This window comes from Aegilops tauschii, chromosome 5 (assembly GCF_002575655.3).
Source record: "Aegilops tauschii subsp. strangulata cultivar AL8/78 chromosome 5, Aet v6.0, whole genome shotgun sequence".
In the NCBI taxonomy this organism is placed as follows: domain Eukaryota; kingdom Viridiplantae; phylum Streptophyta; class Magnoliopsida; order Poales; family Poaceae; genus Aegilops; species Aegilops tauschii.
This window is the reverse complement of record NC_053039.3, coordinates 569,625,354-569,697,442: the sequence shown is the minus strand read 5'-3', so window position 1 is coordinate 569,697,442 and position 72,089 is coordinate 569,625,354. Positions and strand designations below refer to the sequence as shown.

The following is a 72,089-nucleotide window of genomic DNA, read 5'->3' as shown; positions in this document are numbered from 1 at the left end:
ATGCTAGTGATTATGTTGTAGGTGTTGTTCTAGGGCAAAGAGTTGATAAGAAATTAAATGTTATTCAATATGCTAGTAAAACTCTAGACAATGCTCAGAGAAATTATGCTACTACTGAAAAAGAATTCTTAGCAGTCGTATTTGCTTGAGATAAGTTCAGACCTTATATTGTTGATTCTAAAGTAACTATTCACACGGATCATGCTGGTATTAAATATCTTATGGAAAGGAAAGATGCTAAACCTAGACTTATTAGGTGGGTTCTCTTGTTACAAGAATTTGATTTGCATATTATTGATAGAAAGGGAGCTGAGAACCCCGTTGCAGACAACTTGTCTAGGTTAGAAAATGTTCTTGATGACCCACTACCTATTGATGATAGCTTTCCTGATGAGCAATTAAATGTCATAAACGCTTCTCGAACTACTCCTTGGTATGCTGATTATGCTAATTATATTGTTTCTAAATTCATACCACCTAGTTTCACATATCAGCAAAAGAAAAAGTTTTTCTATCACTTGAGACATTACTTTTGGGGTGACCCACATCTTTATACAGAAGGAGTAGATGATGTTATTAGACGTTGTGTACCTGAGCATGAACAGGAACAGATCCTACGCAAGTGTCATTCTGAGGCTTATGCAGGACACCACGCTGGAGATAGAACTGCACATAAGGTATTGCAATCCGGTTTTTATTGGCCTACTCTCTTCAAGGATGCCCGTAAGTTTGTCTTGTCTTTTGATGAATGTCAAAGAATTGGTAATATTAGTAGACGTCAAGAAATGCCTATGAATTATTCACTTGTTATTGAACCATTTGATGTTTGGGGCTTTGATTATATGGGACATTTTCCTGCCTCTAATGGATACACACATATTCTAGTTGCTGTTGATTACGTTACTAAGTGGGTAGAAGCTATTCCAACTAGTAGTGCTGATCATAACACCTCTATTAAGATGCTTAAAGAAGTTATTTTTCCGAGGTTTGGAGTCCCTAGATATTTAATGACTGATGGTGGTTCACATTTTATTCCTGGTGCTTTCCGTAAAATGCTTGCTAAGTATGATGTTAATCATAGAATTGCATCTCCTTATCACCCTCAGTCTAGTGGTCAAGTAGAATTGAGTAATAGAAGCTCAAATTAATTTTGCAAAAGATTGTTAATAGATCTAGAAAGAATTGGTCCAAGAAACTTGATGATGCATTATGGGCTTCTAGAACTGCATATAAAAATCCTATGGGTATGTCTCCGTATAAAATGGTTTATGGAAAAGCATGTCACTTACCTCTCGAACTAGAACATAAGGCTTATTGGGCTATTAAAGAGCTCAATTATGATTTCAAACTTGCCGGTGAGAAGAGGTTATTTGATATTAGCTCACTTGATGAATGGAGAACCCAAGCTTATGAGAATGCCAAATTGATTAAAGAAAAAGTTAAAAGATGGCATGACAAAAGAATACAAAAGTGTGAGTTTATTGTAGGTGATTATGTATTACTATACAACTCTCGTTTAAGATTTTTTGCAGGAAAACTTCTCTCTAAATGGGAAGGCCCTTACGTTATCGAGGAGGTCTATCGTTCCGGTGCCATAAAAATCAACAATTTCGAAGGCACAAACCCGAAGGTGGTGAACGGTCAAAGAATCAAACATTATGTCTCAGGTAATCCCATAAATGTTGAAACCAATTGTTATTGAAACCGTAACCCCGGAGGAATACATAAGGGACACTTTCCGGAACGTTTCAGACTCCGAAAAGGAATAGGTATGTGGTACGGTTAGTAAATCGACTCCAAAACAGTTCTTATGGCAATATTTCTCCGTTTTGGAATATTTAAAAAATAGAAAAATAAGGAGCAGTCCGTGAAGGACACGAGGCCTCCATGAGGGTGGAGGGCGCGCCCAACCCCCTGGGCGCGCCCCCTGCCTCGTGGGCACCTCGTGCACTCTCCGGACTCCGTTTTCTTGCATGCACTACAGGAAATAGCTACTTTGCCATCTGCCACGGCGGACGGCAAAGGCTCGAAAGGCGGACGGCAAAGACCTTTGCCGTCAGCTGCGGACGGCAAAAGGCTCCGGCAAAGAAGGCTACGGTAAACAGCTGCTTTGCCGTCTGCTTCCTGGCGGCGGACGGCAAAGAGCCTTTGCCGTCAGTGGCGGACGGCAAAGAGGGTGGACGGCAATAATTGCGCTGTCAGTCCGTTAAGTGGCTAACGGCAGACCTTTGTCGTCCGCCGCGGACGGCAAAATTTCTCTGGTCTTTGCCGTCCGCCTTATGATGTCATCTACACGTCACTAGATGGCAGGTTCTTTGCCGTCTGCCACTGATGGCAAAGTGCTGGTTCTTTGCCGTCTGCCACAGATGGCAAAGTCTTTGCCGTCTGCCACTGTAGGCAAACTGACCAAATGGGTCATCTCCCAGGAAGCACAGTTGGCTGCCACGTGGCTTCTTTGCCGTCTACGGCAGACGGCAAAGAGCTCTTTGCCGTCGATGGCAGACGGCAAAGAGCCTGCATATTGTCTGTTTTTTCTGTTTTTTGTTAAATCCCACAATTTGCACAGAAAATATATATGACATATAGATATATTTCACAGGCATTCATCACATAAACAAGTTCATACATCATTTCATACATAAACAAGTTCCATCCATCATTTCATACATAAACAAGTTCCATCCATCATTTCATACATAAAGAAGTTCCATCCATACATAAAGAAGCACTCCATAGCTAAGGTGACTAGAATGAGAAGACAAGAATGAGAAGACAAGAAGAAGAGTAGTAGAACAAGCACTCCATCCAGCACATAATGAAATCTGCAAAATGGCAAAATAAGAAAGTTAGAAATGGATCGTTTTTGAGGTAACTAAGGTGAAATGAATCGTTTTTGAGGTAACTAAGGTGAAATGGATCGTTTTTTAGCTCACTTAGGTCAAATGGATCGTTTTTGAGCTAACTTTGTTGAAATGGATCGTTTTTGAGCTAACTTTGTTGAAATGGATCGGTTTTGAGCTAACTTTGTTGAAATGGATCATTTTTGAGCTAATTTAGTTGAAATGGATCTTTTTCAGCTAACTTAGGTGAAATGGATCATTTAAGAGCTAATTTAGGTGAAATGGATCGTTTTTTAGCTCACTTAGGTCAAATGGATCGTTTATGAGCTAAATTAGTTGAAATGGATCGTTTATGAGATAACCTAGGTAAGATGGGTCATTTTGGAGTTAACGTAGGTGAAATGGAGCATTTTAAAGCTAACGTAGGTAAAATGGATCATTTAGGAGCTAATCTACGTAAAAGGGGTCATTTTTGAGCTAACTTGGATGAACTGCATCATTTATAAGCTAACCTAGGTAAAATGGGTCATTTTGGAGGAAAATAAGCTAACTCTAGGTCATTATGGTAAGCATATAGGAGGAAATAAAGCTAAGTCTACGTCTTTATGCATTTGTTAAGCAAAACACTAGAGAAACTTACCGTGATCAGGGAGGTGTAGGAGCGGGGTGGCTAGTGCCGCTACCTGGAGAAGGATCGTGCGATGCGTTTCTGGAGTTAAGCTGCACCAAAGATCATTTCCAATGTCTTGTTAGCATTACGACACTCAAATGTTAAGACTACCAAGTAATGTCCATTCAAACTAAACTCACCATGCTCCCAGGAGCAATCACTGGCATCGGCGGAGCGGGCTGACCGGACTTCTCGCACACAGACTGCACATTTGGTTTTCATAACAGAGTCATACTAGTTAGTAATGAGACTCAAATGTTAAGACTAGCAAGTAATCTGCAAAAGAAACTTACCACAAGGAGCTCGTACATGGCCCTTGCCTGCATGTCATTCCGTGCCCTCTCCTCCTCCATCATCTTTCTCATCCTCTCCTCCATCTCCCGCTGCCTCTCCACCGCCTCCGCCAGAAGTTTCTCCGTTCTATCTCTCTCAGTCTGTATAGCAGCCTGCAACACCACTCACATGACCATTTGTAATCATTGATGGAAGCGCACACAATGTAATGGAGAAAGATAACTGAGTACGTATCACTAACCTTGATGGCGAGTTACACTGGCCGTTCACGAGGCCTTATCTCAGGAGCGGAGCTCGACTGGCGCGCCTTGATCTCCGGGAGAGTGCTAGGACAACGGATAAGTCCATCTCCAATGGCTATGGAGCCATGGGACCTCCCGCCACCAGATATCATCACCAGCTCTGGATCAATGGGACCCTGGCTCGGGTTAAAGTCCTCCCCTTTCCTCGCCTTCCCCTCATCTCTATATCTCACGAGCTTGTTGTGGGAGGAGATGTTGGTGAAGTTGTTTGCATCATCGAGGTCAGACTGAGAGAAAGCCTTAACTTTCTTGAAAGAGCCAGTGTGGGCCATGGCATACAGGTCGTACACCTCTGGCACCTTATCCGCCTTATTGTAGCGTGCCTGAAAGAGAGAAACAATGAAAATTAGTAATTAAAGGGCTCAAGCTAGCATGATGAATGAATTGCATGAATCATGAAGCAAACCACATACCCAGTTGCGCCCGAACTGATATAAGTTGGAGCTGCCTTGCTGGTGTGGCACACCTTCCATTTGGGCACGTTTGTCCTTGGCCTGGTTGTGGAGGGCTAGCCATTCTTGTGAGCACCACTCATCGACCAACACCTCCCAACAATCCATCCGATCCGCACACCATCTCGGAGGCGCCTAAGTTAGCAAATAGAAACTTGAGCGCTACGGCTAAGAATTACTAAATGAACTTAAGTAGAAGGCCTTAAGAATTACCTTCATGTACTGCTCCTTACTCAGGAACTTATCCCGGCACGCCGGCTTGGTCTTCTTGATACCATGCAAGGCGTAGTAGTCTCGAACAGCCTGCACCCGAGCCTCGTGCCGTAAGTTCTGGAGTAGGCGCTTGCAGACGTTCTGGATAACATTTGCGTTGTCCTCCTCGTATCCCTCCTCACACCTGTAGAATGTCTGCAATCAAATGAGACAATATTGATTAGTACAATTAATAACTAGCTAGTTGAAGATTTTGAAATGTGTAAAGGAGAAATTACCCAGAACGTCCTGATCACCATGTCTGCCCTCGTGTCGCACAAGACACCGTCGATAATGACATCCGGCGGGGCCGGGGCAGCCACGTAGTGCTCCCAGCTCAACCCAAGCTCTGGAAGCCGACCCTCACTAGGCAACGTGACAAACCCCGGGAAGTTTTGCCGGCAAAGAACTCCAAGGACGGAGTTAGGCCGGCGGACACTATGATGGTGGTCCCAACCCCTGCAGCATGACAAGGCCAACGCATTAGTTATTTGAAGAAACGTGAATGCAGAAGGTACAAAAATATTAAATGCACTTACGTACCTCTCCCCATCAGGGAAGATCAACCACCTCTGCTCGCGGGTCGCCGGCACGGACGGGAGCCGTGTAGCACCACGTTGGTACACGGTGCCACCCTCCTCCTCAAGATCAGTCGGCCCCCCGCCATCACCAGCATGGCCACTCGGCTCCTCGGGCTGATCCGGCCAGGTACCCCATCCGGACGTGTGCTCCTCCGGGGTCTCGTGGGCCGAACTCTCGTGGGCCGAAGGCCAGTCGACCCAAGGCTCGTGGGCCCAAGACCCGTGGACCGGAGGCTCGTGGACCGGAGTCCGTGTAGCCTCCTCCTCGGACGAGTCCACCCTAGCAGTCACGTGCTCGGGTGAAACAGCTGGGGGTGGCGGCGAGGAAGGTGCCGTAGCAGTCACCCTACCTCCTCTCCCGCGACCACGTGCCCCACCTCCTCTCTTCCTACCTCGTCCCCTGCTGGGCACCGCGGTCGACGAAGAAGGGCCCGGCGGTGTGGACATACTGTCCAGCAACGCTCGGCGGAGAGGTACGTCTGGAATCGAAGACCTCAGACCACGCGCCGACGAAGAAGGGGCCTTGGCGCGCTCCCGACCAGCGCCCACCATCTTTCAACACCTGCCATGACAAACAGTAAACGAAATTAGTACAACATAAAAAAAAGACCGACATGAATAATAATATGTGTATCACTTAAGTGTATCATCATCAAGTACAACATTAAAAAATTTAATACCTGACACTACTAATAATCTCGATCAGTATCATCAATAAATGCATAATCATCATCATCACTATAATCAATGACGGGCTCACAGGGTTCAGTGGCATCAACATGTGCAAGGCCACCTTGACGTAATCGGTGAAGCAACGACAGGTCATCCGCAGCAGTAACCTCTTCTTGTTCCGGCTCTTCTTGTTCCTCCTCTGGGGTGATGTCGGATTCACTGTCGCTGTCTACTTCAATGTTTTGGGGTGAAGTATAGCGGTTCTTGAAACGCTTTTTGGAAAGACGTGTCTCTTGGAAGAATTCTCCTTCATATGTGTCTGGGTTAATGTGAGGTTCATAATCCTCTTCCTTTGGGGGAGATAGTCTAGCACGTGGCGGCACTTCATAAACGACATCCCAACCTTTCAGATTTGGATTAGTTTGGCAGGCCCACGGTAGATAGAATACTTGGGTCGCCTGTTGAGCCATAATATAGACATCAGGAACATCTAAATGGGTGCTTTGGTTGATTTCAACTAGCCCTATATGTTCATGAGTCCTTCTAGTCTCCTTCGGCTGAAACCAATAACATTTGAAGACTACGACATTCGGTGGGTTTTCACCATAGAATAGAACTTCATAAATTGCTTCAACTCTCCCATAATACTCGGTACCTCCTTCGCCGATAGCAGATACACAACAATTTGTAGACTTTCGGTCGGCCATAGATAGCTCTTTGCCATAGGTACGAAAGCGATACCCGTTGATGTCGTATTTGTCAAATGAACGGACCTTATAGTCAAAACCATTAGCGACTTGTCTCAATTCGGCGTCCATAGACTCTGAATTAGCCTACAAGTTTAATATGAAAGGATTGTTGCATTACGCACAAATTAGCGAATGAAACCGGGATAGCCGCCTACAAATTAGCCTACAAGTCTAATAGAAATTACCGTTTGTTTGAACAAAGAGAAGAAACCGGGATAGCCGCCTCCTTGCTTTGCGAGAAGCTCATACTCTTCGACAGAATCCTTTTGGATCACCGCTGCATACGAGAATAAGGCGACGTATCGACTGTATGAAATATCCAGGAATAAGAGCAATTCAAAGGAAATAGAAGTTGCGAAACTATGTACCGAGAACTTACTCGATGTACGGCCACACTTCTATCAGGTTGTTGAAGATATACAACGAAATGGTCCGCCATTGTTCGTTATCCAAAGATACTGGATTTGAAACACTGGCTGGTGCGAGATTCCCTTTGAATAGGCTGAGGTTGGATCCACCCTTTTTAGGGTCGTCAGCATTGTACCGAGGCTTCGAATTATGCAAATGACGATTTTTGGCTTCGTAGTGTGCTGTCACGAAGTTTGCCGCCTCCTCAGTGATGAATGCCTCAGCCATCGATGCTTCAATTCTACGTTTATTTTTACATTTTTGTCGAAGTGTCTTCTGCATCCTCTCAGTTGGGTAGCACCAACGATTTTGCACGGGCCCCCCAATCTTGCCTCGGTCGGGAGATGCAAAATCAAATGTTGCATTGGATTAAAGAAGCCCGGTGGAAAGATCTTCTCTAACTTGCAGATCAACTCCGGCGCCAACTCTTCCATTTCTTCTAGCACGCCAGGCGATAGTTCTTTCGCACAAAGAACACGGAAGAAATAGCTGAGTTCTGCCAGTACTAGCCATTCATCCTCAGGGATGAAGCCACGCAACATCACTGGCATTACCCGCTCAATCCATATGTGTCAATCATGACTCTTGAGACCAAATATCTTCAATTTATCAAGACTGGCTCCCCTCTGTAGATTCGCTGCATACCCATCGGGGAACATCAACTGCATTTTCACCCACAAGATAATTTCCCTCATAGCTGGCCTTCCAAGATTGAACCATGCCTTTGGCTTCGTCCAGTTCTGCTTTCCTTTCGGTTCTTTCATGTTTTGTAACGGCCTATCACATAGCGCCTCCAGATCGACTCTAGCCTTAGTATTATCCTTTGACTTCCCATCTATGCCGAACAATGTACCAAAAAGTGCCTCGGCGATATTCTTCTCAGTGTGCATCACGTCAATGTTGTGTGGGCAAAGGAGGTCTTTGAAGTAAGGCAGATCCCATAAGCATGTTTTGTGAGTCCAGGCGTGCTTAGAATTATACCCCTTGAAGTACCCTAGACGCTCTGGATCTGGCTCGAGAGCGTTTAACTGATCCAGGGTCTGTTGGCCTGTCAATGCATGTGGTGCAGAGTTTTTGACAACTCTACCTCTGATGAAGTTCTTCTTGTCTTTCCTGAACTTATGACGAGGATTCAGGACCTGTCTATGCATGTCGAAGCAAGAAAACTTGCGACCGGCCTGAAGCCAACGAAACTCAAGAGCTCCCTTGCATGTGGGGCACGGGAACCTTCCATGCACACACCAGCCAACGAATAGCGCATACGCCGGCAAGTCATGCGTCGAGTACATGTACCAGACACGCATTATGAAGTTCCGTTTGCTATAGGCATCGTATGTATTGAACCCATTATCCCAGGCTTCTCGCAATTCGTCCTTAAGCGGTTGCATGTACACATTCATATTTTTCCCCGGATAGTTGGGCCCTGGAATTATCAACGTCAGGAAAATGTTCTTTCTTTGCATAATCTGTCCGGGGGGAGATTGAGTGGAAAGACAAATACGGGCCAACAACTGTATTGGGCTGCCGTCATACCAAACACACTGAACCCATCCGTGCTGATGCCGACTCGAGGATGCCTCGGATCTGCCGCTTTGTCAGCATGTAATTCATCAAACTTTTTCCACGCAACACCATCCGATGTGTGTACAATCATCAGATTCCCATCTGCATCTAGTTCGGTTCTTTTGCCCGTTTTGTGCCATGTCATCTGTCTGGCCGTCTCTTCGACCATGAAAAGACGTTGAAGTCTTGGTACGATTGGCATATACCGAAGAACACTAACGGGGATTTTGGTCTGTGTCTTCTCACCCATACCGTTGTCTACCACAACATACCTGGAAGACTTGCAAATGGGACAATAGTTCAAGTCCGCATAGTCAAGCCTAAACAAGACACATCCTTTCTCACAGGCATGTATCTTATCATAGGGAATCTTCAGTGCACGGAGGATTTTGTCCGACTGGTACAGGTTTGCAGGCATTACATGGCCTTTGGGTAGAAAGCGTCCAAATACTGTCATCATTGCATCGTAGCATTCTCTGCCCAAGTTGAACTGAGCCTTCAGAGCCATTACTTGTGAGATGGCATCCAACTGACAAAGCTCAGTGTGCTCATGGAGCGGACGTGTTGAAGACTCCAACATTTCATTGAAGGCCTTTGCAGATTCCTCCATCTCCTCGTCCGAATCCCGAGCATCATCAAAGTCTTGCACCATGTTTTCCATCCCGGTACCATGCTCGTCGGTGCGACGACGATCCACCTCAGCTCGGTCACGTTGGGCAGACTCACCATGAAATGTCCACACCGTATAATCGGGCGTAAAACCACTCTTCTGCAGGTGTTTGCCCATTTCAGCCTCTGTCCTCTTCTCCCAATTGCCGCACCGTAAACAGGGGCACCAGGTTTTCCTCTGGCCATTTGCAAATGCGGCTCGCACAAACCCCTTGGTTTTTGTGAACCATTCAGTCCTCCATTTGTTCTGACCAGTGTGACCGGTGTACATCCACGCATGATCACTCATCTTGACTTTCAGAGCTACTAGACACACAACAAATATATATATATATATATATAATTCAGCATGTATGTATTCATCAGTTGATCTACTTTGTCAATTTTATTACGTCCATGCAACCTACACTCTAATAGGTAATGATAGGTCCTAATCCCACCCGAGTATGTTTAGATTGGGTTCATTTTCCCATGCTATGCCCCGGATCCTACGCAAAATTTCGGCAGCACCTCCCCGCTGTTCTCCTGATACACGTCTCTGCAATAAACAGAGAGGATGTGTACCCGGAGAACAACAGGGGAGGCACTGACGAAATTTATGCGTCGGATCCGGAGCAAAGCATATGGGAAAACGAACCCAATCTAAACATACTCGGGCTGTCCATGGATAGCGTTGGACAATTCGAAAGAATCAAGGTTATAAATATGCAAATGCATGCATATTTATAACTATGACGCTTTCGAACGGGAGACACATATTGGTTACGCATACTGATGATTCAAGACACATATATATCTAGCTATCAAGTTTCATCGGAATAGATCAAATAATTAATGGGGGAGGAGGACATGTCATTTGTGCTCACCCACGAACGAAGGGGCAGAGCTCGTCAAACGCACGGTGAGGTCGTCGAACACCAAACCTCGCAGCGATGAAACAACTGCACATTTAAAACTACCCGATCAACACAATTATATATGATGTTTTTCATAACAAAATCGAAAGATATATGACCTAACTAATAATTCACAAATATATGACCCCGTCGGCTTTTGGAAGGCCAAAGAACACCTTTTCGGGAGGTGTCGGGGGTCGGGGTGTCGTGTCGGTCTCGGGGTGCCGTGTCGGGGTCGGGGTCGGGGTGTCGGGTCGGGGTGCCGGGTCGGGGTCGGGGTGCCGTGTCGGTGTCGGGGTCGGGGTGTCGGGTCAGGCTCGGGGTCGGGGTGTCGGGGTCGGGGTCGGGGTCGGGGTCGGGGTCGGGGTCGGGGTCTCGGGGTCGGGGTGTCGGGGTGTCGGGGGTGTCGTGTCGGGGGTCGGGGTGTCGTGTCGGTCTCGGGGTGCCGTGTCGGGGTCGGGGTCTCGGGGTCGGGGTGTCGGGTCGGGGTGCCGGGTCGGGGTCGGGGTGCCGTGTCGGTGTCGGGGTCGGGGTGTCGGGTCAGGCTCAGGGTCGGGGTGTGGTGTCGGGGTGTGGTGTCGGGGTGTGGTGTCGGCGTGTGGTGTCGGGGTTGGGGGTCAGGGGGTCAGGGGGTCTTCTCATTCTTCTACTACTTCTACTTCTTCTCATTCTTCTACTTCTTCTCATCCCCCGTCTTCTTCTTCTTCTTTCTCCTCCTCCTCCTCCTCCTCCTCCTCCTCCTCTTCTTCTTCTTCTTCTTCTTCTTCTTCTTCTTCTTTCTCCTCCTCCTCCTCCTCCTCCTCCTCCTCCTCCTCTTCTTCTTCTTCTTCTTCTTCTTCTCCTCCTCCTCCTCCTCCTCCTCCTCCTCCTCTTCTTCTTCTTCTTCTTCTTCTTCTTCTTCTTCTTCTTCTTCTTCTTCTTCTTCTTCTTCTTCTTCTTCTTCTTCTGCTTCTTCTTCCCCCTTCTACTTAACTTAAACCTAAACTAATTAAAACTAAACTATTTAAACTAATTAAACCTAAACTAATTAAACTAAATAACCTACACTAATTAATTCTAAACTGAAAAAACTTAAACTAAAAAACCTTATCTAAACAGAAAAAAAAACATAAAAACATAAAAAAAATGGGATCGAGGGGCTCACTGTGGGGGGCGGCGACTGGTCGGGGAGGGGCCGACGACGGGGGGCCGGGGTGGGGCGGTGGAGGAGGCGGGGCGGCGGGGGCCTGGCCGGCGGGGGGCCGGGGCGGGGCGGTGGAGGAGGCGGGGCGGCGGGGGCCCGGGCGGCGGGGGGCCGGGGCGGGGAGGCGACGGGGCGGTGGGGCGGCGGGGAGCCGGGGCGGCGGGGGCGACAGGGCGGCGGGCGGCGGCGGCGGGGTCGGAGGACAAGGGCGCGCGAGGACGAAGTGAGTAACGGGCGGGGGGGGTACCTGCCGTTAGGCAAGTGCCCTCTTTGCCATCAGCCAGCCTTTGCCGTCCGCCTTTTTGCCTCTTTGCCGTCTGCTAGCGGACGGCAAAGAGGTGGGCCGTTAAGATTTTTTCAAAAGAGCGGGCGGTGGGGGCCACCACACTCTTTGCCGTCTGCCAGCGGACGGCAAAGATTCTTTGCCGTCTGCTGGCGGACGGCAAAGAGGTGGCTGATGGCAAAGAGCTTCTTTGTCGTCAGCCTTTTCTTTGCCGTCCGCTTACGTGTAGCTGATGGCAAAGAGCTTCTTTGCCGTCAGCTAGCAGACGGCAAAGAGCTGGCAGATGGCAAATTAGCTGATTCCAGAATAAAGTTTTTAGTGTGATCTAGTTTTGAGTTTTGCTTTATGATCCCTCTTTGTAATCGAGTCCGTGAGCTATATAATAAAGATTAGTGTTGAGACAAGGGCTTGATTATTTTTCCATGATCTTAAGCGAATAAAAAGAAGAGAGAAAAAGAATAAAAAGAAATAAAGAGATCATATTGACCTAATTGAGAGTAATGACTTCACATAGAAAGAGTATGATGATTAAAAATTGTTGGGAGTTGGCAAACATAGCTTTGGTCATTGTTGCAATTAATAGGAAGTAATAAAGAAAGAGAGGTTTCACATATAAATATACTATCTTGGACATCTTTTATGATTGGGAGCACTCATTAAAATATGACATACTAAAGAGTTGATGTTGGACAAGGAAGACAACGTAATGGGTTATGTTTTCTTATATCTGAGATAAAGTATATTGTCAAGGATCATCCAACATTTTGAGCTTGCCTTTCCCCCTCATGCTAGCCAAATTCTTTGCACCAAGTAGAGATACTACTTGTGCTTCCAAATACCCTTAAACCAGTTTTGCCATCAGAGTCCACCATATCTACCTATGGATTCAGTAAGATCCTTCAAGTAAGTTGTCATCGGTGCAAGCAATAAAAATTGCTCTCTAAATATGTATGATTGATTGGTGTGGAGGAAATAAGCTTTATACGATCTTGTGATGTGGAAGAATAAAAGCGACGGACTGCATAATAAAGGTTCATATCACAAGTGGCAATATAAAGTGACGTTCTTTCGTATTAAGATTTTGTGCGTCCAACCCTGAAAGCGCATGGCAACCTCTGCTTCCCTCTGCGAAGGGCCTATCTTTTATTATTACCTTCTACCTTATGCAAGAGTAATGGTGATCTTCACCTTTCCTTTTTACATTTTATCCTCTGGCAAGCACAGGATGTTAGAAAGCTCCTGATATATATATCTAATTGGATGTGGGTTAGCATGAATTATTATTGTTGACATTACCCTTGAGGTAAAAGGTTGGGAGGCGAAACTATAAGCTCCTATCTTTCTCTGTGTCCGATTAAAACTCCGTAACCACAAGTATTGCGTGAGTGTTACCAATTATGAAAGACTAAATGATAGTTGAGTATGTGGACTTGCTAGAAAGCTCTGACATAGACTCTTTCTGATGTTATGATAAATTGCAATTGCTTCAATGACTGAGATTATAGTTTGTTGGTTCTCAATAAAGTTTATGATTCATACTTTGCATTGTGAATACATTATTACTTGAGCATAAGAAATCATATGACATTATCCATATATGTTGCTATTACGAGAATAATCATGATGCCCTCATGTCCGTATTTTATTTTATCGATAGCTCTACCTCTAAACATGTGGACATATTTATCGTTATCGGCTTCCGCTTGAGGACAAGCGAGGTCTAAGCTTGGTGGAGTTGATACGTCCATTTTGCATCATGCTTTTATATCGATATTTATTGCATTATGGGCTGTTATTACACATTATGTCACAATACTTATGCCTATTCTCTCTTATTTTACAAGGTTTACATAAGGAGGGAGAATGCCGGCAGCTGGAATTCTGGGCTGGAAAAGGAGCAAATATTAGAGACCTATTCTGCACAACTCCAAAAGTCCTGAAACTCCACGAAAGTCATTTTTGGAAATAATAAAAAATACTGGAGAAAGAATCTAAGTCAGGGGGGCCTCCACCTGTCCAGGAGGGTGGGGGCGCGCCCTACCCCCCTGGGCGCGCCCCCTGCCTCGTGGGTCCCCTGTTGGCCCTCCGGTGGCCATCTTCTGCTATATGAAGTCTTTCGTCCGAAGACAAATCAGAAGAAAGCTTTTGGGACGAGATTCCGCCGCCATGAGGCGGAACCTTGGCGGAACCAATTTAGGGCTCCGGCGGAGCTGTTCTGCCGGGGACACTTCCCTCTCGGAGGGGGAAATCATCGCCATCGTCATCACCAACGCTCCTCTCATCAGGAGAGGGCAATCTCCATCAACATCTTCACCAGCACCATCTCCTCTCAAACCCTAGTTCATCTCTTGTATCCAATTCTTGTCTCTAAGTCTGGGATTGGTACCTGTAGGTTGCTAGTAGTGTTGATTACTCCTTGTAGTTGATGCTAGTTGGTTTATTTGGTGGAAGATCATATGTTCAGATCCTTTATGCATATTAATACTCCTCTGATTATGAACATGAATATGCTTTGTGAGTAGTTACGTTTGTTCCTGAGGACATGGGAGAAGTCTCGCTATTAGTAGTCATGTGAATTTCGTATTCATTCGATATTTTGATGAGATGTATGTTGTCTATCCTCTAGTGGTGTCCTATGAACGTCAACTACATGACACTTCACCATTATTTGGGCCTAGAGGAAGGCATTGGGAAGTAATAAGTAGATGATGGGTTGCTAGAGTGACAGAAGCTTAAACCCTATTTTATGCGTTGCTTCGTAAGGGGCTGATTTGGATCCACTTGTTTCATGCTATGGTTAGGTTTACCTTAATACTTATTTTGTAGTTGTGGATGCTTGCAATAGGGGTTAATCATAAGTGGGATGCTTGTCCAAGTAAGGACAGCACCCAAGCACCGGTCCACCCACATATCAAATTATCAAAGTACCGAACGCGAATAATATGAACGTGATGAAAACTAGCTTGACGATAATTCCCATGTGTCCTCAGGAGCGCTTTTCTCTATATAAGAGTTTGTCCAGGCTTGTCCTTTACTACAAAAAGGATTGGGCCACCTTGCTGCACTTTATTTACTTTTGTTACTTGTTGCTCGTTACAAATTATCTTATCACAAAACTATCTGTTACCTATTATGTCAGTGCTTGCAGAGAATACCTTGCTGAAAACCACTTATCATTTCCTTCTGCTCATCGTTGGGTCCGACACTCTTACTTATCGAAAGGACTACGATAGATCCCCTATACTTGTGGGTCATGACGCAGCAACAAAGATCGAGTATAAAACGGTGTAGAGATATTTCACCTAACAGATTGGCTACTAGACCATGGCAATCTACGTCACAATAAATATATGGCAGGATATTTTAGCAACTAATCGGCATTGGCATGCCTTCTCAGCTAAGCAGATTGAGTGCAGAACAGGGCAAGGAAGCTTCTTAAGCAGAGCATATTGACTGTAAACTACTTCGGGAAACAGTGAGATTAACAGCGTCTATCAGCTAACATTCAGCGCTACACCGACATGCACGGGGCCTCAGTCTAGAATGCGCGTACCGTGGGAGAAGCTGACCGCCGTGCATCTCCACATGAACGTCACCGGCGGTGGCGGCGCTGACCGCCGTGCGCCTCCACAAGAATGTCGCCAGCGGTGGCGGCTCAGCTAGAGGACGGCAGTCTGCGAGAGCGTACTGTGGGAGCGAGAGGATCGCCGTGCATCCCCTTGACGAACCGCGGCGCCGACGTATCGGCATGGCAGGGAGGGCGGCTTTGGCGGAGCGAATGGAGTGGAGGGGGATGGAGGGAGGGGGTTTGGGGAATATTATTGGCTAGTTGGCCGAAGGGCGGTTGAATCTAGGATTTGGGTGGAATTTTTGGGTGGGGGGGAGGATTTTCGCGCGGTGGGCGGGAGGAGTTTGGCGCATGGTCGGTTTCTCCAAGTGCAGTCCCACGTGTCAGTGAAGAGGCAAGCCGAAGCGCGTTCCGTTTGCGTGAGCCGTGTGCAGGACCGAACGTGTGTGGGGTGCAATGCGACTGCGACAGGGTGCTGTGAGTGTACCGCTTTTTTTACTTTTAAACTAGGTGCTTCGCCCCCTCAAAAAAAACTTGTTGCTTCGCACAATCCATCGATACTACTACTAGTAATCCGGTAATCCCGACTAAAACGGCGCGGCCGGGTCTTTTCCCCCGCGATATGCTGGGAGGTTGGCTTAGTTGGGTTTTTTAGGACGAGTAATGCTACACCTACGTAGTCCCAGTTACGTAATTAACATAATGTGAAACGTGTGAGCTGTTGATTGTAGATTGGGGGGAGGAAGGGGCCCACCACCATCAAAATCAGGGGAGGAGAGAGAGGCAATTTACGTTAACCCTTTCGTAGGTTCCCGTAGATGTAGAAAGATGTGAAATGCGTGAATGTGCATTTGCAGATAAGGCCTTCCCTCGTTCATCCTTTTCTACCACAAGATCTTGATCTTCCGTGCAACGCACGGGCATCTTGCTAGTACTCCTACAATATACTAAATTATTGTGAAAGTTCATATACACCGGCCGAGATTAATGCAAACACGGCAGATTTCCATTACATTTCGAACTTTTATAGGACAGAAAAATAAAAGAAATCCGACCCTAAACCTATTCTACGGCGGCGGCCGACGTCCTCCATCTGCGATCTCCATGTACGGGGGCGGGGTTCAAGACCCGTGAAGTGAAGGTGCGGTCTCCGGCGAGGAAAAGTAGAACACGGGAGACGGACCGGCCAGTTGGCACACCATGCCCTGCCGCCTCCCATGCCCTACTCATCCTCGGAGGAGTCCCCGACCTCGGCGGTGCCGAACGTTGGACGGCGGCAAGTAGGACGCGTGGCTAACGGTGCTCCCGTCGTCGGCCGCCAGCGTGGCCACCGCTTGTGCGGCAACTTGAGCGAGGGCGGCGACCTCGAGCTTCATCTGCGAAGACAAGCTCTCCCGCAAAGTGTTCGCGCTTGCGGTCATGGCGGATGTGGTGCCAGGTAGGAGGACGATGTGTTATGGTGTGGAGGTTAGCTGGGCGTTGCCGCTTTAAGTAGCGCATTCCGGTGAGGCCAAGCGTCCTGGTGTGTCATTAAGTCGCCGGAGTTGGTTCCTCGGGCACCGAGCCTCTTAACGACGGCATATGGACGGACGGCATGAATGCGGGCAGCTGGCGCCGGCTGGGAACGCACCGTGCGACGGTGCGAGGGACGAGGGTTTTTGGTGTGCCAGGGTAGTCAGCTGCGGTCGTGGCAACGTTGGAGATGCCCGTTTCTCACATGCGATCGACGCATGTCATTGAAAAAGCAAGACGACCCGACATGGTCTCAGGTCCTGAGGATGCAGTTGGCCGCGCTACACCACTCCCCAGACGCGTCCCGGCGGCCCGTGCATCCTCGACGAGCCGGGTGTTGGGGTGTGTTTGGATTGTGGCCAAAGTGCACCTTACCAAAATTTTGGTCATGGCCCAAAGATTGGTCTTTGTTTGGATGGTTGCCCTTTTTTTGGCATGCCAATGAACTCTAGCCATCTCTAGTTTATTTTTCTTGCCGATGTTGGCCAAATTATGGGCAACCAAAACCTCAACCAAAATTTTGGCTACCCAATGCTTTGATGGGGCAACCTTGGGCACAAACCAAACATACTGTTGGTCGTGCCACGGCACTAACGCCACCCTCGGCACACTGAAACTGACCATGTCTAGCAACAATGAGCGTGTCGCTCACCGCGGTCGCTGTGTCCAGAGGCGGTGCCGGAGCTGCGCCACGTTGTTGGCCCCCACAACCCATATGAACGGTTGCCGGTGGCGAGGAGGTCGTGGGCCAGCTCCTCCATTGGACTAGTTTGCGCTACATCATCCCGACAGGTGTGCCCGACATGTCGGTTTCCCTGTTTTCCTGACCATATTCGAGCGTCAGTGCTCCGCGTTGCGCATTAGCCCTTTCACTATGTAGCCCAAGCGAGACAACTTATTGTTTATTTGAGCCGTTCAATTATAATCATGTGGCGTTGGCTTATTTCTCATTCCTCTCCAACCCTCTTCTCCATCGATCATGTCGCCCTCCGGTCGAGTCCATCCTCCCGCATGCCTCATTTGAACATTCCGCCGAGTATCATTCGCATGTGGGCCTATACCATGCTTGTATTTCCAATGTTTTGTAATTTGTTCGACATGCATACAAACAAACGGTTCGTTTAAAGTTTCACTTTGCCTCCACTATGTGTCGCTTCGCGTCTTAGTTTTGACATCCCATTCGGTTCATTCCCCGACACATGTTGACGAGATCGATTGATGTTCAGAGAATAATTGTGTGTCGTGCAAGGAGATAAAGGTTTGGTCTGTTTCTATGATAGAAATGACCCGGGGGGGTCTGTGGGGATCAGAGGGAGTATATTGTACGTTGATAAGCGAAACGAACGTATTGTACCCACCCTAGTCCTCTTTCAATCGATCTCCGGACCCCGAGATGAAATCGAGAGAGAACGAGTGGGGGCATGTGTGATACCTAAGGCGGATTCAAAATTTTCAACGGGTGATCATAGCATCCGCAAATCATATATAAAGGGTATTCAATGTTTGTTTCGTTTTTGAATGTAAAATATACTCCCTCCTATCCTTTCTAGTTTACATATAAGTTTTATGTGTAGTCAAAGTATCTCTACTTTGATAAAAAAAAGTATCAACATTCAACAACGCCCAATCAATATTATTAGATTCGTACGTACTCCTAGATTTGTACTTGAGATGGTTTCCAATTTGTTTTCAACCACGTGAATGTGCTTGTTCTCGTGCATGCTCTTCCTACTAGGATTTCGCCACGTATAGCCAGTCCAATAGTAACTTTTTTAAGCTCCATGTCCAATAGTACTAGTGGAGTACTGACAACATCTGTACTAAAGTATGCAGTGCTCATAGTTGTACTCCCTCCTTCCATTTATATAGGGCCTATGTTGAGGAGAGAGATGTGAAAAAGTAAGGGGAGTGAGCTCTCATGCAAGAGCCTAGCTATATACGCATTCCTAGTTAAATACAATAAATATGAAGAAAGAGATGGAGAGGAGATGGAAGAAAGTACTAATACAATAGCCAACCTTATAAAAAAATTGCGGGAAATAGCCAACCTTATAGCCCACACTACTGTATGAGTGCATATAGATGATGGCTATAGATGACATGGCAGTTCCTTATAGCCATCGACTGGCTATATTATTAACCATGCTCTAATGCATTTTTCAAAACCGCATTTGACTATTGACAACATTAATAGTACATGAGATGTATAATGTGAAAATTATATCATTGGAAGCTCCTTTCACATACGAATTTGACCGTATGCTTTGTATAAGTTGCATGTCATATATTATTACTCTAACATTTGGTCAAAGTTAGCCTCGAAAAACGCATTAGGCCCTGTATAGTAAATGGAAGGAGGGAGTAGTAGTGGAAGTGGATCCTCTGACGTAGGTATCCCTGCCTTACCCTCCCTTTCGGTCACTTAATGGCGGACCCCATGCTTTCTAGGCCCCACATGTCAGTTACTCAATGGGTTCGGCCACGTCAGAGGATTCTCATCCGTACTATACTCCCTCTGTTTTTATTTACTCCGCATAAAATGACGCGGGCGGGGCAGGGGGAGGGACGTCTGTTTGCTCTCAACTGCGGTCCCACAAGCGAGTGAAAATGCAAGATGAAGTGTGTTCCATTCGGTGAGCGATGTGGAGGGTCCAGCATGCCGGGCTGCAACGCGAACGCGACAAGAGCGATGTACAGTCAAAACTGATTGACTGGTCGTCACCGGAACCACTATTCACACCAGAACCTTCGCTGCTCGGCCTACGCCAGCCATTGCCCTAAAACGACACCTAATCTCCAGCCCCTTCCCCCACCTTTCAATCCCCTAGCCCGCATCAAGCGTCCCCTAGTTCGCCGGAAAGCCATGGTGCGCCGCAAGATCACGTACTACAAGATGCTGACGCCGGAGCGCCACGCAGAAATCGCGGCGGCGGTGGGCGCCACAAACCTCCGTTCCCAAGCTCACTTTGCGGCGGGCCAATCCTCGAGTTCTCTGGAGCCAAGCTACCAGGAGGAGGAAGCCGATCCAATGTTCATGGCGGAGGTCGCAGCGCAGAAGGCCCCCGATGGGTATGAGACGATGGACGTCGACTTCGTGCCGGCGTCCGAGTCCCCCATGGTGCAGGCGGACCAGCGGTTCAACCTGGCGAAACTAAAGGAGGACTGGGAGGCAGAGGCTCAACTCGACGCGGAGCGCGCGCATGCCGCTGCCATCGAGGCTCTCCTGCAAGAGGAACCGGATGTCGTGGATGTGAACCAGGCGGCGGAGGCTCAACTTGAGGCGGAGCGCGCGGATGCCGCTGCCATCGAGGCCCTCCTACAGGCGGAACTGGACGTCCTGGACTTGAACCGGGCGGCAGAGGCTTAACTCGACGCGGAGCGTGCGGATGCCACTCTCATCGAGGCCCTCCTGCAGGCGGAACCGGACGTCCTGGACTTGAACCGGGCGGCGGAGGCTCGACTCGACGCAGAGCGCGCGGATGCCGCTGCCATCGAGGCCCTCCTACAGGCGGAACCGGACGTCCTCGACTTGAACCGGGCGGTGCTCTCGTCCGTGCAGAGCGCCCGCACGCTCCACGTGAACGAGTAGCTGGAGGCCGAGGACAACCATGGTGCGGAGACACACGTCGGCAGCTACGGCTGGTTCGCGCCAGCAGCCAAAGACAACAAGGCCGTCACGTTCCGCGAGCAGTGATAGTTTTTCTTTATGTTGTTGTTTTTATGGATCTTTTGCTGTGTAAAAACATATATGTTATGCAAGTCGCCTGACTTGGGTCAGTCTACCATTTCAGGTGGTTGGATGAATACCCTACGTCTCCTAACCCTTCTTCCTCACCTCTTCTTCTTCCCCAATAGACCACCGCACGGGCCGTACGGATACTCCCCAACATGCGGTTGGATAAACATACTCTATGAACGAAAATTATGTGTCAGCGGTAGGATGGAAGAGTTTGGTTTGTTCACATGCGACAACACGTGTCAGTGAGGGTGCGTTCCCTTGGTTGGTATTGCGGCATGCAGGAGCGACTGTGTGAGGGTGCGGTGCGACCGTGTGAGGGTGCGGTGCGACCGCGATAGCCGTGCGCAAGTGTACTTCCTTTTCATTTTAAAAACTTTAGGCAAGCTTGGCAAAAATGTGTGGCGAAGTATGGCAATGCAAGGCCTAGACCCAAACAGGATAAGTACGTAGTACTACGTACTAGGAGTACTAGTGTTAAAAAAGAAAGGCGGGGTTTTCCTTCGCCGGATTAATCGATACAAATCCTCGTTTCACATGTCAATTAATGCGTATTTTTTCTCCAAAGCCCAAAGAGCTAACCATCTCACTCCTCATCGCTTGATTAATGCAGCGCCATGCAAACCAACCTTCTCACTTCCGCATGCATGCAGGGGATATTAATGTCCTTGGTTGCTAGTACGAGGCAAACCCCATCAATTTTGCCTTGATTAATGTTAGTGGCCTTTTGCAAATTGTAATTTTGATATACTGGCCTTGTGTACAAAAAAATGGAGGTAGTAACTATATTTGACTTCCTTCCCCATTGCGGTGACGTCGACGATATCTCGAACGTTGTGGTTTGGCTAAGTGTGTTCGACGGAGAACACCATTGAGGGAGACCACGGTAAGTCGTTCGCAAGTGCCGCCTGCAAGCCGAGACAACCGCCTTATTTGCATCCAGGAAGTCCGTTGAACCAAAGGACGCATAAATGTACTAGTACTACTCGTACACAATAGCGTCGTCCGTCCAGCTTAGTGCGGTGAGATGGTTTCTCGAAGAAGACGATGGAGAGGCGGAGTCAGCGAAGAGTGAAATGATGGTTGCTTCGTCTGTGCTTTGTGATTTGACGCCTCACTACTTTGTGATTTGTGATAGAAGGGACAGGGGAGTAGACTCTATGCTCTATACTGTACATGCATCCAAGCACGGGAGAAAGAGGAGAGACGTTGCATTTTTCTATTCCTTCAATCAATCAATTAGGGAGCTTCGGTTCCATCCTTTTGGCTTTGGCAACACCGTCCACAATTGTTCCCATGATGCCAAAAGCTATTTTCACATTTGGCTACACATTGTGGATGCCCTTAACCGTACCACTTGGTTTTTCTCCTGTGTGCTATCTATACAAATCTCAATTATATTGATCTAAAAATTTATAAAATCAAGATTAGTAAAAAGGAGGTGATTTTGCCGCGCGGATGGCGGGGGAGGTTTCTTATTTTTAGAGGACGTTGTCCTGGCGGTTTGCTAGCATGCGGTCCCACGTGTCAGTGCTTTACCAAGCCGATCTGCTTCCCACATGAGGCAGAATAACGGTAGAAGCAACACATGGTTAACTTGAAGAAGATGAGGGAGAAGCGGATTCAGCAACGAATCAAATGATGGTTGCTTCGTCCCTCCAACTTCTTTTTTTAGCATTATTACTTCGTCCCTCCAACTTAACTACGGGAAAGGTGCAGCTTTGTGATTTGACGCCTCATTGCTCATTACTATGCCGGCGCCATGACTGGGTGCTTCACCCCGGCTGCTCTGCACTGTATTCCGGTATGGCACGTGGACCGGGTAGCTTGATGTCCCACATGTCGGCGAAAGGGACTAGAAGATTTATGAAAGCGAGCGCTCCACTCTTACGACGGAGGAGTACACGACACGACGGCCCAGTGAACTGTCACTTGTACTGTATATAGTACTATAGTTTTGCTGTTTCGCACGATCCATCGATACAAACCCGATTAAACAGGAAAGGGCGGGATTTTTCCCGCGCGGTATATGATACTGGCCATACATTTCAAAGGCAATTTTAATGTATGCAAACTGAATAATTAAGTAACAATATGATATCTAGTAAAACTAAAAACACATATGATTTATTGTGTTAGAGTGTAGTAGTAGTGCTGTATTGCATAGTTGTTAGATGTAACATGCGAGAACGTGTAGAGATGTAGTTTTGGAGGGCCTACATAGAGAAATGCGTAATACGTTCACCGAACTTCAGAATAAGCTGATTACGGTCACTATATACATTTTGCGGTGATTATACGGTCACTTGCTCACGGTTCAGCATCGGATTGCACTCTGTTGACCGGCCAAATAGTCTGCGTGGCACCATGTTGACAAGTTAAATTGACCACGTTCCTTGTGGGTCCCACATGTCAGTTCGCATAGGGAAAAGGTCAGATAAACACAAATTTACGCAGGCGCGACAAGACTCCACCCCGTGCGCGGGAATCACCTGGTTGTGTATGTGTCTGTGAGGGCCTGATGTGTGCGCATGCACGTGTAGGTTGAGCACTTGAGCGTGACAGTGTGTGTTGGTCATGTGGTGTACTGGTGTGTGCATGCATGCGTGCGTGTGTGCGTGTGAGTGTTGCGTGCGTGCGTGGATGCGTGTGTACGTGTGAGTGTTGCGTGCGTGCGTGGGTGCATGTGTTCGTGTGAGTGTTGCGTGCATGCAGTCCATGTGCATGCGTGCGTGTGTGTATAATCACCACACCAGCTCATGTGTGTTAAAACAGACGGCTCAGCATACCAATACAAGGCCACCTTGTCCGCTGTGCCCGCGGTCATGACTTCGAACCACCGTCCAATATTTTTTTTGTCGTTTGTTTTCATTCTTACTAGCAAGATGCCCGTGCGTTGCATGTAACATCAGGATGCATTTGTATGACTAGTTTATCTTGTGAGAGAAAAGGATGAACGAGGGAAGGCCTTATTTGCAAATGTGGAGAGGTGTGTGGGTACCTTTTTGCAAAATCGTCATAGTTTCTTTCCTATCCGTCAGATATAAATCGGATGGACTATATTGCAGGATGGCAGGCACACCATCATCACCAACGTTGTTTTTTATAAGAGTGTATTTTATCCCTACTCTTATAAAAAGCATAGTCGGTGATAATCGTGTGCCTGCCATCCTGTAATATAGGCCGTCCTATCTATATCTGACGGATAGGAAGGAAACTATGGCAATTTTGCAAAAAGATACCCACACCCCTCTCCACACTTGCAAATAAGGCCTTCCCTTGTTCATCCTTTTCTCTCACAAGATAAACTACTCATACAAATGCATCTTGATGTTCCGTGCAACGCATGGGCATCTTGCTATTATTTTATAAGAGTGTAGATGTAGAGTAGATACAAGCCGACAGGTGGGCCCGATGGTAGTGAGATAATGTGATGCAACACTAGAGGTGCCACGTGGAGCGTTTAAATGGTCAACTAGTCGTGTCTTGAGCAAATACAGAGTTGTACGGTGAGCCCGTGACTGTATAATAACCACAAAAACGTAAATGGTGACTGCAATGAGTAGATTCTGAAGTCCAATGTACGTATCGTGCTTTCGCTTCAAATACAATGATCGTCACTGTATATATCGCGAGAGAAAGATGAAACATGCGTTAATGTGCTGGGGGCTTACTTTTAGAGGACCTCCAGAACATCGGTTTCCCCGGCAAAAAGAAGAAGATTGGCGCGACATGTGGAGGCGACCACATCGGCAACCGGAAATGGTACTCCTCTTCCCTTATTCGTGCAAATCTTACGTGTCTGCTTGCACGGTATTCATCCCACAGAAGACACTAGTTGACCGCTTCTTCTCGATACTAGATGTTCCTAGTTACTCGTGATGCACAAGGTTTCTCCTCATATACTATTTCACCTTAGCTAGAGGTTCGTCGCCCCCCTGGATTTCAATTCCTGGTCAGTTGATTCCCAATTAACGGAAGCATTCCCCGGCGTAACAGGCGCTAGTCCGCCTATTACGCCGGGGAAGCAGCGCCTCAGTGTTTATCTTACGGGCGTGTGGGGCCTAGAGCTGCTGGCGCCCGATCTGGACGTCGGCCGGGATTAAAGGGATGGCCTGGGGGCGCTGCCAAGCACGGCGGTGGTGTGAGGTCGAGGGAAGGGCGGGGCGGCAGAGGTAGGGGTCTGGGCCGGTGGTCGCTGGCGGTTCGAGAAAGATCGTCAACAGTGACTGGCGGGAGGTAGACGAAGGCCATCTGCCCGTTCTTTATAGATCGGACGGTTCATAAAAAAATCGACCGACCTATTTATTTTCAGCAGACTGTTATCTTGGTAGGACCACATGTGGTGGTATGCTGGAGATGTACCTGCATTTCCCAGCCATCCCGGTGCTCATATATTACAAAATCATACGGAGTAGAATCTAATTTTGTTTGGCATGTAATATTGTAGAGCTATCATATGTCTCCTATCATCTATTTTTCAGCCACCTGCTATCTGCTACTTTTACAGTGCACTAGTTCTGCACACACTTCACCCATACTCTCACTATTGTGTTTTTATGCAAGGGTATTTCAGACTCTGCTGCCTTGACAGAAGCAGAAAAGAAAAGAGAGAAGTCGCTCCAGCATGGTACGCGGCTAGGACAGACACATTTGAGCCTTATAAAGGGTGCAGTGTTAGCAGATGGAGGCAGTAAACGTAGCTCTGGAGTTGATGGCCTCGCTCGCCATGTACCACCATCCCAGGTGCTTCCTTTACCTTCGCGGTTTCATATGTGGTTGCATGTTGCATATGGTGTCTAGCTTGTATTCGAAAGGCCGGAGTCGGTCTTTATTAAGATAAGGAAAGACATTTTTTACATGAACCACCATCCCGGGAGCACCAGAAGACAAATAGCTAGTCAGGGCACTGGCCGAGCCAGTGACAAGCCCAGCACAGACATGCATCACTTGGAAGCCAACTAAAAAGCCACGATGGTGGCGAAGTAGCCCGCCTTCCACCAGGCTCTCAGGTCCTAGATGATCATGCTCACCACTCCAGCCGGATGTCTAGCTTGTATTGCTTCCAATTTGGTTAAATTGCATCTGCTTAGCTTACACACTATACCTTTGAATATGACACGCCTTCCTGTTTTTGGTACATACTAGTACATCTGTCTATTAACCATGTTCTTACATCAAACTAATGTTCTTGTGTATCCCTCATCAATCACTTATGATGAGGCAGTCAGGCCAGTGGACTATTGTGATAAAAGATCCTCATTTAAAGAATGCAGCGTCAGCCTCCCCACATGATTCTCAAGAAACAGCAAGGCTAGATGAAGATAGTGAACGTAGCTCTATAGTTGATTACCGCATTTCCCCTACACTAGCATCGCAGGTGCCTGCTCTAACTTGGCAGCGTGATATGTGGTTGCATGTTGCATATGGTGTCTAAATTGTAATTCTTCTAATCTGGTTAAATTGCATGTGCTATTCTGCTTAGTTTATACATTATACCTGTTAATGTGACCTGCCTTCCTGTTTTTAGTACATAGTACATCTGTCTACTAAGCATGTCCTCACATAAAACTATTGTTTTTGTATCCCGCATAAATCAATATGACGAGACACCTTCAGTATATGCAGTGTGATATTAGTTGCATCTTTGATATGATTTATAGCATGCGCTGCTTCTAATTTGTTGAAATGTCATTTATGATGGGACACTTTTAACTTGGCAGAGTCATATTGGTTGCATCTTTCATGTGGTGTCTAGCTTGCATTGCTTCTTATTTGTTGGAATGGTTTCTGCTTGGTTTACACAAACAGTTGTGAACATGCCATGTCGTCCTGTTTTTCGTACATATTCATCTTGGTATCATGTGTTTGCCTTACATCAAAGTAGTGATTGTCAGTATCATGCATGAATGAGTTCTGAAGAGAGAATTTTATTGCTTTTTCTTGTCGGTTTTACTTGACAATTCAAAATCAATAAAGCGGAAGGAAGTTAGCAAGGCAGCGGATAAAGGTGCTCCTTCCAAACGGAGGGCCTCTACAGTTTCTACTCCTCCATCCCCCAAGATGATTTCCAAGACAACACATGCATAGACACTCAACGTAGCTGTGTTTATGATGAGCACGTCTCTCCTAGTGCACCATCACTGGTGCTCCCTCTAACTTGGCACTGTTATATGTGGTTGCATGTTATGTGTGATGTCTAGCTTGTATTGCTTCTAATTTTGTTGAATTCCATCTGCTTACTTTACACATTATACTTGAATAAGACACGTGTTCCTGTTTCTAGAACATACAATATCTGTCTATCACACCATGTTCTTACATCAAATTACTACTGTTGTGTAACCTGCAACAATCACTTATCATAAGACACGTTTGACTTCAGAGTGTGATATAGGTTACATCTCGCATTATTTTCTAGCTTGTACTACTAATTTGTTGAAATGGCACTTATGACGAGACGGTTTTAACTTGGTAGAGTGATATTCGTTGCATCTTTCATATTGTGTCTAGCTTTCATTGCTTCTAATTTGTTGAAATGCCTTCTCCTTAGTTTACACATCATAAGCTGTGGATATGCAATGGCACTAATGACGAGAGACCTTTAACTTGATAGTGTGATGTTGTTTGCATCTTGCATATGATTTATTTCTTGTACTGCTTCACATTTGTTTAAACGGCATTTATGATGAGACACTGTTAACTTGGCAGAGCGATATTTGTAGCATCTTTCATATGGTGTCTACCTTCCATTGCATTGCTTCTAATTTAGTGAAATGTCTTCTCCTTAGTTTACACAACATAGTTTTGGTTATCTCATGCCGTCCTGTTTTTCTTACATATTACATCCTCCTATCATGTGGTTGTCTAACATCAAAGTTCAGTTCGTCTGTATCACGCATCAATTTGTTCTGAAGAACTAAAATTGTTATTCGTTTTTCTTGTCGGATTGACTTAACATAAAGATCGATATATTGAATGACTATGTTTGGACTTCGGAAGGGTTCCGGGCAAGTTCGGACAAATACTGGAGTACCGGGGGGTTACCGGAACCCCCCGGGGAGTGTAATGGGCCTATTGGGCCTTAGTGGAGAAGAGGAGGGGCGGCCAGGGCAAGTCGCGCGCCCCCTCCCCCTCTAGTCCGTATTGGACAAGGAGGGGGGCGGCGCCCCCTTTTCCTTCCCCCTCTCTCCTCCTTCCCTCTCTCCTACTCCTACTCTTGGAAGGGTTGGAGTCCAATTCCCGGTGGGAGTAGGACTCCCCTTGGGGCGCACCTAGGAGGGCCGGCCCCTCCCCCTCCTCCACTCCTTTATATACGGGGGAGGGGGGCACCCCATTGACACACAAGTTGATCAGTTGATCTTTTAGCCGTGTGCGGTGCCCCCCCTCCACCATAATCCACCTCGGTCATATCGTAGCGGTGCTTAGGAGAAGCCCTGCGTCGGTAGCATCATCATCACCGTCATCACGCCATCATGCTGACGGAACTCTCCCTCGAAGCTCTGCTGGATCGTGAGTTCGAGGGACGTCATCAAGTTGAACGTGTGCTGAACTCGGAGGTGCCGTGCGTTCGGTACTTGGATCGGTCGGATCATGAAGACGTACGACTACATCAACTGCGTTCTCATAACGCTTCCGCTTTCGGTCTACGAGGGTACATGGACAACTCTCTTCCCTCCTGTTGCTATGCATCACCATGATCTTGCGTGTGCGTCGAAAATTTCTTGAAATTACTACGTTACCCAACACTTTAATCCCGGTTCCAGCCACCAACCGGGACTAAAGGGGCTACGCCAGGAGCGAGGACCTTTAGTCCCGGTTCGTGTTTGGAACCGAGACTAAAGGGGCCAGACGAACCGAGACTGGTGCCTGCCGAGGCCCGGCTGGTGTCCTAGCCTCAAGAGCCGGGACTGGTGCAGCCATTAGTCCCGGTTCGTAACACAAACAGGACTAATGACTTATCTTGCCTGACCAAATCTCTGTTTTCTACTAGTGGGAACACGAACGGCAGGGCAATGTTGCCGCCGCCTACTGCCGGCTAGGACACCAAGGGGGCTACACATTGAAATACCAAAATTGCCCCTCAATGCAAAATATACTACTCCCTCCGTCCCAAAATTGTTGTCTTAAATTTGTCTAAATACGGATGTATCAAGTCACATTTTAGTATTCCGTATCTAGACAAATCTAAAATAAGAAGTTTGGGACGGAGGGAGTACCGAAAATCTACAGTAGTATTTCCATATCTGGGCGGTCTAAACACATAAATAAATGGTTAGTATTGATCTGATTTTTTTCGAAAAGGGTAGTATTGATCTGATGTACCCTAAAAGGTCTTGCACCCGAAAAAAAAAGGTCTCAATGTTTAGACCCCTGTATAGTTTGAGAGGATCTTGCATGAACTAAATCCTAGGTAAAGCACGACCTAGGAGGAGAAGAGGCCGATCGATGTGGATGATCTATTTTGTGTGCAATAATGATCTTTGTGGATTTATTCAATTCAATTTCTAGGAAACTCCGAAGAATCCTACTGTGCCAAGGCAGGAATTATGTTTGTCTTTGTGCTGATTAATTCCATGCAGAAAAAAAAGTGCGCTGATTAATTGGCAAGAGGCTAATCGACCACGACTTATTCTGTTATAGGAGCTCATCAAGAATCCTCCTCTACGTTACCAGGAGGGTTTTGCTTGCGGTTGGGGCAATCGATGGAATTGCGATCGGGCCGTCGCCTCAGCTCTCTGCCGCCGCGCAAGCGCAACAAGTCGCTCAATCGGCGTTCCAATCGTATCACGGAGTCAACGCCGTCCAACATCGACATCGGCCGGGATGAGGACAGAATCAGCACGCTCTCGGACTACCTCCTCCTCGGAATCCTCGAACGGGTCGACCTTCCCTCGGCCGTCCGCGCCGGCGCGGTCTCGACGCGGTGGCAGCACCTCCCGCACCAGCTATCGCACCTGCACCTCGATGTTGGCCACTTCCCCGGCGCCACGCCGCTCGAGACCATGGACGCCTTCACGGGCGCGATGCGCAGGTTGCTGTCCACGTGTTCTCCTGCGGCTGACTGCAACAGCAGTCGTGCCATCAAGACCCTAATTCTCAGCTTCTACATGTCATCCACTCACCTTTGCTCCATTGGCCGCACCGTCGAGGACGTCGTCACCCACAGCGCGACTGAAAGGCTTGAGTTTAACATATCCCTGCCGTCTGCGAACAAAACGAGGTTTGGGAAGCAGTTCATGTCCTTCTCCCGCTCCTGCCGGGTCACCTTTCGATGTCTCACGAGGCTTACACTCAAGAACCTTGCTTTTGGACATTCCGACGTCACAAATCTCATTAACGCTTGTGATAGGCTCGACCACCTCACCCTGAGTTGTTGCAGATTGGTTAAGCACTCCGCGCTCAAGATTGACACGCCTTGTTCCGGAATCAAGGAGCTCAAGTTCATCTGCTTTATGTGCACGTGGATCGAGCTCATCTCTGTCCCTAAACTTAGGCAAGTGCGGTGCGTATGTTGGCCCTTCGAAAACCCTCCGGTGCGCTTCGGCTACGTTCTAGAGCTTCGTGATGTAAGTCTTATAAATGAAGCCATGGCATGGCAGGCACCATTCAAACTGAGTGAGTGCCTATCAAGGAGTGCCAAGAACCTGTCGAGACTGATACTTCATTTTGGCCACCAAATGGTAAAGTTAATTTATACACATGCCATGAATATCTTCTACATCTACATGTCATATGTTCTTCCCTACCAATTTCAGCTGTGTATTTCTGTTCTTCTTGTAGATTTGGATTCAGCCAGAACATCCGAAGAACCTTGCTGCTATATTCAGAAACTTGGCCACTGTGTTTCTTTTGGGTATGTTCCGTGAGTGTGATCTAAGCTGGACTCTGTTTACACTTGAAGCTGCACCTGCCTTGCGGAGTATTACAGTAAGTGTTACATTTAATTAAATCCACATCTTATCCTGGGTATGGCTCGACGTTTCTTTTCGTACCTAGGTGCACTGTACCCCTTATCTATACCATCTAACATTGCTTTGAGATCTGTGGTAGACAACTAATTCACTACATGAAGGATTCTCTTTTTTGTTTCTCCAAAATGAAAAAACATATGGACTTCAAACTTTGTGGGCCAATAAAACTTGAGGATTACAATGTCTAGAAAATACTTTCGAAATTTTGGTCCAACATAAATATTTAAAATATGATATTATTATTATTAAGAAAAAATGTTTTAATGATTTACAATGCACCAAAAAATCCGAATTTTTTTCGCACATTTTAATTCTAAATGCTCATCTGCAATGTTTGAAGTCCAAATATTGTTTGGTTTGGGACAAACAGAAAAGAGAAATGTTTACGCACAGATCGCGGGGGCACAAAATGGATGGTTAGATAGGCGGGTGTTGTGCTCTCTGCTGTAGCCACAACTTTCCCTATTTTTTTTCTAAAACGGGGGAAAGCTTGCCCTCTGCATCAAGTGATGCACATAGCCCTCTTGATTGAAATTCTGTGTTATAATAATGTGTCTTGGTTGAAAGAAACATGCATAATATAGCTGTAGTCTCATAGGAACCCCTGGAGGCATATTCCTGTGTCATACTTTACCTTAGATTTAGTTCATGCAAATTCCTCCAAAACTCTACAGCGGTCTAAACTTATATTTAAGTGCAAATGTTGTTACATTGCCCTGCAGTTTAATTAACATGTGTTACCTGTAATTCTATCTCCTCGCATGCAGTTATTTCGACATTCATGTGTCAAAACACCCGAGAGCAGTGCCGAAAAGACCAACGTGGTCTGGGAGCTATCCAAGGATTTGAAGCACCTAACTTGAAGGTGTTGCTGATCTTTGGGTGTGAGGACGAAGACAGGGTGACAAACTATATAAGGCTTGTCATGGAACGAGCTAAGGGATTGAAGAGAATCGACCTGCGTGGTGAATACCCATGCGAGGACTGCAACACCATCGACCTTGAAAGATCCAACGTGGAAAAGGATGGCAGGCGTCGGATTAAGGAGGGACTCACCCATGGATCCTCCTCGTCCGTGGAAATAATAATATGTTGATCGATACTATATTGTCAAGGAATGCTAATAGCATCATAGGGATCCTAGGCTTGCAGCAGGTAGAGTGATGACAATGTATGATGCACAACCATTCCCAATTTTAATTTCTAGTTTTATTGGCCTAAGAATACTTGATTGGTGTGGACCTCGCAATGCATAACTAAATTATGTGTGTACTGCAATTTGGAATTCTGGATGCATGCATTTGTCTTCCCATTTACCGAGAAATTACCTAGTACTTACTGGATGCTTATTTGTTTACCTGCCGGGAGCATCATTCAAATTAATTCTTGACTTGTTGAGGCTCTCTCTTTTCAGAATGTGTCTTTGGCATCATTCAAAACAAATCATCCACATCGATCGGCCTCTTCTCCAGACTCCAATCTGGGCTGCAATCATGGAGCCACCGCCGTTCAAAATCCGCCGAGATGATGATAGAATCAGCACGCTCTCCGACCACCTCCTGGGCTGGACCAAAAGCTCGTAGCTCGCGAGCTTAATGAGCGCTCGATAGTTCGGCTCGTTAAACTCGTAACTCGCTTCTTAATGAATAGAGCCAATCATTGATTTTAGCTCGGTAAGCTTAACAAGCTTAACAAACGAGCTAACGAGTTTAACGAGTAGCTTGTTAAGCTCGTAAGTAACAACATAACACATATTTTCATCTTACGTGACAAAAATTTTATAGCACCTCTGTTAGGACCGAGAGTATATCGACCAGAAAGGGGTGGTGAATGGGAGATTCAAAAATTCTTGCGAATATTTTGAACTGAACCCAAGCACAACAGCGGAATTAAAGATCGGTAGATCAGAAAACCCAACAAGCTAGCTACCGAGGAACAAAGCCTTCAAGGTTAGATGCAATAATAATTCGAGCGTAGGCAACAACAGGCTTAACGATGATAACTGTAATACAGGATGCCAAAAGGACTAAGATCATGACCAAGAACAGAAGCAGAGTTGTGAAGGAAAATTATGATGAATAATAACTCAGCCTACGAATGACACATAACTCTGCGTGAGATATGATGAAGGATATGTAGCAGAGGGTATCAGATCAGATAATAGTCATCACAGAGCACACATAATAACTGCCGAAAGAATTACAGTGAAGAAGAATAGAACCAGTGGTGCTCGATGACGACAAAGAGATTTGGTAGACCAATTCACCCTTTCGCCAAAGGGCTACGTCTGGTTGGAGGGGCTGTGACTTAACACGGAAGATAAACTCTCTTCACCCTATTCTCCTTCAACGCAGAGTTGATCAGACTCGGGTTGATTTCACTCGTGGCAGATCCTTGTCGGCGATCTCCAAACCTTCGGGTCGACCTTCGCGAACCACAATCACTCTTCGTTGCTGAAGATCTGGCTCGGTGAAGACAAAAACTCTTCAACACTCGAAGCCGGAACATATCCGTCTACAGAGTGCGCAGCTCTCAAGAGTAATAGGTACAAGCACTCTCACTCAGAACTGCTGTGATGCTAAACCACTGTCTAAGTTTGGGCTCATGGTTTTTCTATCGGTGGATCTTAAACTCGAATCACTGGGAGAGGGGTTGCTCAAATCAATCTTCTTAGAAATCTCAAGCGGAGCAGCCAACGAACAACGTTGGAGCGGGGTGGCTATTTATAGCGCAGCCTTCCTAGATGGGAAATGACCATTTGGACACGAGGTCCAGCCAATGGCCAACCGACATGTTCACAACGGTCGGATTTTGGAGCAACGGTTACATTGTTGGGGAACGCGGTAATTTCAAAAAAATTCCTACGATCACACAAGATCTATGTGATGCATAGCAACGAGAGGGGAGAGTGTTCTCTACGTACCCTCGTAGACCGTAAGAGGAAGCGTCAAGTGACGCGGTTGATGTAGTCGAACATCTTCGCGATTCAACCGATCCTAGTACCGAAAGCACGGCACCTCCGCGATCTACACACGTTCAGCTCGGCGACGTCCCACGAACTCTTGATCCAGTTGAGGTCGTGGGAGAGTTCCGTCAGCACGACGGCGTGATGACAGTGTTCATGAAGTTACCGACGCAGGGCTTTCGCATAAGCACTACAACGATATGACCGAGGTGGAATATATATGGTGGAGGGGGGCACCGCACACGGCTAAGACAACTGTCAACTTGTGTGTCTATGGGGTGCCCCCATCCTCCGTATATAAAGGTGTGGAGGTGGGGGAGGGTCGGCCCTCCTATGGTGTGCCCCATGGGGAGTCCTACTCCCACCGAGAGTAGGATTCCCCCTTCCCTAGTTGGACTTGGAGTGGAAGGAAGAGGGAGAGAGGGGGAAGGAAAGGGGGGGGCGGCCCCGCACCCAATTCGGATTGGGCTTGGGGGGGCGCCCCCTCCTAGGCTTCCCTCTCCTCTCTCCCACTATGGCCCAATAAGGCCCATATACTTCACTGGGGTTTCCGGTCACCTCCCGGTACTCCGGTATATGCCCGAACTCACCCGTACTAGTAGGAAAAGGGGCTTTTACCCCGGTTTGTAAGGGCCTTTTGTACCGGTTCTCGAACCGAGACTAAAGGGTCGTTACTAAAGCCCTAACCCTTTAGTCCCGATTCTTACACGAACCGGGACAGAAGGTCCTCCACGTGGCCGCTGCTGCCAGCCCAGGCAGGGGGGCCTTTGGTCCCGGTTGGTGCCACCAACCGGGACCAATAGGCAGGGCCTTTTGTCCCGGTTGGTGCCACCAACCGGGACCAATAGGCAGGGCCTTTTGTCCCGGTTGGTGTCACCAACCGGGACCAATAGGCATCCACGCGTCAGCAGCTGGCAGGAGCTGAGGTTTTTGTTTTTTTTGAAAGGGGGTGGTTTAGGGGTTTTGGGGGGTTAATTTAGGTGTTTCATATATTGTGTTAGCTAGCTAATTAATAGGAGAGAAGTGTCCTCTCTTATCTCCGTGCTTGGTCGACGCTACGTACTATATACGTATGGAGAGGAGTAGACACGCTAGCTAGTAATCAAATGAAGGAAACAGAAGATCGTCATGAACATATGCATACAGAGAGAAGTGATATCGACCACCTCTCCTTCTCCGAGATATTGGTCGAACAACAAGTTCTCGTATATCTATCCGACACTACCGGCTACATATATACAATAATTATCTCTTACAATACAATCTCCTAATTAAATTGTAGGAACACAGGGTCCACATAGTATTCTCCGTTTTCAGCGATCACGTGGTCAAGGAAGAATGCCGCCAATTCCTCTTGAATTCCTCGCATACGATCTGGTGCTAGGAGTTCATCCCGCTTCCGAAACATCTAATTTGAAGAAGGGGGTCAATACATATATATATGAATAAATGAAACTCAACACAAATGATGGGAATAAAATAAAATTGTGAATATTATTGCTTACGCACTTCATATTGTTCTTTAGTGTAGCCCCGCTCACAGGTCGTGTAGCGGATGGACTCGCAAACGTAGTATCCACAGTAATTATTCCCGGGTTCCTGCCACAACCACTTTACAAGAAATAGAGGTCAATCAAACTGATAAGCAAGCATGCTAAATGGTATTAATGAAACTAGCGCTTGAATCACTAGGAGATGCGCGGAACATGCTACTATAGTACTTACTTTCGGGTGATTAAATTGCAGCTTCTTCGGCAGTCCCGAAGCTTTTGAGGTGAATTTTCTCCAAACCCTGCCAGACAAAGAAAACAATTACTTGATATCAGGAAATGAACAAAGTTGCTGATATGGTGGATAATGATCGATTTGACTTACTTCTCGAGCATTTGAGTCATGTTCGCATAGTCCTGGGGATCTTTTCGTCTCGAGTCTAAGACGGTTACTACTCCCTGCTCAAGCTTAATCTCTAGGAGAATATAGTGGAAGCTGCGCATGCATGCATAAGTCATCAATTACATTACCATAACCTGGACTAATAAGGGAAACCGAATATGCACAAGACAGTAACACTCACTTGAAGTTGTAAGGAAAGAGTATTATATCTTTGTTTTGATTTAATACCAACGATTGTAGCAAGTTGGCCTCGGCTTCTTTGGGATGTTTTTCAACCGTATATGCATCTATGAGATTTGTGTTAATGAACCCAATATCACCGATTTGTCTTTTCTTCAATTCGGCGATCTTCAATCTGCATAATATAGTGAGGATAATTATAAATACATGCAATGAAAGAGCTGACCTATATAGAGAGACTTAATGACAGAAGTAGTACTACTTACAGACAGTAGCAAGTGATCGTTGTTTTATCGAGGGCCTTTTGATTGTAAAACTGGAAGAAATCCTCAAATGGAACATTCAGCAGATCAATTCCAACGAGGTCATGCTCCAGTTTAACTCTCAGCGTCAAAGTATCCATCCCATCAGACTCTCTGCAGGTTTTCATGTACCAATCATGTAGTCTTCGCATCATCGTTGTTAGAGATCTTTCATCTTTGACGAGAGGCTTCCCGTAATGGTATTTGTGTTCGTCCACCTCCATGATTTCATAATGTACATCGTCGGGCAGGTAATCTCCAAGATTGCTATAACCGGGCACCATACTCGGATCATTAGCGACGATGTCTTTTGACACCTTGAGCGGGGGGCACGATTGGTTCGCTTGTTCGCCGAGCTGGGCAATTTTTTTCCCAGCTCGTCGTTCTATTAACCTTTGATCACTGACAGTACTTCCCGACCGCTCCGCTTCGGCATATGTCTTTGCAAGAATGCGCTCATAGTTGCCTCTCGGCGGAGACTTTGGTGGTTTTGTCAGGGCAGCCAGAGTGCGCTTTGCTTTCACCGGATCTACCTTCTCCTCCGGAGGTGGATGTTTCTTTGCTTTCACCCCTTCAAAGAAGTTTGTCACTTCGGCTCGCACGATCTTCCTGGTTTCCTCCTCGGTCCTCTCGTATGGTAACTTCTCTGGAGTCTACAGAGAAGGACCGAATCTGTATTGCCTCCCGCCTCTGGCAGCTGTACTGCTAGACGCCGGCAGAGCAGACGGAGCGGCTGCGGCTGTCTTCTTTCCTTGCTTACGAGGCGGAGGGGAAGGACTACGACGCGCCGGAGCAGCCGCAGCGGCGGCGGGTCTCTTCCGCCCTTGCTGACGAGGCGGAGAAGGAGGAGGCTAGATGCTCTGGCACGCCGGCGCTGGCGGAGAAGGAGGCGGAGTGCCGCCATGCACCGGAGAAGGAGGCTGAGTGCCCTGATCACTCGCCGGAGGAGGAGGCGGAGGAGGAGGCAGAGTGCCCTTACTCGCCGGAGCCGTCCAGTTCGGAAGCTTGATGAGCTCCTTCCGCCATAGGCATGGAGTCTTCAGAGCAGAACCCAGCCGAGTCTCCCCTTCACCGGTAGGGTGGTCAAGCTGGAGCTCCTCAAATCCCTCCGTTATTTCATCCACCATCACCCTAGCATATCCTTCTGGAATCGGCCGACAGTGGTAGGTTGCGCCGGGTTCAGGAGGTAAAACAGAGCCAACAGCCGCCTTGACTTTGAAGCTCTGCCATTCCGCCATAAGGTGGCAATGTTGAGACTCCGTGATAGCATCCACGGGGTAGCTAGCAGGAGCCGCATGCTCCAGCTGAAGCAGCTCGGTGGAAGCCACGCTGCTTCTCCGCTGAGATGGCGGTGTAGCTTCGGGGGCAGTTTCGGCATGTCGATTGCCGTCTCGTTCCTCTAGCACTTGAACCCTTTCGTGCAGCTTCTGAATTTGGATCTGCTCCACTTTTTAGCATGCTTTTGTAACCGCCCGCGTCCGGAAAACCAGGCTTCCACGGAACGGAGCCTGGCGTGCCTCGTGTCCGTCCAGGGTGCTCAGGATTCCCGAGGGCCATTGTGAGCTCGTCGTTCTCTCTGTCTGGAATGAACGTCCCTTGCTGCGCTGCATCGATATATTGTTGAATCTTCTTGACTGGTATTCTCAAAAGCTCGTTCGTCCAAACGCACCTCCCTGATACAGGGTCCAAGGTTCCACCAGCCCCGAAGAACCAAGTCCGGCAACGGTCTGTCCAATTCATTGTCTGTGGTTCGATCCCTTTTTCAAGCAGATCATTCTCAGCCTTGGCCCACTTAGGTCAGGCTTTGAGGTAGCCACCTGACCCCGTGCGATGGTGAAGCTTCTTCTTTGCAGCATTCTTCTTGTTTGTCGCTGACATCTTCTTACTCTTTTCCGATGTCTTGTGGGCCACAAATGCGGGCCAGTGATCTCTGATCTTCTCATACCGGCCGATGAATTCTGGTGTCTCTTCTTTGTCGACAAACGTTTTCAGCTCATTCTTCCACCTCCTGAATAGGTCTGCCATCTTCTTAAGAGCATGAGACTTGATTAATTGCTCTATAACTGGCTTCTTCGGATCCTCCTCTGGCGGTAGGGTGAAATTTGCCTTCAGCTCAGTCCAAAGATCATCTTTCTGCATATCATTGACATAAGACACCTCAGGGTCTTCCTTCTTAGGATTATACCATTGCTGGATGCTGATCGGGATCTTGTCCCTAACTAGAACCCCGCACTGAGCAGCAAATGCATCCTTTGTCCGGATGGGTTCAATCGGTTGGCCGTCGCGCGCGATTGCTGTGATCTCAAACCTTTCATCCGAGCGCAACTTTCTCTTCGGGCCTCGTCTCTTTACCGAAGTTGTGCTCGATCCGGAGGGCTAGAAAAAAGAAGAAAGACGAGTGCTAATTAATATGTGTACATACCAAAACAATGAATGCATCAATTAGCTAGTCAGCAGAGGCTTAACTAATATATTTACCTGGCCGGACTCTGTTCGGTCACCGGAGCCGTCACCACGGGCTCCTTCTTGCACCAGCATTGGGTCACCGGAGCCATCATAATCATGTCTTTCCTCCTCCACTCTTCGATCACCGTAGCCTGCTTCTTCACCCTGTTCTTCCAGACCATCATTGTCGTTAAGATACGACAAGATATCACCTCCGGCTAAGATTATGTCCCCCAACACCTCTTCTGCTTGCTCGTCTCGTCCGTGCTCCATTGTTTCTGCAAATATTACAACATGGCAATTATTACACAAACATGACAGCAGGTGGATATATTAGTGCAAACGTAGACCTAGCTTATTCCGGGTTTGGGGTGGCCTAGGCAACGCTTCAAGGGTAGGGGCGCGGCGGGAGGGGGTAGGAGACCGACATCGTTTTTTTTCTAGGGTTTGGGTGTCCTCGAGAGTTTTGGTCGAGCGAGAGGGCCGGGGGGGTGCTCCCGTGGTATAAGTTATCACGGTCTAGAGGGGGTATAAATATCGACCGTCCATCATGTCGAAGTTATCTGGGAGGGAGTTATATATATCGACAACGACGACATACATACATGGGAAAATAATGTTATCGGGGAGGGGGGTATATCGAACCCCCCCCCCCACGTGTTGAAGTTATCGGGAGGGGGTTATATCGACAACGACGACATACATACATGGGAAAATAATATTATCGGCGGGGAGGGGGTATATCGACCCCCCTTGTGTTGAAGTTATCGGGAGAGGGGTATATCGACGACGACAGACCCGATAAAACATAAGAAAACAAAGAAGAAATAAAAAGAGGAGAAGAAGAAAAGGAATAGAGAGGAGAAGATCGAAGAAAAAAAAAGAAGAAAAAAAAGAGGAGAAGAAGAAAGGAATAGAGGAGAGAAGAAGAAAAAATAGAATTTTTTCTATTTTTTCTTCTTCTCTTCTATTCCTTTCTTCTTCTCCTCTTCTTTTTCTTCTTTTTTCCTCTTCTTATTTATTTCTCCTCTTCTTCCTCTCCTCTTCTTCTCCTTTCTTCCTCTTCTTATTTTCCTTTTTATATGAACATATCATCATATATATGAACATACATTTTCTTTGCATATGCATATGAACATACATTTTCTTTGCATATGCATATGAACATACATTTTCTTTGCATATGCATATGAACATAGATACATACATTTTTCTTTCATATGAACATACATACATACATTTTCTTTGCATATGACCATACATACATTTTTCTTTGCATATGACCATTAATACATTTTCTTTGCATATGCTTTGCATATAAACATACATACATACATACATATAAACATAACATACATACACAAAAATTCTAAAAATCTTCCTAAAAAATTCTAAAAATCTGCCTAAAAAAATTATATGAAAAAAAGCATACATCATCCATCCATCCATATAATGAACATATACATCATCCATCCATCCATATAATCAACATATGCATATGAAAAAAAATTATATGAAAAAAAATTATATGAAGAGGATCGAGGGGACAGGGAGGAAAGGGGGTCGCCGGAGCCGGACCGAACGGGGAGGAGGGGCGGCGTCGAGGCAGGGGCGGCAGTGGGGGCGGGCGCCGGCGACGACGACAATGGTGGGGGCGGGCCGGGGTGCAGGGGCGCGGCCGTGCGTGCTCGGGGACGGGGCAGGGGCACGGGGCGGCGGCCGGCGTGGGCTCGGGCGCGGGGCAGGGGCACGGGGCGGCGGCCGGCGTGGGCTCGGGCGCGGGGCAGGGGCACGGGGAGACGGGGATGGCGGCCGGCGACGGCGACGGCGACGAGGAGCGCGCGAGCGATTTGGGCAGCCTGGCGGCGGGGGCAACTGGCGAGGGAGGCGACGGAGATGTGAAATTTTCACAAGTCCTGGTTATATAGCAAGGGCATTGGTCCCGGTTCGTGGCACCAACCGAGACCAATGCCACCCTTTAGTCCCGGTTGGTGCCACCAACCGGGACCAAAGCTCCCTTTTCAGCAGCGCAAAGGGCGGGAAGCGGCGGCCTTTGGTCCCGGTTGGTGCCACCAACCAGGACTAAAGGGGCGCATTGGTACCGGTTCGTGGCACGAACCGGTACCAATGCGCCCCTTTAGTCCCGGTTGGTGGCACCAACCGGGACCAAAGGCCTCTTGCTGCCCGCGTCGCGGCCAAAAGTTTAGTCCCACCTCGCTAGTTGAGAGGGGCTCGGAGTGGTTTATAAGCCCCGCTGCGGCTGTTGTTTCGAACTCCTCTCTATAGTAGGCTTCTGGGCCTAACTTTAGCGCGCTGCCCGTTTAGCCTCCTAGCCCTTCTAGGCTTGTATTTGCAAACCTAAGGGTTGGAAGGCCAAGCGGGTAGCGCGCCAACAATTTTTTTTGCTGTATTTAGTTTTTTTGTTTTCTTTTTTGCTTTATTTATTTTGTTTTGTTTCTACTTACAACAAAAAACTTATTTATTTTATTTTATTTTTTTTCTAATTAATTATTTATTTTACTTTATGATAATTCTTTTTGCTATTAAAGTTTCTACAAAAAAAGTTCTTTATGAAAAAAAAATTGCTGTATTTAGTTTTTTTGTTTTCTTTTTTGCTTTATTTTTTTTTGTTTCTACTTACAACAAAAAACTTATTTATTTTATTTTATTTTGTTTCTAATTACTTATTTATTTTACTTTATGATAATTCTTTTTGCTATTAAAGTTTCTATCAAAAAAAGTTCTTTATGAAAATTCTTTTTGCTTTTAATGATTTTGAACAGAAAATACTTCAATAATTTTAGTTGCATCAATTTTATATGATTTTAGTTTCAATAATAATAGAGGTTTCTTATAATGTTTTGAACAGAAAATACTTTGTTAATTTTAGTTTCATAAATTTTATTAAAGTTTATTTTATTTTGTCGGAACACAAGAAGTCCGGAGTTGTAATAAGTTATTAAAAATAAAAAAGAGGCGCAATGCTCGTTGATTTGCTTCAAGCCTTTCGGAATAGTGTAGACTACACTACACATAGCTCCATGCAGTCTACCTTATTCCTCAAGACTTGAAGCTAAGCAACGTGAGCATTGCGCCTCTTCTTCATCGTCTCTGCACTCAGGGCTTATAAACCGCTCGTAGTGCCTCTTAGCTAGTGAGGTGGGACTAAAAAACTGCTTAGTAAGAAACTCTAGTACCGGTTCGTGCCACGAACCGGTACTAAAGGTGCTCGTGGGGCCACAGCCTCATTAGTACCGGTTCGTGGCACCAACAGGGACCAAAGGGTGGAATTGGTCCTGGTTCGTGCCACCAACCGGGACCAACGGCCTTGCACAGCGGCGTGGTGGTGAGTTTAGTCCCACCTCGCTAGCTGAGAGAGAGCCGCACCTGTTTATAAGGTGCGGTGCGCCTGAGCTGTCGAGCTCCTCTCTAAAGCAGGCTTACGGGCCTAACCTCTCTGTACATGCCTGTGGGCCTACTGGGCCTTCTGCGGGCCTGAATCCTGGCCCATGGATGGGTTTCTAATCGTATTCAGGCCGTGGTGGCCCAGTAGGTGGCATAATTTTTAATTTTTGGCCTGTTATTTTTCATGCATTTACTAATTATTTTGAGCTATAAGACCCTAAAATTGAAAAGCATTTCAAATGAACTCTGAGAAGGTTGAAAGTTGGCATGGTATCATCATTTCATCCACATAGCATGTGCAAGAAAGTTGAGAGGGTTACGGCAAAAACTAGATGCACTTCTTGTACAAAACGGACAATGGTATCATACTCGTCTATTACAAAGTTGGCATGGTATCATCATAATAGTTGCGGGAGAAAGTCTTCACTTTTTCTTCGCTTGTGTCATTTGCTTATTGCGCCGTAACCATGGATAATCTTCATCGTTTATCAGCATGCTTGGGTCAGCCTTGACTTTGAAGGGAGGAATTTCATGAAACTTTTCATAATCTTCAGACATGTCTGTCTTGCCCTCCACTCCCACAATGTCCCTTTTTCCTGAAAGAACTATGTGGCGCTTTGGCTCATCGTATGATGTATTCGCTTCCTTATCTTTTCTTTTCCTTGGTCTGGTAGACATGTCCTTCACATAGATAACCTGTGCCACATCATTGGCTAGGACGAACGATTCGTTAGTGTACCCAAGATTGTTCAGATCCACTGTTGTCATTCCGTACTGTGGGTCTACCTGTACCCCGCCTCCTGACAGATTGACCCATTTGCACTTAAACAAAGGGACCTTAAAATCATGTCCGTAGTCAAGTTCCCATATGTCCATTATGTAACCATAATATGTTTCCTTTCCCCTCTCGGTTGCTGCATCAAAGCGGACACCGCTATTTTGGTTGGTGCTCTTTTGATCTTGGGCGATCGTGTAAAATGTGTTCCCATTTATCTCGTATCCTTTGTAAGTCAATACAGTCGAAGATGGTCCCCTGGACAACGAGTACAACTCATCACAAACAGTGGTGTCACCTCTGAGACGTGTTTCCAACCAACTGCTGAAAGTCCTGATGTGTTCACATGTAATCCAGTCGTCACACTGCTCCGGGTGTTTGGAGCGCAGACTGTTCTTGTGTTCATCGACATACGGGGTCACCAAGGTAGAGTTCTGAAGAACTGTGTAGTGTGCTTGAGACCAAGAATATCCGTCCCTGCATATTATTGAGTCCCCCCCTCCAAGCGTGCCTTTTCCAGTCAGTCTCCCCTCATACCGCGATTTAGGGAGACCTATCTTCTTAAGGCTAGGAATGAAGTCAACACAAAACCCAATGACATCCTCTGTTTGATGGCCCATGGAGATGCTTCCTTCTGGCCTAGCGCGGTTACGGACATATTTCTTTAGGACTCCCATGAACCTCTCAAAGGGGAACATATTGTGTAGAAATACGGGCCCCAGAATGACAATCTCGTCGACTAGATGAACTAGGACGTGCGTCATGATATTGAAGAAGGATGGTGGGAACACCAGCTCGAAACTGACAAGACATTGCGCCACATCACTCCTTAGCCTTGGTATGATTTCTGGATCGATCACCTTCTGAGAGATTGCATTGAGGAATGCACATAGCTTCACAATGGCTAATCGGACGTTTTCCGGTAGAAGCCCCCTCAATGCAACCGGAAGCAGTTGCGTCATAATCACGTGGCAGTCATGAGACTTTAGGTCTGGAACTTTTTCTCTGGCATATTTATTATTCCCTTTATATTCGACGAGAAGCCAGTCGGGACCTTCATACTGAGCAGGCATTCAAAGAAGATTTCTTTCTCTTCTTTCGTAAGAGCGTAGCTGGCAGGACCTTCATACTGCTTCGGAGGCATGCCGTCTTTTTCGTGCAAACGTTGCAGGTCCTCCCGTGCCTCAGGTGTATCTTTTGTCTTCCCATACACGCCCAAGAAGCCTAGCAGGTTCACGCAAAGGTTCTTCGTCACGTGCATCACGTCGATTGAAGAGCGGACCTCTAGCTCTTTCCACTAGGGTAGGTCCCAAAATATAGATTTCTTCTTCCACATGGGTGCGTGTCCCTCAGCGTCATTCGGAACAGCTAGTCCGCCGGGACCCTTTCCAAAGATTACGTGTAAATCATTGGCCATAGCAAGTACGTGATCACCGGTACGCATGGCGGGCTTCTTCCGGTGTTCTGCCTCGTCTTTGAAATGCTTGCCTTTCTTTCGACATTTATGGTTGGTCGGAAGAAATCGACGATGGCCCAGGTACACATTCTTCCTGCTTTTGTCCAGGTATATACTTTCAATGTCATCTAAACAGTGCGTGCACGCGTGGTATCCCTTGTTTGTCTGTCCTGAAAGGTTACTGAGAGCGGGCCAATCGTTGATGGTTACAAACAGCAACGCGTGCAGGTTAAATTCCTCATGTTTGTGCTCATCCCACGTATGTACACCGTTTCCATTCCACAGCTGTAAAAGTTCTTCAACTAATGGCCTTAGGTACACATCAATGTCGTTGCCGGGTTGCTTAGGGCCTTGGATGAGAACTAGCATCATAATGAACTTCTGCTTCATGCACATCCAAGGAGGAAGGTTATACATACATAGAGTCACGGGCCAGGTGCTATGATTGCTGCTCTGCTCTCCGAAAGGATTAATGCCATCCGCGCTTAAACCAAACCATACGTTCCTTGGGTCAGCTGCAAACTCAGCCCAGTACTTTCTCTCGATTTTTCTCCACTGCGACCCATCAGCGGGTGCTCTCAACTTCCCGTCTTTCTTACGGTCCTCACTGTGCCATCGCATCAACTTGGCATGCTCTTCGTTTCTGAACAGACGTTTCAACCGTGGTATTATAGGAGCATACCACATCACCTTCGCAGGAACCCTCTTCCTGGGGGGCTTGCCGTCAACATCACCAGGGTCATCTCGTCTGATCTTATACCGCAATGCACCGCATACCGGGCGTGCGTTCAGATCCTTGTACGCACCGCGGTAGAGGATGCAGTCATTAGGGCATGCATGTATGTTCTGCACCTCCAATCCTAGAGGGCATACGACCTTCTTTGCTGCGTATGTACTGTTGGGCAATTCGTTATCCTTTGGAAGCTTCTTCTTCAATATTTTCAATAGCTTCTCAAATCCTTTGTCAGACACAGCATTCTCTGCCTTCCACTGCAGCAATTCCAGTACGGTACCGAGCTTTGTGTTGCCATCTTCGCAATTGGGGTACAACTCTTTTTTGTGATCCTCTAACATGCGATTGAACTTCAGCTTCTCCTTTTGACTTTCGCATTGCGTCCTTGCATCGACTATGACCCGGCGGAGATCATCATCATCGGGCACTGGTTCCTCTTGATCTTCAGCAGCTTCCCCCCTTGCAGCATCATTGGGCACATCGTGTGGTTCCTCTTGATCTTCAGCAGCTTCCCCCGTTGCAGCATCACCGTATTCAGGGGGCACATAGTTGTCATCGTCCTCTTCTTCTTCGCCGTCTTCCATCATAACCCCTATTTCTCCGTGCCTCGTCCAAACATTATAGTGTGGCATGAAACCCTTGTAAAGCAGGTGGGTGTGAAGGATTTTCCGGTCAGAGTAAGACTTCGTATTCCCACATATAGGGCATGGACAACACATAAAACCATTCTGCTTGTTTGCCTCAGCCACTTCGAGAAAATCATGCGCGCCCTTAATGTACTCGGAGGTGTGTCTGTCACCGTACATCCATTGCCGGTTCATCTGCGTGCATTATATATAATTAAGTGTGTCAAAAACCATTACAGAACATCATGAATAGATAATTAAGTGACCAAATTAATAGAAGTTCATCATCACATTAGAACCAAATTACATACATAGTTCTCATCTAACAACATATATATAGCTCTCCAGAGCATCTAATTAATTAAACCATACATTGAAACTATGTAAAACATTTCAATGCGAAAACAAATGCGATCATAAACGCAACCAAGGTAACAATTGATCCAACGGCATAATGATACCAAGCCTCGGTATGAATGGCATATTTTCTAATCTTTCTAATCTTCAAGCGCATTGCATCCATCTTGATCTTGTGATCATCGATGACATCCGCAACATGCAACTCCAATATCATCTTCTCCTCCTCAATTTTTTTTATTTTTTCCTTCAAGTAATTGTTTTCTTCTTCAACTAAATTTAACCTCTCGACAATAGGGTCGGTTAGAATTTCCGCTTCAACCACCTCCTAGATAAATAAAATCTATGTCACGTTGGTCGGTATATTTTTCATAAACAATAAATGAACCAAATAGTTATAAAAAGATAATATATACCACATCCGAATCATAGACAGGACGAGGGCCGACGGGGGCGGATACCAAAACCATCGCACTACGTAATAAGAAGGAATAATAAAAGTAACAAAATTAGACAAGTAACTATCTAAATTAAGAATTTTTTCCTTTCAGAAAGAAGATAAGAACAAGAGGCTCACCACGGTGGTGCTGGCGGCGAGATCGGCGCGGGCGATCGACGGCGGTGAAGACGGGGACGGGATGTGACGGACCGCTAAACCTAGACAAATCTCGGGGAAAATGGTGCTCGGAGGTCGAGTTTCGAGAGGACAAAGATTAACTAGTGTGGCTCAGACATTTCATCGAACACCTCATGTGCATAGGAGGTGAGCTAGAGCACCCAAATGCCCTCCCCTCGCCGGCCAGAAAAAACAGAGCACTCTGGAGTGCTCTGCTGTGGCGATGGGGTATATATAGGGAACTCATTGGTCCCGGTTGGTGGCACCAACCGGGACTAAAGGCCTTTGGTCCCGGTTGGTGCCACGAACCGGGACCAATGCCCCCTTTAGTCCCGGTTGGTGGCACCAACCGGGACCAAAGGCCTTGTGCTGCCCCGCGTCAAAAGTTTAGTCCCACCTCGCTAGTTGAGAGAGCTCGAGAGTGGTTTATAAGCGCTGCTGCGCCCACCCTCTCGAACTCCTCTCAACTGCAGGCTTTCGGGCCTAACTGTTCTCTTTGCCTGTGGGGCCTACTGGGCCTTCTGCGGGCCTGAATCCTGGCCCATGGATGGGTTTCTAGTCGTATTCAGGCCGTGGTGGCCCAGTAGGTGGCATAATTTTTTTTCCTCTGTTTTTTTTCTCTTTTGCTTTATTTGTTTTGTTTTGTTTTGTTTCTACTTACAACAAAAAACTTATTTATTTTATTTCTAATTACTTATGTATTTTACTTCAATTATTTTATTTTTATTTATTTTACTGCTGCTATTTTTATTTATTTTACTGCTGCTATTTTTACTTAATTTATTAAGGTTTATTTATTGTAGTTACTATAGTTTATTTTATTTTATTTTATTAAGGTTTATTTAGTTTTATTTATTTTATTAAGGTTTATTTATTTTGTAAATATAAAAAAATGAACATAGATGCGCTTATAGAGAAAATTCAACCTAAATTCATAATAAATTTCTATGAAATTTACTGTGAATTTAGGTCAAATTCCCTGTATAAGGGCATCTATTTTCACTTTAAGAGAACCTCAACAAGGCAGAGAGGGACGGCCTTATAAACTGATGTGAGCGCCCTTCGGTTGGCGAGGTGGGACTAAACACTGGCCGCAACTAGGACCAGGCCTTTAGTCCCGGTTTGTGGTAGGAACCGGGACTAAAGGGTGGTGGGCCAGGAGCGTGGCCCATTGGTCCCGGTTTGTCCCACCAACCGGGACCAAAGGGTCCGGACGAACCGGGACCAATGCCCCCACGAGGCCCAGCAGGTCCCTGGCCGCACGAACCGGGACCAATGCTCACATTAGTCCCGCTTCGTGACTGAACCGGGACTAATGTGAAAACTGTCCTGTGACCTAAGCCATGTTTTCTACTAGTGCCGGAACCAATCCGACGTCCAAACATAGTCATCCAATATATCGATCTTTATGTCTCGACCATTTCGAGACTCCTTGTCATGTCCGTGATCACATCCGGGACTCCGAACTACCTTCGGTACATCAAAACACAAAAACTCGTAATACCGATCGTCACCGAACGTTAAGCGTGCGGTCCATACGGGTTCGAGAACTATGTAGACATGACCGAGACTCGTCTCCTGTCAATAACCAATAGCGGAACCTGGATGCTCATACTGGCTCCCACATATTCTACGAAGATCTTTATCGGTCAAACCGCATAACAACATACGTTGTTCCCTTTGTCATCGGTATGTTACTTGCCCGAGATTCGATCGTTGGTATCATCATACCTAGTTCAATCTCGTAACCGGCAAGTCTCTTTACTCGTTCCGTAATGCATCATCCCATGACTAACTCATTAGTCACATTGCTTCCAAGACTTATAGTGATGTGCATTACCGAGAGGGCCCAGAGATACCTCTCCGATACACGGAGTGACAAATCCTAATCTTGATCTATGCCAACTCAACAAACACCTTCGGAGACACCTGTAGAGCATCTTTATACTCACCCAGTTACGTTGTGACGTTTGATAGCACACAAGGTGTTCCTCTGGTATTCGGGAGTTGCATAATCTCATAGTCTGAGGAACATGTATAAGTCATGAAGAAAGTAGTAGCAATGAAACTGTAACAATCATAATGCTAAGCTAACGAATGGGTCTTGTCTATCACATCATTCTCCTAATGATGTGATCCCGTTCATCAAATGAGAACACATGTCTATGGTTAGGAAACATAACCATCTTTGATAAACGAGCTAGTCAAGTAGAGGCATACTAGGGACACTTATGTTTTGTCTATGTATTCACACATGTACTAAGTTTCCGGTTAATACAATTCTTAGCATGAATAATAAACATTTATCATGAAATAAGGAAATAAATAATAACTTTATTATTGCCTCTAGAGCATATTTCCTTCAAACATTACTTGCGAAACAAGTAATGCTAACTCCTCGGTCCGAGTCAAATCTCTCGCAGCGATGAAGATAAGAGTCTCTTGCTAAAAAGTATTTGCTCGGAGAACAAAGAGATTTCTCTCGCAACTTTCATAGGTTTTGGCTAAGTGATACGTCTCAAATGTATCTACTTTTCCAAACACTTTTGCCCTTGTTTTGGACTCTAACTTGCATGATTTGAATGGAACTAACCCGGACTGATGCTGTTTTCATCAAAATTGCCATGATGTTATTTTTGTGCATAAATAAAAGTTCTCGAAATGACCAGAAACTTCACGGAGCCACTTTTTGGAATTTATAAAAAATATTGGCGAAAGAATCAACCGAAGAGGGCCCACACCCTGGACACGAGGGTGGGGGAGCGCCCTACCCCCTGGGCGCGCCCTCCTGCCTCGTGGCCCCCGTGGAGCTCCACCGACCTCAACTCCAACTCCATATATTCACATTGAGAAAAAAAATCTTAGAGAAGGATTCATCGCGTTTTATGATAAGGAGCCGCCGCCAAGCCCTAATCTCTCTCGGGAGGGCTGATATGGAGTCCATTCGAGGCTCCGGAGAGGGGAATCCGTCGCCATCATCATCATCAACCATCCTCCATCACCAATTTCATGATGCTCACCGCCGTGCGTGAGTAATTCCATCGTAGGCTTGCTGGACGGTGATGGGTTGGACTAGATTTATCATGTAATCGAGTTAGTTTTGTTAGGGTTTGATCCCTAGTATCCATTATGTTCTAAGATTGATGTTGCTATGACTTTGCTATGCTTAATGCTTGTCACTAGGGCCCGAGTGCCATGATTTCAGATCTGAACCTATTATGTTTTCATGAATATATGTGAGTTCTTGATCCTATCTTGCAAGTCAATAGTAACCTACTATGTGTTATGATCCGGCATCCCCGAAGTGACAATAATCGGGACCATTCCCGGTGATGACCGTAGTTTGAGGAGTTCATGTATTCACTAAGTGTTAATGCTTTGGTCCGGTACTCTATTAAAAGGAGGCCTTGATATCCCTTAGTTTCCAATAGGACCCCGCTGCCACGGGAGGGTAGGAAAAAAGATGTCATGCAAGTTCTTTTCCATAAGCACGTATGACTATATTCGGAATACATGCCTATATTACATTGATGAACTGGAGCTAGTTCTGTGTCACCCTATGTTATAACTGTTGCATGAGGAATCGCATCCGACATAATTATCCATCATTGATCCATTGCCTACGAGCTTTTCACATATTGATCTTTGCTTAGTTACTTTTCCATTGCCACTGTTACGATTGCTATAAAACTGCTATTGTTACTTTTGCCACCGTTATCGTTACTTCCATACTATTTTGCTACTAAATACTTTGCTGCAGATATTAAGTCTTTCAGGTGTGGTTGAATTGACAACTCAACTGCTAATACTTGAGAATATTCTTTGGCTCCCCTTGTGTCGAATCAATAAATTTGGGTTGAATACTCTACCCTCGAAAACTGTTGCGATCCCCTATACTTATGGGTTATCAAGACTATTTTCTGGGGCCGTTGCCGGGGAGCATAGCTCTAATTCTTTGATTCACTTGGGATTTATATCTGTTAATCACTATGAGGAACTTGAAAGATGAAAGAACGAAGATTTTTCCCTCAACTACAAGGGCAGGTAAGGAACTGCCATCTAGCTCTGCACTTGATTCACCTTCTGTTTTGAGTAAACTTGCAACACCTACACCTGTTATTGATTCTGATAGGTCGCATGTTATTGATGATGCCACTTCTGCTATGCATGATACTTATGATGAAACTACTTCTATGCTTGATAATACTGTGCCATTAGGTGAATTTCTTGATGAACAACTTGCTAGGGTTAGAGAGAATGAAATTATTGAAACAGATAATATTGATGAAAGTGATGATGAAGATTCTCACCCTAGATATGAATTGCCTGATGTGCCTGAGGGTTATGTTATGGATGAAGAAACTGCTAGAGACTTTTTTGCTTGCAAAGATAGATATGATCCTAAGAAACTGTTAGCTAAGCTAGAAGAAAAGTCTTTGAATGCTAGAATGAAATATGACCCTACTTTTGCTACTTCACCTATCTATATTTCTAATAAGGATTATGATTTCTCAATCGATCCTGAGTTAATTACTTTCGTTGAATCTGATCCTTTTTATGGCTATGAATTTGAAACTGTTGTGGCACATCTCACTAAATTGAATGATATAGCCACTCTACTCACTCATGAGGAAAAAATTCGTTACTACTATATCCTTAAGTTATTTCCGTTCTCATTAAAGGGTGATGCTAAAACATGGTTTAATTCTCTTGCTCCTGGTTGTGTGCGTAGTCCCGAGGATATGATTTATTACTTCTCTGCTAAATATTTCCCCGCTCATAAGAAACAAGCTGCCTTAAGGGAAATATATAATTTTTTGCAAATTGAAGAAGAGAGTCTCCCACAAGCTTGGTGGAGGCTTCTCCGATTACTTAATGCTTTGCCTGATCATCCTCTCAAGAAAAATGAAATACTCGATATCTTTTATAATGGACTAACCTATGCTTCCAGAGACCACCTGGATAGTTGTGCTGGTTGTGTTTTCAGGGAAAGGACTGTTGAGCCAGCTGAATTGCTATTGAATAAAATATTGAGTAATGATAATGATTGGACACTTCCTGAACCAACTCCTAAGCCAACTCCGAAGAAAAGGGGTATTCTATTTCTCAGTCCTGAAGATATGCAAGAGGCAAAGAAATCTATGAAAGAAAAGGGTATTAAAGCTGAAGATGTTAAGAATTTACCACCTATTGAGGAAATACATGGTCTTGATAACCAGACACACGTAGTGAAGGTAAATTCTCTCTATAGATTTGATGAAGGTGATATTCCTCGTAATAAGTCTGCTAGCCAATGCTTGGATGAGTTTGATAATTTTATTGTTAAACAAGAAAACTACAATGCTTATGTTGGTAGACAATTGAAACGTAATGCCTATATGATTGAACACTTGAGTGATTATATGTCTAGAGTTAAAGGTGACCTTACACTTATTGGTAAACATGCTTCTATGGTTACCAAGTAGAACAAGTGCTTAAAGCCCGAAATGATTTGCTCACTGAATTAAATAATAAGAAAAATGATAATGTTGTTAGAGTTGTGACTAGAGGGGGTAGAATGACCCAGGAACCTTTGTATCCTGAGGGCCACCCTAAGATAATTGAGCAAGATTCTCAGAGAACTAATGTTGATGCACCTAGTCCTTCTAAAAAGAAGAAAAAGAAAAATGATAGGACTTTGCATGCTTCTAGTGAACCTGTTGTTGACACACCTGAGAATCCCAATGATATTTCTATTTCTAATGTTGAAACACAATCTGGTAATGAACATGAACCTGGTGATAATGTTAATGATGATGTTCATGTTGATGCTCAACCTAGCAATGACAATGATGTAGAGATTGAACCTGCTGTTGATCTTGATAACCCACAATCAAAGAATCAATGTTATGATAGACTTCATTGCTAGGAAGCACGGTAAAGAAAGAGAACCATGGGTTCAGGAACCCATGCCTTTTCCTCCTAAACCATCCAAGAAAAAGGATGATAAGGACTTTGAGTGCTTTGCTGAAATGATTAGACCTATATTTTTGCGTATGCGTTTGACTGGTATGCCTAAAATGAATCCTTATGCTAAGTATATGAAAGATATTGTTACAAATAAAAAAAGATACCGGAAGCTGAAATTTCCACCATGCTTGCCAATTATACTTTTAAAGGTGGAATATCTAAGAAACTAGGAGATCCAGGAGTACCAACTATACCATGCTCCATTAAAAGAAACTATGTCAAAACTGCTTTATGTGATCTTGGAGCTGGTGTTAGTGTTATGCCTCTCTCTTTATATCGTAGACTTGATTTGCATAAGTTGAAACCTACTGAAATATCTTTGCAAATGGCCGATAAATCAACTGCTATACCTGTTGGTATTTGTGAGGATGTGCCTGTTGTGGTTGCAAACGTTACTATTTTAACGGACTTTGTTATTCTTTATATTCCCGAGGACGATAGTATGTCTATTATTCTTGGTATACCCTTTTTGAATACTGCAGGGGCTGTTATTGATTGCAACAAAGGTAGTGTCACTTTTCATGTTAATGGTAATGAGCATATGGTACACTTTCCGAGGAAACAACCTCAAGCCCACAGTATCAATTCTATTGGAAAATTTTCAACAATTATTATTGAAGGTTTTGAATTTCCTCTTCCTACCGTCAAGAAGAAATATGATATTCTTATTGTTAGGGACATGCATATCCCCGTTGAGGTAACCTAGTGTTATTCGAAATTCTCCGGTTTCATGTTATTTGGAAAGAGTTTGTTAACAAGACTTGATCAACCTTGTTAGTGGATTCCTTTTGATGAGCATGAGATGGATGAAGTTAGAAAGCACAACTTTCTGTAATCTTTTTTTACTTTCTGTATTTAGATTAAATAAAGCAAAATTAGTATTTTCTTTATGTTCTCTGAATTATCCTTACAATAAAAATACCCCGAAAATAAAAGTTCTCCAAATGTCCTGAAAATGAATATGATTTTTTGTATAATATTTAAGAATTTCTGGCACTAAGAACACACTAGGGGGACCCACCATTTGGCCACGAGGGTGCAGGGCGCGCCCACCCCCTGGGGCGCGCCCCCTGCCTTGTGGGCCCCACATGGACCCCCTCCACTTATTCCAGCACCCACTCACTTCTTCTTCCTCCAGAAAAATCATCCCATAGCTCAAACTCGTGTTCTAACTCATCTTGCTGCCATTTTCGATCTCCTTGCTCAAAGCTTCATTCACAAAACTGCTTTGGGGGATTGTTCTTCGGTATGTAACTCCTCCAAGGGTCCAATTAGTTTTTGTTCTAGTGCTTTATTTATTGCAAAATTTTGCTGCTGAGGTGACCCTGTTCTTGAGCTTGCATGTCAAATTGATATGGTCCAAAGTAGTTTTAATGCATGATATAGTCTCTAGGCATTTGTGGGAGTAGTTGCTATCAATCCTGTTGAGTTTGGTTCACTTTTATTTTGAGTCACTAAAATTTCAGAAATTTTTCAGAGAAAGAAAAATGCATAGGCAAATATACCAAGGTGGTTCCTCAAGGAAGCAAGGATCAAGGCTCGCGATACGTGAGCCGGACGATGAACCACCGAGGGAAGCTCAAGTGCGGCCTTGTGAATGGCTGTCAGAGGAGTTTATGGTCCAGGCAAGCATCAAGGATGAATTTGACGCGTATGTGCGTAATGCTGATCTTGAGGACTTCGTGTCAGATAAGTGCTTACAATACCACTACCTAACTGATTCCTTTGTGAGAAGGTTTAAATTTACATCTTCGTGAAATTCTCACACTGTTTTATTTGATCTTTATGATAAATCAAATACTATGCACCTAGAAGATTTTAATACTACTTGTAAACTCCCGCAGTGGGGCAATGTTAGTGAACCTCACAAGTCTGAATATAAAGACTTTCTTGCTAGTATCACTGTGGGGAATCTAGAGAAATCAACAAGCTACCATAGGGAGCATTCATTTTCCTTCCATACATTATTTTGCTCTGTTTATAGGTAGATGCATTAACGGTAAGGATGAGGCTTGTCACGTGTGTGTTTCAGATCTTAGTGTCCTCAAGAGTACGGTATTAGGTGATAAACAATATAACTTGGGGGCCATTGTTGCACGAGGGTTGCGTCTTTAACAGTACTAGATCATCGATGGCGCGCGTTGCTGCGCCCATCTATTTTGACTATAGTTGTTAGGGATATAAAGTAATTTGCTTACATTTGCATGTGCCAATATCAAGTATTATGTTTTTATTGACATAGATATGTCTATTTTGCATGTGCCAGTATCAATATGTCTATTTTGCTGACATATTTACTACTGAAGCTGACATATTTACTCTTCTATGTATGAAATATGAAAAATATAATACTAATCTTTTTTGGTCTTCTAAGAACAACAATGGCAATAGAATTTCCTGCTAATAAGTAGTGGCATGAAATATGAAATATTAAATACTAAACAAGTTTTTGCCTTTTAAGAACTTTAACGAATTGAACTTTCTCGATTAAGAAAACATAGCACTGACCAATACTTGTTCATAAAAGAACAATAAAAAAACACATAGAAGAGTAAATATGTCAGCTTCAGTAGTAAGACCAATCACTATACAAAGTATACACCATGAACACATAGCGTCCAAAATGGCCTCACAAATTCCCCAACTTTGAGCAAAAGTTACTCAAGATTTAAGGGCATCACGCAACTATATGATATGTAATATTGAGAACGTTGAACAATGACCTTCCAGGTTCTCATGATCTCTTTCAAGGCTACCTATATCCTGGTATTTGAAACATGATTCAAAGCCAATATTTAAATCTACATGAGAATTTCAGCAAACATTCATTTTAGAATTTCCTTAACCAAGACAATATATGTAGCTACATGAAGGAGCACACCTTACAGTATGCAATTTTCTTGATTTGCATCTCCTGCCACTCATGCTGGAAAACTTCATTTTGTAGTGTTGTACATGGTATTAGGCTGCTACTTTTACCTTCAGACATGCTGCAAAAATAGTAACTGAAGATGCCCTTACCTGACTTAGATCTTTGCTTTCCTGACAACTACTCCAGAGTTGAACTTCTTGTGTATTAAAGAGCGGATATTACCCAATATAAGAGCACAAAATGCTTAGCCTTGAGATGTGCTCCTTCCTTAAGATTCACAATAATCTGCTAAGTGTTATATGTGCGCACACACCTTGCACTTTAAGATCGCGTTGGTAACGCCGCAGAAGTTTAGAAGGAATGTAGCCCCTGTTGGCACAACAATACACGATCAGACCAAAATCTCAGACCAAATCAGTGTTCCTTTTTCACGTACCTAATAATTGAACAGAGATTCATTAGCAAGCTTTTCAGAGAATAGTTCGCCGTCAAGCTGGGCACTGATACAAGCCATGAGGTACTCGACATGCTTTGGTGTGGATACTTCATATGTGCCCGTCTGAGACTCCAAAAACCTACCTATACATGTACCTGCTTCTTGCCTTCTTACCATCATGTTATCTCCAAGTATGTACCTGATCCACAAAATAGCAATCGCATATTATCCCTCTATGTTGTTGCAAACACATACGGATTTATGAATGTCACCCATAGAATTAAGTATGCTGCATTTTTGCACGAGAAAAATATGAATCAGACAGTTCTTATTTGTGGAATTACTTTAGAAATCTAAGGAATTTACTGAAGATGTACAGCGCAATGCAAGAATCCCAAGTCTGAAAAGGCTGCGACTTACCCAGGCCGATGTGGATGAAATCCAGTTGTGGCTGAGGTTGAGCACGCGCAGCTTCATTAGTTCCCGGAGTGTTGGCCCAGTCCCGGCGCCGAGTACTTCCGGCGACGGCGATACGACCGACGACGAACGACGATGACGAACGAAGCTTGCTGACGAACTCGACGAAGTGCTTTATGCCAAGATGCACCGTTGTAAGCTAGCAACACCACGTACTAGTTTGATCGGTTCCTTTGATCAACTTAGTATCTCACGTACGCACACAACGGCCAGCCGGCCGGAACAACACGAACGCACGCGAGACTGATTTGGATTGCTACAGGGGCGTATCGCTCCTGCTCTTTGTATTACTTTCTTTGCGATGTGTTAGATTACAGGGCCAGGTACATGTATATATACTAGTGTAGACTAGCTAGCTACATGACCAGGTCGGTCAGGAAAACTAATCCTAGTTGGACTAGGAATCCTACAAAACCACGTACACCTGCCGTGTACTAATTTGTGTTTAAGTCTAACAATCACCCCCCTAAACACAATGTGGTCCTAAACACGACGTCGTCATATCACAATTCCGACGCCGCTCCTTCTTCGCATCTCCAAGAACTTCTCTCGATCCAAAGCCTTGGTCAGGATGTCCGCCAGCTGATCATCGATGCAACCATAGTTGACCTTCATTTTGCCTTCTTCCACGCAATCCTTTATGTAGTGATACATGCTTGCTCCTTTCACGCCGCACTGGATCCTCGCGTAGAAAAGTCGTAGACTCACTGTCAACGTTGAGATCACCGTGTAGCCTTCCTAGCCACACACCTTGACACTCTGCTTCACTTGAAGTCGATGTCACCACTTTCTGTCTTTGTGATAACCAGCTTACTATGCTTCCACCAAGGAAATATGTCACTTCCGAGGAACTCTTACGATCGTCGACAATTCCTTCCTTGTCACTACCACTGTAGCCGAGAAGATTCACCATCTTCTTCTTTCTTAGCTCAAGACGAGGTTTCATTGAAGCGACAATGCGATTGCAATCTTTCATGCTACGGCTTTCAAGTACCTTCCTTGCATATGCCTCCTGGCATAGTGTGATCCCCTCCGGATTTTGATGTTCCTCCATCCCGAGGCAGTAACTCAAAATACCAAGATCATCCATCTTGAAAAGCTCCTTCATTTGTAGTTTGAACTTTGCAATCACCTCTTCATCTGCTCCAGTTAACAATAGGTCGTCGACGTAGATGTCAACTAGTAGACGATCCCTTCCTTCACCTCTCTTGTACATCGTATGCTCTAGTGGGGCTTTCTTAAATCCAAGAGAAATCATCATCTGATCAAGTTTGATTATCCATGCCCGAGAGCCTTGCCTTAGCCCGTACAAGACTTTGTGTAGCTTCAGTACCTTGTGTTCCTCTCCCTCTTTGATGAATCCCAGTGACTGATTCACATACACATCTCCTTCTAACTCGCCTTTTAAAAACGCGGATTTTACATCCAAGTGATGTATCTTCCATGATTCCTGAACCACGAGAGCAATGAGTAGTCTCACCGATTTCATCCTTTCAATAGGAACGAACACTTCTTCGAAGTCCACACCTTCCTCTTGCACGTACTCTTTGGCTACTAGCCTCGCTTTGTGCTTCACGGACCCATCGACATCTTTCTTGATCATAAATTCCCACTTGAGATCCATAATTTTTCATTGTTGGGAAGATCCACAAGCTCCCATGCATTATTGTCGTGGATCGATCTCAACTCTTCTTCCATAGCCTGATGCCAACACTCCTTCGTATTTGCGTCCTCAAATTCCGCCGGTTCCTCGCCGCTTGCTCGACACCGTCGCCCACTCCCTTTCACTTTTACCGGGTCAATCGTCCAAAGAGTCTTCTCCGGATATAGGTGTAACACCGGTTGTAGCAGTACAGGTGTAGGTGATGATGCCTTTTCCTCCATTGCCTTCGGAGGCGACGTTGCTTGCGCAGCTCCTTGTACCTTCAGGAGCGACGCATCACCTTTTGGTTTGCATATTGCTTTTGGCGAAACAAACAAACACTGTTCCTTTGTATCGTCTGACTTTGAATACGTCGGTGCCATGCATGAAGCCGCTCGCTCAGCTCCACGTGCTGGCTCATGCCCTCCTGCTGGGCTGCTGTCACGGCCCGTTCCTGGGCTGCATCTTGCCCTGCTTGCTAGGTTGCAGCAACTGCTGCCTTTGGACTTCCCTGGTTGTCCGTTCGCTGAGCCATGGAGTGCCACGCCTTGGCCACCAACTCGATGTGTTTGTACCATAGCTGCACTTGTACTTGATGCACCAGCCCCAACAGTCACGACACCCATGTCTGCGTTTTCGCTTGCAACACGTATCTCTGTCTTTGCACAAGTAATAACATCAGCTTTTGTTTCTTCGTGGACTTGCGGCGTCACGTACGCCTTTATTTTTTCTGGACGTATCGTACGAAGACTGCTTCTCCATGGCCGAGCACACGCTGCAATTGCTGCATCCGCTCCAACGAAGTTAGCACTTATGCCCGTAACATCGATGTAAGCTTCGGAATCACCCCCCGCGTCCATAGCATCGACACGAGTTTCCGAACCATGATCTTGAGAGTGAACTTTTTCTTCATGGAGCGCGACAATTTTTTTAGCCGGCACTTGAAGAACTAGATCCACCTTGTCCACGAGTTCGCACATCAACATCATGTCACTTTTATCACCTAACTGGGCCATGAGCACCTTCTCCTTCGGGGGATGCTTACACTTCGACTTGAATTGTCCGAGCAGATTACAGTTGTGGCAGTGGATCTTCCTCTTGTCGAACTTTTTCTTCCTTGGCTTCTCCGACTCTTCGTCAGTGTCCTTTGCGGGACAGTACTTTCCGCCGCTACCGGACGCCTTGTCGAAATTGTTCTCTTTGGAAACCATTGCCTTCCACTGAGCGCGCGTAAGCATCAGGTACTCATCCTGTTTTGCATCACCGTAACTCAGCTTCATCCGCTCGTCATGGGCCTTGAAGCGACCAGCCAGATCATCCAAGTTGAGAGTCTTGAGATCAACACATTGCTCGATCGCTGACACAATCGGCATGTAGCGCGGTGGAGCGGCACGTAGGAAACGCCGGACCACGGAGATGTCCTCCAACTTCTCTCCGAGACCGCGAATCCCGTTTACCATCGAAGCAACCCTCGCCGCGAAGGCGTCCACCATCTCATCTTCTCCCATCCTCAGATTCTCGTAACTTTTCAGCAAAGTTTGCAAGTTCGCCTCGCGCACACGTGAGTGCCCTAGATGCAACGTCTTGAGCGTGTCCCACGCCTCCTTCGCTGATGTCTTCGAGATAAGATGCTGCTGCACGTCCACCGGCATCACCGAGCAGATAGCCGTGATAGCCTGGCGATCCTTCCGATACAAGGCACCACCCTTCAGGTACTCCTCACCGCCAGGGTCGACGGCTTCCCAGAGCTCATTGGCCTCGAGCGCCCACTCCATCATGGTCGCCCACACCACAAAGTTCCCACGGTCGAATCGTGGATACTCCGATCTCACCGGAGCAGCAATTACTTTAGCCGCACCGGAGTACTCCGCCAGCTGCTTGTTCTTCTCGTCGTCCGACATGACCTCCCGTTACTAGCAGATCAACCTTGCTCTAGATACCAATTGTTGGCCCAGTCCCAACGCCGAGTACTTCCGGCGACGGCGATACGACCGACGACGAACGACGATGACGAACGAAGCTTGCTGACGAACTCGACGAAGTGCTTTACGCCGAGATGCACCGTTGTAAGCTAGCAACACCACGTACTAGTTTGATCGGTTCCTTTGATCAACTTAGTATCTCACGTACGCACACAACGGCCAGCCGGCCGGAACAACACGAACGCACGCGAGACTGATTTGGATTGCTACAGGGGCGTATCGCTCCTGCTCTTTGTATTACTTTCTTTGCGATGTGTTAGATTACAGGGCCAGGTACATGTATATATACTAGTGTAGACTAGCTAGCTACATGACCAGGTCAGTCAGGAAAACTAATCCTAGTTGGACTAGAAATCCTACAAGACCACGTACACCTGCCGTGTACTAATTTGTGTTTAAGTCTAACACGGAGTCCCTCGACATTTGTTATCTTGTTCCGTGACATATCCAGCGAGTGCAGAACCCTCGGCAGCGATCCGGGTGGTATATTTATGTTATGAAAATCTAGCGAGGAAATTCTTCATTTTGATGCAAGGGAATAAAACCGATGCTATTGATACAACTTCTGGTCTTATTTATAACTGATGTTCAAAGTCAAGACACCATGATATCTCACAAAATCAGCACGTGACTATCACAACGTCATACATGGCCGCACAAAACTTCAGGATGCCTCAAGGTGAGCATGCTTCTCTCAATAAAAAAGCGTGACCATGTTGTTTAGTAAAAGAGCAGTACCTCCTCGAATTCCCTGAGAGTATTGGATGTCCTTTAGGTATTCCACGCTTTGTTTTATTGCCTTGTTGAATTTGTTTTTTCGCGAATACGCAAAGTTTGCGTATCATTTTATTGATAGAAGAAGTAGAACGAGTACAGCGGGGGTACAACACATTACACGAACGCAGACAGGTGTGAACATGGTGCCCGGAGCAGACAGACAAGGGATGCTCGGCCCGACAAGGGGGAGAAACAACACAGCTAAACCAACCAAGCCCGAACCGAAAAGGGGGGGAAACAACACAGCTAAACCAACCTTGTTGAATTTGTTCTTGCTCCGAGCGAATTGTACGACCAACACAGTTAAACTGATTCAGAAAAAATTCAGCCACAAGGGATAAAAATTGCCTTTGTTATTGCCTTTAGGTGTTCAGTAAAATGGCTCTATTATTTGAAGGTATAAGCACGTACAAAAAAAAAGTACATGATTGATATTAGATACTTTGCACAAGAAAATAGAAGAAAAAACTGTATAAAAATACATACGGACATTGTTGTTATATAGTTCCTAAAGCCACAAGGGATGACTGAAATCCTTGAAATGATTGCATTTTCTTATTTGTCCAGAGGGATGCTAATCCATATCTTTTTTTTCTGGCGGTTAAATCTTTGTTGTTCATTGATGAAAGTGAACAGGACAACTAATGTTGTTATATACAATTCCATCGCAAAGGCTAAACTTGACTAAATATACATAACAGGGGAAGATAAACATACTGAAATAAGTTGTTTCATGTTAGTTTCCCTTTTAAAAACATGAGGTGCTCCAGTTAGTAAGTAATAAGTAATAACCCAAAAAAACATTGTAGGATGAAAATTTGTTCATAATATACATACATAAATAAATACGAAGACAATTTCTTATAGTAACAAAAAAAGGTGTCCTAAAAGGACCACCATCTCAACTCTTTCATGACGGTCTTAAAAGTGGGTTGCATGTTTGGAATTTAATCTGAGATGGATATAGAGTATGGTAGAACATTTTCACAAATTCGTATTTCAGATATTTTGGCAAGATGGTTCAAGTGTCAGGTGTCAAGATGACAAGATCTGCGTCTTTTCCTCTTCTAGTACTACGCCTTTCCTCCCTGAATAGCTTTGCGATTAGCCTGATCAGTCATCTCTTTGGAGTTAGCTTGTGTATAAATTGCTGCTGGGAAATCATGTATACGAAACGAATGTCCTTACACCATAGGAAAAGGACTAACTACGTTCTTTGAGGGACAAACTGGACAACTGATTTCAGATCCTCGATGGTGCATAGATATAAGATGTAGGTATTAGAAAACAACTGTACCTGTCCAGGAGCAGACTCTCAGTTCCGAGTGATACATACACTCTGGGGATACAGAACCTTTGAGCAAACGAGCAGGGCAATTCCTATAACAAGCAACAGTCAACAAGAAGTCAGCTGGATAATAAGGGAGTGAGCAAGATGCCGGGCAAGTGGTTGTGGTGGCGGTGCCGGCGGCGGCACAACTTCTCCGGAGCACTTTCGCTTAAACGAGCGGCCATGGCGTCGATCAGAATCGCGTGCGGCGGCGGATCCCCTTCCCCCCTCGCGTCGAGCGAATTTTTTTCAGGAGCAACAGCGATCGATCGGTCTGGGAACGGCCGACGCGTCCCATCCCATCTCTTTCGCACACCCCGGTGGATCCAATCGACCGACGAACACCGGCCGCTCCTCTCCTCTGTGCGCCGCTCCTCTTTCGCCTCGCAGGTCGCATCGGGACTAGACTGGATGGACGCGGTCGCTCCTATTCCCTTTTAGCGAAGCCCAGGAGTGGACCAGCTTTAGCGAAGCGCTGGAATGGGCTGACCGACGGCCCAGTATACCAGAGGTCTCCGTTTCGGCTCGTGGAGCAGCAGCCCACAGGACAGCCGGGCCAGTTAACACAGATCGCCACACCCACGAAATCGAATCCCAGATCGGGAAAACAGGCGGCCGGAAACACAAATCACTATGGGAGCTTGGTTTAGATGCGGTTATACTGTTCTTAATAAGTGGAGATTTGTTTGGTGGAATTTATGCAACTCGTGTAGCTAATTATCTTGATGTATTCATACATGGAAATGATATGAAGTTACCTCCTGCTTATCTAGATTATAATGTTATGGTTCGCCATCAGTTTGTTGAGAGGAATGAACAGTTCCTCCAGTACCGACTAATCTTTGACAGACATCGCACTATCCATGTTGCTCTCCCTTCTCCTACCTTCTTTGACTTTCATGCAAAAAGGAGATATGTTATAACTAGGGAGGAGGCGAACGAGTATGAAAGGAGGACGGAGGCAGCTCGCCTCCGAGCTGCAGCCCGTCAGGCAGTAGCCGCTGCATCTCAGTACGACCCCAACTATGACTTTGGGTATCCGCCAGGCCAGCAGTGGCTATAGACCAACTTAGGCCAAAAGCCTAAGCTTGGGGGAGTACGTATTTCTCACCGACATTACATTCATGTTCACACACTCATTCTAATTGTCGGTCCTTATACTTTTTCATTGTACTACCCATGCTAGTTTATTTTCTTTTCTAAGCCTTCTTCTTGTGTGTTTGAAAAACCTTAAGAAAAACCAAAAAAATTAGCTGTAGCTTTTAACTAGTTTACTTTCCATGCCTGTAGTAGTAGTAATTAAGAGAAAACCCAAAAAGATTTCTCGTTCTTCTTTTGCTTGTTGGGAGCTTTTATTTCTTTTCTTTTTTGGGGGGGTCGAGGGGAGAAGACCATGATGAAAATGTTGAGTGGCTCTCATATGCATTATTGTTGATTTAACCAAGATCCCATATTACCTTGTCTTCTCCCTTGTATTAAATGCTTGCAGATTCCAGCTTAGTCCAATGCACGTGCACTATTATTATTATACACACGATTTGGTCGTGCGAGTGAAAGGCAATAATGACGATATATGATGGACTGATTGAGATGAGAGAAGCTGGTATGAACTCGACCTATCTTGTTTTTGTAAATATGATTGGTTCATCGTTCCTGATTCGGCCTATTATGAATGAAACATGTTTGCAATGACAATCAGAGATTATAATTGCTCATGCCATGCTTAATTAGTTAGGAGTTTATAATGTTTTACCTTGCGTGCCAACATGCTATTAAAATGGTTATGATGTGATATGATAGGGTGGTATCCTCCTTTGAACGATTCGAGTGGATTGACTTGCCACACGTTCACGCATGTAGTTGAAACAAAATCAACATAGCTTCCACTATATTTATATTTAGGGTTATTTATATCCTACTCATGCTTGCACTCATTGTTTGTCAGGAAAATGACACCTATGGGATCACAGGAATCCCTACTACGGTTGGCGGGGCGCGGGGTTGAGAGAAGACCAGGTTTAGGAGTCGGAACATAGTTTGTTTACCCAGGTTCGGGCCGCGAGGATGTGTAATACCCTAGTCCTGCATTGGTGTGTATTTGGGAGTGTTCTTGAGCTCTCGAACTAGCTGTGGAGCCTGCGTCGTTCAAAAGAGCCGAATCCTTCTCCTGGTCACCTCAGGCCTCCTTTTATAGGGAAAAGGGGCTGCCACAGTGGCACACAGGAGGTGGAAAGGCGTATAGTTCGCAAGCTTATCGCCAGGCATTAGGGGACAAAGCGGATTAAATGTGCTACTTAGGTGTCCATTAGCTTTATCGGGGACGGGAACGAGGCCCGTCCCGTCCGTCGCCGCCTCGCCTCGCTTCGACACGCGCCCTGGCCAGCGATGCATGCTATACCATGTAGGAAGGCAGGCAGCTGAGGTGGCGCGGTGGTAGGGTCTTCACAAAGATCTGCATGCCACCACGCAGGTGCTTGCTGAGCTGGCTTGGAAGCCGCCCGTCGCCACGCAGGTGCCTGCCCAGCTGGTTGAGCTAGCAGCTTCTTGGGGACGGCGGTGGAGTCTTGGCAGGCGCGGGCCTGGCTGTGGCCCTGCTGATGCCCTCAACAAGGGTCTTGCCGGGGGCCCGGCAAGGGTCTTGCCGCGGCATCATAGTCGTCCCCGGGAAAGATCTTGCCGGGGGTCTTGTGGCCTTCCTCGGCAAGGATCTTGCCGAGGGTCGTCGTCTTCTAATTCTCATCTGATCTTGTGTATTCATGATCTTGACAAAGATCTGCATGCCACCATAGAGGTGCCTCCCGAGCCCTAGTTCCAGTACAGTTGTTGGCGGCGTTTGGAACCTTTGGGCTCAAGAGTGGCTCGCTCTGCTGGCGTTGGGCAAGTTGCCCCGGCAAAGCTCTTGCCGGGGCCGCGGAGGCCGCCCCGGCAAGGCTCTTGCCGGGGGAGTCCGCCTCGCGCCTTTGCTCTTTGTGTCTCTGGTCTTGGCGTTGTCTTGGTTGTCTTGTTGCTTCGGCTTCTCTCTGGCTTCCCTCCTCTGCCCTGCTAAGTGTGGCCGTCGCGCGCGCGGCTCTGACTGCCCGTGCACAAGTAAAGGGGTCAAAAGGAGAGCCCCTACTTTTGTACACCGACATGAGCCCCCGGGCCTGGGCCACACATAAGCGCGACGCGTTGTTGGGCTAGGCCCAGAACGGTGCGCGGGCAGGTGGTGCGGATTTTACCGCAGTAACTTTCCGTCCGCTGCGCTTCCCCACGACCTGCGTTGAACGCGCGACGTGGAGGGTCGTGCGTGACGTGGGGATCATGCGTGGGGCGGTTCCCGCACGCATGCGTCACATCACAGTTAATGGGAAAAGAGGCGGCCCACGCCTTTCACGTAAAAAGGAATAACCGTGGGCGCGCTGCTCATTTACCCTCCGTGCTTTCCCCAATCTCGGAACTGCCTTCCCCTTCTTCCTCCTTCTCAAGCTCTTGCCTTCGCTCGCCGTCGCCGCGCCTTCGCCATCCTCCATTCCTCTCCTCCCGCAGCCGCCATGGCACCCAAGACCAGCAGAGGCAAGGGAGTGGCCAAGGACTCCAGGGAGAAGCAGCCGCCAGAGAGTGAGTTGGCGGTGCGGCGGACGTAGCACGCCTACTTCCCGTCGACGGTCGACGCGGTCGAACTCTGGGACTGCTTCAAGCACCTATGGGGGTGCAAGACAGGAAGCGAGACGATGGGGCATCCGGCCACGCGCGTCATCCGCGCCGCCTTCGCCGAAGCTGGCCCGAATCGGTACCCATTCTTCGTCGATTACTTCTCCTGCGGGCTTTGTCCCCCTTTGTCCGATTTCTTCGGCGATGTCATGCACACCTACGGCGTCCGCCTTCTGGATTTTACTCCCAATGACGTGGCGTGCATGGCTCTTTTTGCGCACCTCTGTGAGGGTTTCGTCGGGGTGCATCCCAACACGGCGCTCTTCCGCCACTACTTCTTCCCTCGGATCCAAAAGGGGGGCGCTATCTCCGGTTGTGTCGCCTGGATCCCAAGGTCCAAGGGGACATACCCGGAGGGTGCTCAAAAGGAGAGGTGGGAAGAGTGGCGGGGCCGGTGGTGCTGGATCGAGGAGAAGGATCCACCAAACTTCTGCGATGTTTGCCAGGCGCCGTCGGTTCGCCGGAGTGACTGGAGCGATGTTGATGCCAACGATGCGAAGCTCACGGTCGCCACCACCAGGATTCTTCGCCTCACCGAGGCCGGGCTCACCCTTGAGATGATCGGGGAGGATTTCATCCGCCGCCGGATCGCTCCGCTGCACAACAAGGGGAGGCCGGCCTGGCTCTTCACGAACGTCGCCGACATCATGAGGCTTCGCCCCGGCCTCAACCACAACTTCGCCATGATGGGGCACGCCCACTTCTGCCAGCGGCTCTTCCAGCTCGACGTGAACCGCGACGGCAAGGTCGAGCAGACCGGCAAGGCCGCGAAGTCCGCTGTGAAGGCCGGCAAGGTCGCCAAGGGGCCCTTGTTTAAGTTGCCGGTGGGGGTGATCCCGCTGAGCAACAACTCGCGTCGAAGCGACATCATCGCCATGATGCCGGAGTTCAACGCGCACGGCCTCGTCCCAAATTGGGCCGAGCCGCCGGAGGATCAGGTGCAGGAATTTTTTGACACCTTGGAGGAGAAATACGTCAGCGCCGAGCCGCGGCTCGTTCAGGACACCACCCAGGCGGAGCTGGACTACATTGCCGCCAGGGCGGCGGAGGTGGAGCTTGCCAAGGTGGCCGGCAGCGCCGGCGGCATGGAGGACAAGGCCGCGGCGGCCGAGGAGGAGAAAGAGCTTGCCCAGTGGGCGGAGTCTGCTGGTGATGCCAGCAGCGCCGGCACCGGGGCCCCTCTCGTTGAAGATGTGGTCGACGAGTTGTCATCGGAGGAGGCCGAGGCTGTCGACCCTCCGGTCACGGGGAAAGGGCGAGTCCTGTGGTGGGCCACCTCTGGCGAGCCGGACCGGCCCGGCAGGGCCGTACAACCACGGCAAGCCCAGGAGGGGTCCGCGCGCCAGACAAGGGTCACGGCGGCGAAGAAGTTGGTGAAGGTCGCGGTGGCGAAGAAGAAGGCGACTGCCTCTTCTTCGTCCAAGCGTCCTCGGACTCCACCAGCTTCCCCTCCTCCGGCAGATGTCGATGCGGAGGTCATCTTCAATTTTGGGTCCCTCGGCCCGAGGAGGAAGAGGAAGGCAACGGAGGAGGAGGTGGAGGACGAGTAAGTATCTTGCCCCTTTCTGTCATCTCCATCCCCTCAGACCGTGCCACTTATCTTGATTTGTTTCTTTCATTGCAGGGACGCGGAGACACTAGCCCAGAGGGTGAAGAGGGTCAGGGCTTCGGCGAGCGGCCAGCCCCCGGCAGGTACTTCTGGTACACCACTGGTGGTGTTGAGCAGCCCGGACAGCAGCCCCCGACGCAGCCCCCAGCGTAAGCTCATCACTCACCCCTCGTCGACGTGTGTTGGGGGTATGATCCTTTGGTGCTGACCTTGCCGTGATTGCAGGAGGAGGATAGCAGCAGCAGGAGCCACAGAGGGCTACTCCCTACACGCCACCCCCATCGACCACGCCGCCCCGAGGGGCGTCCCCGGCAAGGGCGCCAAGCACCGAGCCTATGCACACGGAGGAGGAGGGGGCGAACTCGGGCGCTGGTGGCTCCGCCTCGGCGCCAAATGTTGGCGGGGAGGGGACCTCTGCTTTCCAGCCCGGCACTGGTAAGTCATTCGCCTTCCGTCCCTGTCCTTTTTCTGTTCTTTCTGAATCTTGGTCTTGGCTTCGCCTCATCCCCTTCCCGGTATCCAGATCCTTCCTCGGCAGATCCGGAGGATATAGACACCGTCATCGAGGATGTCACCAAGGATGCTGCGGCGGAGGCCGAGAAGATTGCCACCGAGGAGGCCGCCAAGGGGTGCCGCTGAGGGCGCCGCTAAGGGGCCTGCCGGGGAGCCCGGCAAGGCTGCTGCCGAGGAGGCCGGCAAGGGGCCTGTCGAGGAGGCCGGCAAGGCCGCTGCCGAGGAGGAGGTGGTTGACAACCAACCTTCATCCTCCGCTGCCTCTGGCTCAGGCAGATACCTAAGGGTGAGCGACGACCTGTTCGTCCACCTCCCAGGGACGGCGAGCACCGGGGTGCCCGTCGAAGGGGAGGTGTTCGACGACGAGGTGCTCGCCTCCGCCGGGCTTGAGGTCGTTGACGAGCCGAGCACCGGTGGCGGAGGTTCCCAGGAAGAGCGGCTCCTCCAGGCCATGGGCGCCAACTTCCAAAAGCTCCGGGCGCTTCACCGCGCTTGCCTGGACAAGGCCAAGTCCAGGATGGCGGTGGTGGACAAGGCGAAGGCGGACCTGGAGGGGCGCGTCGCCGAGGCGCAGGCTTGGTTCCGCCAGGGCCACCAAGACCTGAAGACCGCCCAGGACGCACTGGCTGACCGTGACCTGGCGCTTGTCATGAAGCAGGCCGACATCGAGAAGGCCGGGGATCTAGCGAAGCAGGAGGCCGCTCAGGCCGAGGCCGCTCGGCACTAGCAGCAGGCTGCGCTGAACTCCCGGGAGGAGGACCTTGCCGCGCGTGAGGAGAAACTCGCCGCAACGCTCCGCGGCAAGGATGAAGAGGTGGGGAAGCTTGTCGTGCAGCGGACCCAAGAGCTGGAGCAGAGGCACAGGGAGGCACTCGATGCCCAGGCTCTGGCTCACGCCAGCAAGGTGAAAGAGCTGGAGGTGGAGCGGTACGGCCTGAAGGATCAGGCCCTGAAGCTGGCCAAGGAGAAGGACACGCTCAACGGTGCCTTGGTGGAGGCGCAGGGCGCAGTCCTCGGCAAGGCTGAGGAGCTCTCCAAGGCCAACGGCTCCATCTAGGACCTGAAGCTGAAGCTGAAGGCCCTTGAGGGGGCGCTTTCGGAGGTCAGGGCCTAGGAGGAGACCCTAACCAAGAATCTGGAGGAGGAGAAGCTGCTGCGGAAGAACGAGGCCGAAAACCACAAGGATTTCGTGGAGGGCAAGAATCGCTGGATCCGCCGCCTCCTAGATGTCGCCGGCAGGATCACCACGCAGCTGGCTACCATGGGGATGGCAAATGTGAGGTACTCCCCGGAGCGCAGCGGGAGTCCCAACGCCAAGCTGACCTGTTCTTCGAGGGCGTCCTCGGGGCCCTGGAGCTACTCCACTCCAATCGGGCGGCCTCTCTGGCCGACGAGTCCCAGAAGCTTTGTTGGGGTGCCATGACCAAGGTCCTCACCAAGGTGGCGTACTGGAACCCCAACCTCGACTTCGACGCCGCGCTGGAAAGCTTGCCGGAGGGTGCTGACCTCGCGGCGCTCAAGGAGTGTATCAAGCTCATCATCAGCTGCGTCGACGGAATCGAGAGGGTGGAGGGCCAGCGCCGGGATTAGGCACCCCGTTTCTCATCGTCGTTGCAGGTTCATGACCAAGACAATTTCTATCTTTAATTAGAACCGCGGCAACAATTGACGTAATATAACTCTGCAGTAATTTTGAGATGATGCATGTTATTTTCCTGTTCAACCTCTCTTTGTATGTCCACCCTACGTTTATCGGGTAGGCTTGCCAGCGCGTAACCCAGGCCACAGCGCCTTGAGGACGGATCCCCAATAGCCTGCCGGGTATGCTTGCTGCCAGGCGAGCCACCTTACCGCCCTCAACGCGGCCGCTCGAACTGTCGAGATTGACTCGAGTCAGAATCGAGAGCGTTGCTAATTGCGGAAGGCTACCCCGCCACTCTCGACGCGGCCGCTTGGGCTGTTGAGCAGACTCGAAATAGAGCAAGGGCGTTGCCAATCGCGGAAGGGCCCCTTTGCGTGCAGGTTTTCCATACAAAGAACAAGATCTCCGAGGGGGACAACCTTATATAAAAAGGAAATATTTAAAGTTTGGCATGACTTAGCTTTCCTGTCGCCGCGCGGGCGTCCTTCGCGCTTGCAAACGGCGCCGTTCTCTTGGCCATCTTCTTCTTTAGAAGCCGTGGCCACGAGGAACTGGTAAGCTGGCTGCTAAACCGGGTTCTCTCCACTGCCCCCCCCCCCCCCCCGCCTGGAGCGCCAAAGATGTCGGGGAAACGACACCTATGGGATCACAGGAATCCCTACTACGGTTGGCGGGGCGCGGGGTTGAGAGAAGAGCAGGTTTAGGAGTCAGAACACAGTTCAATTACCCAGGTTCGGGCCGCGAGGATGCGTAATACCCTAGTCCTGCTTTGGTGTGTATTTGGGAGTGTTCTTGAGCTCTCGAACTAGCTGCGGAGGCTGCGTCGTTCAAAAGAGCCGAATCCTTCTCCTGGTCTCCTCGGGCCTCCTTTTATAGGGAAAAGGGGCTGCCACAGTGGCACACGGGAGGTGGAAAGGCATACAGTGCGCAAGCTTATCGCCTGCCATTAGGGGACAAAACGCATTAAATGCGCTACTTAGGTCTCCATTAGCTTTATCGGGGATGGGAACGAGGCCCGTCCCGTCCGTCACTGCCCCGCCTCGCTTCGACACGCGCCCTGGCCAGCGATGCATGATGTGCCATGTAGGCAGGCAGGCAGCTGAGGTGGCGCGGTGGGAGGGTCTTCATGAAGATCTGCATGCCATCACGCAGGTGCTTGCTGAGCTGGCTTGGAAGCCGCCCGTCGCCACGCAGGTGCCTGCCCAACTGGTTGAGCTAGCAGCTGCTTGGGGACGGCGGTGGAGTCTTGGCAGGTGTGGGCCTGGCTGTGGCCCTGCTGATGCCCTCAACAAGGGTCTTGCCGGGGGCCCGGCAAGGGTCTTGCCGCGGCATCGTAGTCGTCCCGGCAAGGATCTTGCCGGGGGTCTTGTGGCCTTCCTCGGCAAGGATCTTGCCGAGGGTCGTCGTCTTCTAATCCTCATCTGATCTTGTGTATTCATGATCTTGATAATGATCTGCATGCCACCATAGAGGTGCCTCCCGAGCCCTAGTTCCAGTACAGTTGTTGGCGGCGTTTGGAACCTTTGGGATAAAGGGTGGCTCGCTCTACTGGCGTTGGGCAAGTTGCCCCGGCAAGGCTCTTGCCGGGGCCGCGGAGGCCGCCCCGGCAAGGGTCTTGCCGGGGGAGTCCGCCTCGCCCCTTTGCTCTTTGTGTCTCTGGTCTTGGCGTTGTCTTGGTTGTCTTGTTGCTTCGGCTTCTCTCCGGCTTCCCTCCTCTGCCATGCTAAGTGTGGCCGTGGCGCGCGCGGCTCTGACTGCCCGTGCACAAGTAAAGGGGTCAAAAGGAGAGCCCCTACTTTTGCACACCGACATTGTTGATTAATCTTAATGCATGTTCATGACTGTTGTCGCTCTCTAGTTGGTCGCTTCCCAGTCTCTTTCTAGCCTTCACTTGTAGTAAGCGGGAATACTGCTTGTGCATCCACTTCCATAAACCCCAAAGTTATTCCACATGAGTCCACCACACCTTCCTATATGCGGTATTTACCTGTCGTTCCAAGTAAATTTGTATGTGCCAAACTCTAAACCTTCAAATGAAATTCTGTTTTGTATGCTCGAATAGCTCATGTATCAACTAGGGATGTCTATATCTTCCATGCTAGGTGGGTTATTCGCACGATGAGTGGACTCCGCTCATCATTCACGAGAACATGGCCGGTAACCGGGATGCCCAGTCCCATGCCCAAATCAAACCAAACCAATTGCAAACAAAACTCCCCCAGGACTGTTGTTAGTTGGAGACACCCGTTGTTTCGGGCAAGCCATGGATTGATGTTTGCTGGTGGAGGGGGAGTATAAACTTTACCATTCTGTTTAGGAACCGCCTATAATGTGTGTAGCATGGAAGATATTGAGATCTCTTGGTTGTTATGTTGACAATGAAAGTATGCCACCCAAAATATTATTTATCTCTGTTTCAAAACTCGAGCTCTAGCACCTCTGCAAATCCCCGCTTCCCTCTACGAAGGGCCTATATATTTACTTTTATGTTGAGTCATCATCCTCTTATTAAAAAGCACCAGTTGGAGAGCACCGCTGTCATTTGCATGCATTGCTATTAATTTACACTGAGTATGACTGTGATTGGATCTCTTTTACCATGAATTACAATGTCTAGTCAGTCCTTGATCTTCAGAGGTGCTCTGCATTTATGTTTTGTGGTCTCAGAAAGGGCTAGCGAGATACCATCTTGTTATATCATATTATAATTGTTTTGAGAAAGTGTTGTCATCCGAGATTTATTATTATTGCTC

The 72,089-nt window shown here is 47.2% G+C and overlaps 1 pseudogene; it reads left to right on the top strand.

The window, feature by feature from the left end:
- Positions 1-29,335: 29,335 nt before the first annotated feature.
- On the top strand, positions 29,336-31,700 carry LOC109746942 (uncharacterized; annotated as a pseudogene).
- Positions 31,701-72,089: the final 40,389 nt, after the last annotated feature.